The sequence below is a fragment of the Magnolia sinica genome, chromosome 8 (genome assembly GCF_029962835.1).
Source record: "Magnolia sinica isolate HGM2019 chromosome 8, MsV1, whole genome shotgun sequence".
Classification (NCBI taxonomy): Eukaryota; Viridiplantae; Streptophyta; class Magnoliopsida; order Magnoliales; family Magnoliaceae; genus Magnolia; species Magnolia sinica.
In genome coordinates, this window is record NC_080580.1 from 89,770,884 (window position 1) to 89,832,458 (window position 61,575).

The 61,575-nt window shown below is 41.3% G+C and overlaps 2 protein-coding genes across 11 annotated transcripts; one reads left to right on the forward strand and one right to left on the reverse strand.

Annotated features, from left to right (window-relative positions):
- Nucleotides 1–4,170: 4,170 nt before the first annotated feature.
- On the forward strand, nt 4,171–17,481 carry LOC131253653 (uncharacterized). Of its 9 annotated transcripts, XM_058254744.1 has the most exons (12): nt 4,172–4,435; nt 5,313–5,633; nt 6,795–6,857; nt 6,945–7,007; nt 7,651–7,713; nt 8,489–8,551; nt 9,070–9,132; nt 9,416–9,478; nt 10,483–10,542; nt 12,190–12,330; nt 14,861–14,956; nt 16,971–17,481. In XM_058254744.1, exons 2-12 carry the CDS (start codon nt 5,430–5,432, stop codon nt 17,469–17,471), a joined length of 1,380 nt encoding a protein of 459 aa, XP_058110727.1. In that variant the 5' UTR covers nt 4,172–4,435; nt 5,313–5,429; the 3' UTR covers nt 17,472–17,481. The 9 variants fall into 9 exon arrangements, with proteins under 9 accessions (XP_058110730.1, XP_058110729.1, XP_058110728.1 ...); XM_058254747.1 differs by lacking the exon at nt 9,070–9,132 and having other exon boundaries at nt 4,171–4,435; XM_058254746.1 differs by lacking the exon at nt 8,489–8,551 and having other exon boundaries at nt 4,171–4,435.
- A 1,965-nt stretch (nt 17,482–19,446) lies between these two features.
- LOC131253651 (probable inactive receptor kinase At5g58300) lies at nt 19,447–31,004 on the reverse strand. Of its 2 annotated transcripts, XM_058254742.1 has the most exons (5): nt 30,437–31,004; nt 29,338–29,403; nt 29,155–29,227; nt 21,175–22,584; nt 19,447–20,113 (listed from the first exon to the last, which is right to left on the reverse strand). In XM_058254742.1, exons 4-5 carry the CDS (start codon nt 22,484–22,486, stop codon nt 19,485–19,487), a joined length of 1,941 nt encoding a protein of 646 aa, XP_058110725.1. In that variant the 5' UTR covers nt 22,487–22,584; nt 29,155–29,227; nt 29,338–29,403; nt 30,437–31,004; the 3' UTR covers nt 19,447–19,484. The 2 variants fall into 2 exon arrangements, with proteins under 2 accessions (XP_058110725.1, XP_058110726.1); XM_058254743.1 differs by lacking the exons at nt 29,155–29,227; nt 29,338–29,403; nt 30,437–31,004 and having other exon boundaries at nt 21,175–22,820.
- Nucleotides 31,005–61,575: the final 30,571 nt, after the last annotated feature.

The following is a 61,575-nucleotide window of genomic DNA, read 5'->3' on the forward strand; positions in this document are numbered from 1 at the left end:
TAGGACGGTGCAGCCCTTACCATGGGGTTATTGTCGGGCCCACCTTGATATATGTATTCTGTATCCATGCCGTCCATCCATTTTTCCATATCACTTTATGACATTATCCCCAAAAATGAAGCAGATCCAATTATCAAGTGGACCATACCGTAAGAAAAAGTGGTGATTGACCGTTAATGGGCCACAAAAGTTTCAGATCATGCTGATATTTGTTTTTTTTTTCCCTTCATCCAGGCTTATGTGACCTTATCAACGGATTGGATGGTAAATAAACACTACATAAACATTAAAGTGTGCCCTAAGAAAAAACATACTCAGGTTTTAGGTGTTTTTTTTTTCTTTTTTTCTTTTTTTCTTTTGAGTTAATCTCACAATAAAAACATGATATATGATTTTTTTTATTTTTTATTTAAAGGCAGGAATGTCACTCACCATCAGTAACAATTACTATCTGAGGAGTTATCTGAAGCTGTGGCAGCATATGATGGTTGACATGTAGTCAGCTAAAAAAATCATACAAGCATATGATGGCTGGCATGTAGGCAGCAAATATTTTAAAAGTCTCTCAAATGAAAAGAACCCACCATATCTAAGTTCCCAATACTAAATAGGTTCTGTTCTACTCTACATAGAAGCTAGGACCTCCCTTTTCTTTCCGTGGAGCCAACGTATCATTATAACTATATCTCAGCCACATGAATTAATGGCCCACTTTCAGTTAGATTCTTGATTGCTTTAAGAAAATAAATAAATTTGCATTTCAAATGTTCAAATGTCCCCTCCGTATCATGTCCAATAGCCAACGAATTCACTTGACAAATCCTAACCTTTGATTCATGGACACTTGGTTGTCGAAATGAGACAAATGGGTATTTTTCATTTTTAACTATTCACCAATCTAAGAGACAGATTATCAAATAATCTTGTTTTTGGTTAATTTTTAGCCGGTCACCAATTCGCCAATCGTAGTCGCAGCTTTTAAGTAAATTTTAAGAACCCGTATATGATTCATCATGCTATGCCAGAGTGTGTGTGTGTGTGTGTGTATCCATTATACCCATTTAGGTCATCAGGTTTTCGAATCAAACGTGTGGGACACGAACTTCCTACAACACTTGTCGTGGAGAGCCGCGCAGCTAATAGGCCCCACTATGGTCTATGTGACATTCCCTTTGTCCATTCATCTGAGTCCAAAATTCAGGCAAATTCAAAAACTCGAGTAGGTCACACCATTAGAAATAGCCCGGATGGGTGCGGACGTCTGCTGTCAAAACCTTCTCCAGACTCACTGTGAAGTACGTATCATCCAAACGCGTTAATAAGCTAGCGTGGCGATGGGCCCGGTCCTGCCTGCTTAAGATCTGAGTCATGAGCCTGGCCCAAGCTTTCCATGGGTCTTGTACAACAAGCCCAACCCGAGCTTTAAAAAATGGCAGGTTAGGGCTCGACCATTAGTGAAATCCTCTATATCCCATTCGAATGTTCCTAATTTGTCCATTGATCAAGTGGGCTAGATATGCGCCAAAAAAAAAAAAAGAATTAAAAGAATTAAAAGAATTAAACTGTCTCCATGGCTAGGTCGAAGCCCGATCAAAGTCAGGCCTAGCTCATGGGTTTGGCAGGCTACTTGGCCCATTGCCACCTTTATTAAAAAACGAAAGAGGTAAGGCACATAAGACGTCCGTGGTCAGATAAGAGCAGAGATACTGAGGGAAAGAGAGAGGCTACATGCACGCTCTTTGACCCACGCACACTAAGGAGAGAGAGATAGAGAGAGAGAAGGCTTTCTAATGTGGACAACTAATGCAACTGCTGATGCATTAGCCCCCTCACGGCTCTCTCTCTCTCCCATTCCTATTCCCTCCAATGGCTCTCTCCCTCTATTTCTCTCTTTTATTTTCTCCTAATTGAAGAAGTAATTAGTGCATTTTTACTTTATTTTGTGAGATATATTGATCATTGAAAGTGAGTCTTCTTGTATTTAGGTGAGTAAATTTCTAACCTTGAGGGGGTGAATTCTCAAGTCATATGTGCTGTATTTTCAGCTTCAATCTCAATTAAAACAATCAATCTTCTCTCTCTCTGTTTTTTTTCTCTCCATTTATTGCTTATATCAATTTGTTTCCTTTCTTGTGTGTTGGACTGGCATCTATGACCTATACCTATATTTTTGTTTTGCCGTGGCCCCCTTTTTTTTTGGTCAGCTTGTTAGTATGCCCCGTTGTCAGTTGACACTTCAGTGTTAGCCACCCCCACTAGGGATGATACCAAGACCTCGGTGTTGAAACGAGGTATCTTTCACTCAGTCTACCATTTGATCACCATTTAATCTTTAAATCTGCCTCATCTGTTGTGTATATTAAAATGGTTAACATATTCATGGCATGTACATTATATAAGTATTGTGGTGGGCCACACATAACCTTCACCATATCATCGCCTAATACAATCCTTATGTGCAAGCTACTGTCCTCAAAAAGACAAATTTATCCTCGTGTTGAAGGCTAGCTAGGGGCTCACTATAATGTTTGTGTCACATCCACTCCATTCAAGTTTTGCCAACTCATTTTGGGGCATGACCTGAAAAAATGAGATAGATCTTAAAATTAAGTGGGCCATACTACAGGAACAACGGGAATGTAAACTCCCGCCATCAAAATCTTTTAGCTTTATGCCATTGAAACTGTTCATAAGGTTATTCATACTAGGATTAATGGGATAGCAAAATATTAATCTGATCCGTATAAGCACGTATGGTGAGATTTAACTGGATAGCCAAGATGGGGCCATGCAAAGAATGTTTAAAATGGATGTGGATTGGGTACCACCACTTTGGTGCGGTCCACTTGAGTTTTGGCCTAAAATTTAGGCTCAACCCCTAAACTGAATTGAAAAAAGGGATGGGCGGTGTGGATAAACCACATACATTCATGGTGGACCCAATACAGTTTACTTAGTAAGACAAAGGCTCGTTAATTCGATCTTTTCATCCCGGGGCTGCTCATCTTAAGTTATTTATCCTGTATTCATGCTGTCCATATGTTTTTTCCAATCATTTTAGAGCATCATTGTAAAAAATAAAGCATATTTAAACATTAGGTGGACCATGCCATAGAAATCCTGATGATTGGCTATACTACTAGAAACTCATCAGGGCCATATTATTGTTTTGGCAGTGTTTATACTTTTGTGGTGTATTAATTGTCAATCACCACGGTTTCATATGGCATGGTCCACATGATATTTGGATCTGCTTCATTTTTGAGACGATGCCCTGCAACTAGAGGTGTACATGAAACGAGCTAGCTCGGTTAGCTCGCTTGACTTGACTCGAAAAAGCCAACTTAGTTCGAAGCTAAGTTCGAGCCGAGTTGAACTGATTTTTTGAGCTTGAAAATGAGTTCGAGCAGGCCCCGGCTCAACTTGGATCGATTCGAATTCGGATCAAACCAGTTTGGTGACTTGGTTACTTTCCCATTGATGTTACTCACCAACTGTTTGATAAAATGGCTCAACGAAATGTGGCTGGTGGCAAGGAAAGTTTGGCTAGTGGCAAAGAAGGTTTGGCCGGTGGCAAGCAAGGTATATAGATCAAACAAATGGCTTGTTTTTTATTTTTTGGGTTTTTATATTACCTAGAAGGTGTTTGATAAAACACCTATAAAACCATTGCCTATATTTGTAAAATAGTGAGTTTTTAAAGTTGTAGTTCAGGTGTTTGTGAAAAATGGCTCAATGGCAAACTCGGCCCGAGCTGCCCGACCTACTGACCGAACTGAGCCCAGCTGGCCATCAGGCTCAAGATCAAGCTAAGCCAAGTTCGAGTTGAGGTCGGCCAGTGTTGGAGTCGAGTTGAGCTGAGGCCAGCTCGACTCGGTTTGACTCGATGTACACCCTTACCTGCAACGATATGGAAAACGGTCATCAAGGTGGACCCCACGTTAAAGGCCACACACCTAATCCGCTCCATCTGAACATTGAGTGGGCCACACTTGCACATGCGATTTCGTCCCTTCCTACGTGTATTTCCTCTTTGAGGATCATAACCGGTGATCGCCTCATGAACGGTCCTGATCTTGCACGTGTGCTTCGCATAGACACATGTGAGGCCAATGGAGACACAAACCGCCGTAATGCTGCTATCTGCGGTAGAACAGAGTCGGAAAATCTCAGATCTCGCGCCCAAATCTGAGTATAAATACCTTCCGTTTCCAGGCAAGTGTAGGATTCAAACTCTTTTTTTCTCATAGATTTTCAAAATCCTTCTTTCGAAGATCGAGAAACTCGATTTCTAGGGTTAGGGTTTCTGCATTTTCATCCAAGAATCCGATACAGAATGCGATTTCTAGGGTTTCAAGAGTTTCGGATGCGAAGAATCTGAAAGAGAGAAGAAGTTCCGATCTACCATTTGATAGAAGCAGTCCCTGCTCTTCTGGTTAGTTAGATCCCTATCAGATCTCCATTCTATGAACTTTTTGAAATTCGGCTATTTTATTGCTGTTTTTTGAATTGTCGATTACTGCGGTAGGGTTCCCTCTCTTCCTCTTGCATATTCTATGGATCAGCTTGATGGAGATATCTGTTGCTTACTATGTTTGGTGGAATCAAAAGAAGTTTAGAATTTCAATCTTTGATCTGGGTTTGTAGGCATAATTTTGGTATTTGATTCTCTGATTAGTGATTTTCGATCTGTTCTGGTTTTCTATTTTCTTTGAGTTTATGAAATTTGGTATCGAGTTGATGTAGAAATCCTTTCTCTACCAGTGGTTTGAAGAGGTTCAGATCTGTGGCTTTGAAGCACCGTTCTTTCTTTCTCTGCCTTTAAAATTTCTATTGAAGTGATGCAATGCTTAGCACATCCTACTGGTGTTTTCAGACAAGATAAACACAGGCGTGGCCTGTTGTTAATTGATTAGGATAGTTCTTCTGGTGCCTAGTGTTTGTTGATCCTGATCGTTCATCTGATGGGCTCACTTTGCATGAGCAGTGTTGCAAAAGGGTAGGATAATTCTATCGTTCTGGTTCTTGAACTGTGAATGGATGTCTGAGAAAATAAATATATCCAGTTTATGTGGAATGCAAAAAGCCACCTCAGAAGGCGGGAATTGTTTGATGCATGTGAATTTTGTTCATCATGCATACATTGTTATGACCCACCAGAGGGATGATCTGGAATGCTGAAAAGCATGGCCCACTTATACTGCATGATGGGCTGGATGAAACAACATTCGTTAGCATTTATAGTATGCATTTTCTATTTGAATAATATATATTTTATTAGGAATTCATTGTAGCCATTTATTTGCTGACAGGTGAAAACGGGAAGGAGATAATACGGAGTCTTATATGCAAGAGAGTTGTTGGATTGTAAAGATTTGTGGCTTTTCTTCTGTCTATTTGTTCTGAAATTTAAGTCCTGAGCTCAACAGATGGAAGAGGAAAAAAGGAGGAAGAAAAACAAGAAAAAAAGAGGCAAACAATCTAAAGTGACAGATGTAGCATTTGCCAATGGAGAAACAGCTCCTGCGCAGAATCATCATGCGCAAAACTCAGATAATGCTTGCATTCAAAATGCTGGTGTGTCAGAATCGGATGTAGAGGTGAACAGCCATAAAACCGATGACTCAAGAAGTGTAAGTTCCATTACAAGTTACCAGAATGCATGCATCTCTTGATAAATTGGGTTGGTTTTGGATTTTATTGATCTTGTTCTAGATCGGGAATGTTTACTTCTAACGACAAATGCTTTCTGCACGTCACTCTGACTGGTACAAGTACCCAGCCTTTCTACTTCTAGTCATACAACAACATATAACCAAAAGTAGAAAGGATGGGTGTATTTTGTAGTCAGAGTGTGTGTAAATAGTCTCTGTTTATTTTTAGTTAACTGTAGAATAGGTAGCGGCAGATGGACAAACCCCAGCATTTGGACCTGTTGCTGGACACAGACCTGTCTCCAGACATAACCAATGCTCATCTGCTTCTCTCCTTCATATTCATTTTTTTTTCCCTGAGAGAGAACAACAGTTTTTTTGAAAAGCTGCAAAAGCGGGAAAAGAATACAATCCGGAGGAAACAAAAGACTCAAAGAGGAAAGCCAGCTAATGTGGCCTTAACATGCACAGCCTAACCCACAACAAGACTTTTGACTTTACAAATGACCAGTTTTCACCCTCGCACTCATTCCTAAAGCAATGCCCATTCCTAGCTCCCCATAAAGCCCAAAAAACAGCTGTTATGACCAATCTCCAAATGGCTTTCCCAGATTTGCCAACTCCATGCTACGCCCAAAGCAGGTCCCCCACAAACTTTGGCATTACCTAGTTGGCATGCAGCAGGCATAGGAAATGATCCCAGACTCTACGGGCAAAAGAATAATGAATGAATAGGTGATCAGTCGATTCCCCTTAAGGGTTCCAACATCCTTATTTTTGAAAACCATTGGTGGTGACCCGGGCATAGGTCCGTCTGATCATTTATTTCAAGGTCCATGATGGATTCTCCTTTGTAGTGGTCTGTGGGTCGAGATTTTGCATCTCATACAATGTTGTGGTTTGTGTCTTTGGAGTTTGATGTGTATTGAAGTAAAGAAATGTTACCTACTAGCGTGTAGAGATGAGGCATGCTATATCCATCTTCTGCCCAAGCTTGATCCTATGCTAGTCTTACATTGTCTGCTTTTTTAGCTTTTTAATTATTTATTTTGTTTATTTTTTAATTTTGGGTTCCTCGCCTTCTCTTGCTGGCATTTGATATTCTTTCTACAATTTTTTAATTTTATTTTTCCTGTAAAGGTTGTGCTGGAGGAAGAAATCAGACAATTAGAAGCTGAAAAACATTCTTGGATACGAAGAGAGGTAACTTTCTCTTATTTGAACTCTATTGGCTGTTTTCCTTTATCAACAGCATTTTTTTATTTTTGACCTTTGGAGATTGGCTCCTAGAAATGCCTGGAAGAAGACATAAACCAAGTCATGTTGGACAAGCATTCTTGGATCTTGAAAGAGGTGGGAATTTATTTCCTGATGTCTTATAATGTGTCAGCATATTTTTTAAGGGCTTTGCTAACATCCCCACCTTCATGGGATGTTAGCAATGTCCCCGAAACTTTTGAATGATGCGTGGGACGCCCAATCGTCAATCTGAACCATCCATTCTTTTGCAAAAATAGGGACAAGCCATGGTGCAAAAAATATGCCAGTCGGATGATTCTAAGCATCTCTATTCATTAGTATGAGAATTGAGAAATGGACAGTCGAGATTGATCTGATAAACAAAATATGTCCAATCGTTATCCTGAACCATCAATTTGGTAGGTCCCACTTTGAAATGATTATTATTTCAAAGTAGCTCTTTGGTTTGATGATTCTATCCATGCGATATATGGCTTGTAAAAAACAGACGGTTGTAACAAATTGGCCTCATTCCTAGGGTTAGGACCATCTGATCAATGTGCTTCTTGTTCCGTGGCTTGGTCCCAATGGTACTATTGCATGAACCAACCGGATTGATGATTGGATGTCTCATGTGTGTCATTCAAAAGCTCTAAGGATGTTGTTAATGTGTCCATGAAGACGGGGACATTTTAGCAAACCCCTTTTTATAGGATCTCTAGTAATTGATGAACTTAACTAACCAAATGATCTACAGGCGAGCTTAGAGGAGAAAATTAGACTTCTACAAGTTGAAAAGGATTCTTGCATGCAGAAAGAGGTATTGTTTTTTATTAGCTGCATGATTTTTTATTTTTTTTTTCGGCGTCATATAAGTATGTTAAAGCTGGTAGGATGTGGAGAATGTGCAAGAGCTAGCATTGGCTTCTTAGGCGCAATTTGCTCTTAAACACACACATGGAAATGATTCCATGCTAACATTACAACCATAATTATGGCGGTAATAATTGGAAATGGGCTCCATCGTGCACACCCTCATTCATTTGGGCATGGCCCCAAAATAGGCCAAATGGAAAGTCATGTGGGCCACATCAGCAGGCACCTATCATTCATTTGCACTTGGCCCCACCTGAGTGTCAAAATGGCCTGATTTTCGTGGCATCCCTATGTCGAGGGCAGATGTTTTGAATCAATGTGTTGGATTGCACATCCACAACATGGTGGGCTTTCCACGAAATCAAGGGTGGCGTCCCTTCTCAACTATTCCCTGTGGTGTGGCTCACCTGAGTTCCCATTCAGCCTGATTTTTCAAGGCATGCCCAAACGAGGCAGGGTGCGCATGATGGTGTGGGTTGGATGTCCTACATGCATCACGTCTGGTGTGTGTGCATGCACATGTTTAATTGTATTCTTATTATTTTAGAGTATCTATTTATATTCTTGGTATACTAAGAATATTTGGCTAATTAAAAAATATATAGGTTAACTTGCTTGTGCGTGAGCGAGTGTGTGTTTAATTTATATGCTTATTATGCTAGAATATCTCTTTATATTCTTATTATATTAGAATATCTGGCTAACTGAATGATCTACAGGTCAACTTAGAGGAGAAAATCCGACAGTTACAGGATGAGAGAGATTCTTGGCTCCAAATGGAGGTAGTTTTTTTCATTACAATGCTGCCGGATTTTCAGATGGACCATGGGAATGTGTTAAAGTTGGTAGTTTGAATAATATGTTGAAAAGGGAGCATCAACTCCTAATTGCACTTAGGATGTGTTTGGAAGATACCCTCAGTCTACATTTCTGGTTGGAAAAAGCAGCACATTTGGAAAAGCCTGAGAAGCAGATTCTGCATTGGGCTAGCAGTTGAATGTCAAACTGGCCAAAATAAAGATTTTGCCTCAGCTGTAATGAGCAGGATATTGATCTTTTGTGGATATCTATCCCAACCGACTGCTATATAATTTTCATGACACCCAAATGCAGCCTTAGTTTGCTTTTAACACTGCAATCCAGAAAGCGCCCATGAATGGCTGTGGGGGCGTATGTATATGCATTACATGCCCCTGCTATCTATTGATATTCTTATAATGCTAGGCTTTCTGCAAAAAATAAAATAAAATGTGGTCTTGCTGCAGCACAGGAGTAGTTTAGCTAATTCACTGATCTGCAGGCCAGGTTGGAGGAGAAAATCAAACAGTTACAGAGCGAAAAACGTTCTTGGATCCTTAAGGAGGTGAATGTGTTCATTATCCTCTTTCCTGATGTTCCAGTAAAAGATCACACTGTGTTAAAGAAGTTAGGATGTTATGGGTAGACTGGCTAGGGTCATAAACATTTTGTCCACACTCAATGTTCCTTTCCATTGCACTTTGTGTGCATGTAGGTGGGCACACCTACATTAATGGTTTTTCATTTATGCACACGCACACGCACATCAGTGGGCTTGCATTTTCGCACAATTCTTGGCTTTCTTGAAAATGTGTGTCTTGCAACACAACTAACTCAATGATCTACAGGCCAGCTTAGAGGAAAAAATCAAACACTTAGAGAGTGGCAATGACTCATGGGTCCTAAAGGAGGTAACTACTTTCGTTGTAATGGTGCAGAGGCTATTATAATTGCACTATATCGATGTTTTTAGGGTCTCTCTTTCTCACGAGAGAAATATTATGGTAGTTGGAACATATGCTGACATTGTGTATATTTACACCCATGCTTGCCATTTCCTTTGTAGTTTTCCATTGAAACCACAATGTTAGAAAAATTTTCCTCATTGACAAGTCCTCTGTTTTAACACATCCCACATTTGTCAATGCTCAAATGTGCCACAATCCATCTTCAACACACGTCTCACCTCCCGTCTTCAAGAATTTTTTGTTTTTTCCAAGCAACAGATTTGGAAATAGTGGAATTTTTTCAAGAAAATCTTCTGGAAAAACAATCGAGGGAAATGGTTTCTCCATTCCCACTGTTTCCTAGAAATGTTGTTTCCTGAGAAACACCATTTTATCAATTTTTTTTTCTTCTTCCATGAATCCAAACAAGCCCTAAAGGAAATTTCAGGATTAAATAAAGATGTATTTCTTGGTGATTGTTTGGTGTTGATGTGGTGTAACGGGTAGCTCTTGGTTGTTGTTTGCCTCTGTGCTTGTCTTAATAAATTTTTTTTTTCACCGAACAGTAAAAAAGCTCTAAAATTCAAAAGCCCAGTAGATTTGAATTTTTGGTCTTGCGGAAGGGGATCTCTTATCCTTTGCTTTCTCTGAGCATATGAGTCTTGAACTCAGATACTCGGGTTTTTTTAGTAAGGCTACAGGTATCATAGGGTTGCATAACTCTGGTGATTTATAAATCACAGAAATCAGTTTTCCTCATATCTTATTTGTTTGTTGAGCTTGAACTTTATCTATGTGCATGTATGCCTTTCAATCAGGGCATTCATCTATCACTCGATTATCCCTGAATTCAATTTGGCAGAAATTTTAAGATATCCTTCTTGTTTACATGCAGAAAACAGAATATAGTGATGATATCTGTGGTTCTTTATCGTTATGAAGTTGATTATTGCTCTCATCTTTTGCAGAATTCAAACAAGGAGATGATTGCTAGATTGAACAAAGTAAATATTGGACTGCAAGCACAGGTATTTGCCTACGCTATTTTGAGTACTCCGTACTTGAAAAATGCCACCTAAACAGGTGTTTGAACATTAAACATAGCAACCAACCAGTTGAATGTAGCCTGAAAATGCATAGATGGCTTGTATATTTTCAAGAAGCTGCTCAATAGATGTTTTTTTTCCCGTCTGCTTTTATCTTTTTTCTTACTATAATAAAATTGAATGGTTATTTACATCTCTCTTTGCAATAATAGATTAAAGTCTCTTCCCACCTTTTCTTGGCGGATAGACATGGCTGAAGCTGTACATCGAGGCCAAGGTTTGAAGTCATCTGATACCAGTACGTATCGCTCCTGAATGATTTGGCTGAATTGGCCTGAAACAGCCTGATGCAGGGGCTATACAGGGCCATATCAGTGGTGAACAATACTATACCCAATACACCGATTTAAAACCTTGATCGAGACTAACTGTTATCTTGCCATTTCAATTAGTCTACTTCATATTCTTTATGCAGAAATTTGTGATGAGAATGCTTGATTAGTCACAACTCACACCCAAGGCTGAAATCTAGTATTTATTACCTTGTAATTTAGTAATATTGCCCATCAACGATGCCATCCAAGGAAAGGATTAGGCTTTCTATTTAATTCATCATGGTAATGAAATGTTATTGTCTCTGCTATATATAATGCGAGGAGCCAAGGACATTTTTGCCCATGCAATTAGTTTTAGGAGGGTTGTGGCCTTTGAGATTCTATAGGACATTAAGGGGGTGTTTGGATCGTTAGTTACTTAAGATAAGCTACTTATGCCTCAAGTAGCTTATCTTGATTTCTACTTATTAAGTTGAAGTGATTAACTTTAAGTTAAAAAGTTTGATCTTAAACCAAACTTACTTATCTCAAATAAGTTACTTATCTACTGCTGTCAGTGGAAAAGTAACTTATTTGGTGGTATCCAAACAGGCCCTAAATGAGATTTTTTCTCTGTGTGTGTGTGTGTGTGTGTGTTTCTGGAAATTTGAAAATCTGCTTGCTCATAAATGGATGGCTTGGAATTTAGCTGCCTGAATGGACGATTTGGATTTTATCCATTCCTCGCTGCTCCTTTTTTGTGCGTGAGTAGCCCACTCCCACCTCCCTTTGCGTTCATATGTAGCCTACGTGATGAGGCTATCCAACATTGGCTATGTGAAGCCCACCATGAAGGTTGGGTAACATCCCACCCGTCCATCTGTTGCGCTGCCTCATGTTAGGATGTCAGAACTCCAAATGCCACATGTTAGAATTTTTTCTCTTCCAGAACCAGTCATTGTTGTAAGCTGCCCATGCCAAAATGTTGGAACTTACACAATTTCAGGATTTTGGATTGCCATTGCATGGCCTTGTAACCACTTCCAGTACGATGTGGTTTGTTTTTCATGTGTGGCTAATATTCTTCCATCTTTCCTTCATGACTTCTTTCTGCTTTCTATATTTTGATGTGATGCAGCAGTTTGCCTTTCTTTTTTATTATCCATTTGCTTAGAGAAAGTATCTCATGCTTCGGTGCTTAAAAAGCTTCTGAATATTCATTCACATCTTTGGTTCATCAATTCATCGTAAACTGCTGTAATCTGCAAAGACTGAAATGTTTCTGATATGGATATTAAATAACAAAGCTTGGCAGGTGAAGGAGTTGGAAGAATCTAGAAACAGTCTCTTACAAGAAAACCAACAGTTGGTGGAAAGTGCGTCTTTTCTGGAAGCACGAATTCAATATCTTGAAAGGGACGTCTCCTTTCCTGCCTCAACAGCAGAGACAACGAAGGTCAGCTTTTACATTCTTCTAGTTTCTTAGGGCCAGTTTGAAAACCTGATTTTTCCAGGGGATGGGATGCTGACACAGCCGGAGTTCAGTGTGGTCTTTGAGATGCGAATTAGATGAATTCAAGATCTAGCAATACTTGCTAGTAATTTAAGTGCAACACATGCCAAAGCAAAAAAATTGCAAGAAGAATTCTTCAAAGAAAAAACAAAATAAGTTTTCATTCCATCATATCCTTCAACACATGTTGAACAAGGCCTATGTATAGGCTAAAGAAAAACAAATAAGCCCTAATAACCACCCTTTAACCTTAAGGGTATTTTAGTTATTACACAACTTTCCTCAGTCCCTCAGCTCTTGCCACGCTCAACTTTGGCAAACTCCATAGAATCTTCGTCCAAGCTCTGCGTAGATCTTTGAAAGAGATTCCAACAAAGGTTTTGTGATTCAGCGCCCAAGGACATGTTCTCAATGATTCTCTCTGTGATTGTTGAGGTTGGCAGCCCTTCACCCCTGAATATGTCTGTTTGTTTCAAGATCCAACTCCCAGCACAGAGCTAGCAGCTAGAGCTCCACAGAACTCTGCTCCTAAATTTGGAAGGACGTCTGCACCTGATTTCTAGTACTCCAATCACCCTTTCCCAAATTGACCAAACAATACCAAACAAATTGAAAAAAACTATACCAAAGACTGTGGGCAGTTAGTGGCGCAGGAGATGGTTCACATTATTTTCATCCTTCTTACACATCGTGTATCTGTTGGGGAAGGATTAGACATCTTTTCTCGAGCTGATTGACGATAAGGATCTTTTCCTTTGCCACCATCTACATGAAAGCTGCAATGCGAAGGGGAGCAGCCGTTTACCATATGAATGTGGGCTCTTTTAGACACCCACTCTTAATAAAACCAGGAATCTGGAAGCCGGAGAGCAATCGCCTATCCACACATCTTCCCACATTCTTACCTTATCACCTTAGATGACTCTCAATCTCATGCCTTCCTGAAGAGTTTTTCCCGAGATTTTTCTTCTATCCCCCATTTTGCAAATTTGCTTTCCAAACCTCGGATTTTGTCATTTTCCCCATTGAGATTACGGTTGGGGTCCCACCACCATTTCCCAGCCTGTATTTGTCTTCCACTTAGGGTTTGAAATCGGTGCGTTACGTAATGTATCTTTCACCACTGATTCCACTACGTATCGCCCATATCATTCATGGGCGATACTGGTACGTATGGGTCGATGCATACTGGTTTCGGATGATACTTTAAACCTTGCTTCCACTACCCTCAGAGCATTCTTCTCAGTTTTGAATGTCCTCCACCATTTGGAGAGGAGATTGAAATTCCTCTCTAGGTTGCTGCCCAAGCCCAGGCTGCCTCCATATTTGGACTGTGCCACTTCTCTTTACAAGTTCATTTTTTTTTATGGTCACTATTCCCTCCCATAGAAAGTATGATTTGTTTCGGCCTTTTCTGCCACCTTTGAAGGGACTTTACATACGGATAAGTAATAAACAGGGAGTTTAGATAGGGACATTTTAATCAGAGGGATGCTGTCACCGAAAGAGAGGTAGTCCTCTTTCACAACTTAAACCAAATAAACAAGGAAAAAACAAAATAAACAAAAAGCGACTTAATTAAAACCCTAAAGCTAGCGTGCATTTAACATTGTGGGGCCCGCACATGTGATCAAGCGGGCTCCATGTGGAGTTGTAGCTTTGTTTGCATCAGATGCGCTCCATCTACCCAAATTGACAGACTCTGCTGATTTATGATGTTGCTAGAGTTCTGTTCATAGTTTGGTTTGTTACTCTTGTGCATTTCACTCTCTGGAAGCTTGAAGCTGAACCCCCGAAATCTTCAATATCTGAGTTTTGACTCAACTGAGTCAGTTGGAAATTCGTCGCGTTTATAAAGCATGACCTAGTTAATCATCAAGTTTGCTAATGTTTTATGAAATTAAGAGTTTGGATTAATCTTACCAGGCTGAGTGTACTCAGCCGAATGTCATGAAGTTCATGGCATGAAATTCCAAATTTTCATGATATTTGGTGAAACAAACGTGCCCTAAGCAAAAATAGAATGAGGGATATGTATTTGCATTTTTTTCGGTGGTCTTTTAATAAGATGCTATTACCCATAAAAAAGATATTTGCGTCGGCATTGAATGTGGCTTTAGCATAAAGTGTGCAATGTTTGTCATCCATTCTTTCAGAATGTCGACTGTTGATTAGGATATTTTTGGAATCCTACCTTCTGTCTGTACTTTCTAGTATTCTATAGTCCTTCAACAGCAAGGTGGAATTGTCCTGATGGTTGGATATTTGGGGTGTGCTTGCCTATCCATGGGAGGGAGATGAATGGTCCTGATCTCGCACATGTTAGCCACTTATATGGAAATTGAGCCCTTGATGTCTGAGGAGAAGTGACAAACACCATGTCTTTTCCCCAAAATATTAGGGTAATCTGGTCTTCAGAGAAGTGGATTGTTCCTAATGTGTCTCTATGTTTTTTTTTCATGATATGGTGCAGCAAGACCCTAAAGATGAAGATGCGAGCAGTTTAGTAGAAGCTGCCTCTGCGATGGTTGAGAAGCTGGTTGCTGAAAATGCTGAGCTCGTTGAAAAAGTAAGTTTCGGTGGACTCTTCTTGTCTCTCTTTTTAATCTTAATATTCCTGGCTGCATACTTTCCCTGCTTTGATGGGGGCTTGATTTGAGCTGAGCCTCGAGTTGGTTACATAATTGGGCTCGACTTGGGTTCGCATCTCTCCGACGGCCTGGCAGACAGGCATCTAGCATTGTTGTGCCAAGTAGTTGGCTGGTGGGCCTGGCCTGGGCTTGATTCTTTAGCCTGCAGGTGGGGCTGGACTCAAGGTATTCAATAGTGGTAATGGTGGGGGTAATGCTGCTATGGACCTATAACTATCTAACTTCTTTTCAAAAGAAAATGTATCGGCCCCGTATCAAACAGTTACTTGCCTGTAATGGCCATTACAGGTCAGTTATGGGCATTTTTTTTTCCAGAACAGGTGTTGCAGCCCGCAACCGTGTAACGGGTCCTGCCAGTATGGTCATTATGAAAAGATTTTTGAATAACATGGCTGGACTTGGGTCCTTAGCTGTTTGACTGGACTTGAGCAGACTTCTTGTCCAGTGAGGCTGGCCCATTTGCAATCCTTTTTTTACACCCATTTTGAAAGACGCTGAACTTGGCATTACTCTTTCAATTTCTGAGGTTGACTCAGTTGAGTCAATGGGAGGTCGATTTGGCCAAATTGTTATATAACTGCGAGTTTCAAGTTGGTAGCCAGGACACCCAATCAGGGTGGCATCTACTCTCTGTGTTACATTATCCTAAGATGAAAATGGGCAAAATTACTAGTCGACAATCCACATTTTAATGGGGCCCCTATCAGATTGTTGAGATCATCATGGATGTTTGTGGTGTATCTCGCATCCACCACTGGGTGGACCATGTGAACAGTTGGCTCCACGTGTAGAGTAGTTTACTCTGGGAAATGTTTGCATAGCTCGCGAGAATGCCCATCCATGAGGGTCACTTTCTCCAGTGAGGGGTTGGGGAAATGACTTAACGGGCATGAAATCCACCCACACATCAGCAATTGTCCCTTTTGAGCCTTCATCCCAAAAGCACACTGATTCAATCAAGGTATTCCATAACAGTAATGATGGCCGTGATGGCAGCACCGTTACTATTTTGACATGGGCTGTAATGGCCGTCACGGTTCAGTTCCGTACCGACCGTTATGGGGCTGTTACAGGACCCCTTACGGGCAAGGTATTCCATAACGGTAATGGTGCTGTAACTGCCACCACCATTTCTGTTACAATGCGAGCTGTAACGGTTATTGTTTTTTTTTTTTTTTTTTGAAAAATCCATCTTGGCCCATTACAGGTCAATTTTGCCGCTACAACCCCATAATGTGTAGAAGTAAATTACTGTTACTATTATGTAACTATTTTGGATACCTTGATTATGAACTGTTACGGGTCAGTTTTTCCATAACGGCCGCTATAGCTCCATATCACATAACGGTTAGCATAATTACCGTTATGGCCGTTACATAACAAAATGTTTTGGGATACCTTGGATTGAATGCCTGTTTTGGGATACCTTGGATTCAATGCTTAAGTGGGCCACCCTAAAAAGTTAATACCTAAAAACCTCTAATTTCATGCTGTGGGTTGTATGCCCCACATGACTTTTGAATAGTGCGGATTATTCTTTCATCGTGATGAGGCATATGAGATGAATGGATTGGATGGCATATAAACAAATGGTGGGCCCGACAGAAAACTAATGGTGGCTACATCTCATCCCAACTTTTTCCCCTACTTGAGTTCTAGACGATAATGATTTTTGAGGTTCCAAGGTGAACATGAGGCAACATACCTAATGAATGGGGGTGGATCTCATGAAAGTTCCACCCACGTGGCTCTCCTGTGTGAGGTACTCAGAATGATTTCCGGCCGTGTGGCTTCAAGTTGCCTATTCCCTTCATTGAGTTTCAAACCGAATGAATGGTGCAAGCATTCCACGCTTGTATAGATCACCATTGACTTTGGTAATTGAATGTGAGTGGTCCATCTGAAAAATTGCATGGATTCTTCTATTTGCAGGTGAATGAACTATACATTGAACTTGATCGGCGTGGCGGAACTGTTGATCGTTCTTCAACAACGGCTGGATTCAATCCGGCCCAGCTGACCTCTGAAACCACATTTGCCCCAGATTCCTTGCTGCAGTACAGCGAGAAGATGCCAGCATCAATTGGGAGGGTAGAATCTCCTGCGAGTGTCCAAACCGTAGATGGTTCAATTGTAGTAGACAATGCCGAATTGGAATCGACCGCCGGCACTAGCACCTGGAAAGAAGGATTGCTGGAACCGCCCGAGATCAGCGAGATTTCTGAGATTGTGCAGATCCCATTGGAGGAAAATGAGATCCATGAGGTCGAGGTGGAGTCGCCACGTGCAGCAGAGGTTGGGGACGATGCTGCTGTCCCACTTACCGACGCACCATTGATTGGAGCCCCCTTCCGGTTGATCTCCTTCATGGCTAGGTACGTCAGTGGGGCAGATTTGGTCAACAACAAGAACAGTTCAGGTTCTGAGCAGTAATTATTAAAAAAAAAAAAAAGATCTCACGTTGATTATTGATTTTATTTCTCTTAAAAATACTTAAAATATGTTTTTTTCTTTTTTCTTTTTTAAATGGTGAGAAAATAGCAAATATATCACAGCTTGTAGCATCACCACTATTGTCACAGATTCTACCGTTGGGAAATAAAACACAGAAAAAGGTGCTTCGGTAATTCATTGCATGATTAGTTTGGTCACCTACAGCTGCCTGTGCCCCATGTGAATGGCGGGCCCCACCATGAAGATCACCTGCCACTGAAAGCAGGCGATCCACTCATCAGGCAGGCCTCGGCCCGCTCGAAATCAATGGATGGCCGATGTTCTGACTCTGTGTATGGGTGTGGCCCACTCTATGAGGGCATGTTCCAAGAGACAGTGATCTTCATGGTGGGGCCCATAGTTTACATGGTTCGGATGTACTGCATGAGTCATGCTTTGTCAGTTATTTATACTGTCAAGAGACTAACAGAAAATATTAAAAGAGGGAGAGGATTCGGTGCCGACCGTTCCTTCTATGCATATAATTGGATTGGCCATTTGCAGGTTCTTCATCGGATGCTTTGATGGTGAGGCCACTCTTGATTTCTTTTATCACACGTCAAGATAGGCTGGGCCCCACCTAATGGATGGTCTGTATAAATCAACAGCGGGCTGCTTGTACATTTAAGTGTGGATGGGGACTGCCAACGACCCCACCTGCTTCTGCTTGTGCATTAAATGTGGATGGGGATTGCCAGCGACACCCACAGCAGCAAGTTCCTGCTGTCGGAAGCTAGGGCTCACCGTTATGTTTGTGAGAAATCTGCCCTGTCCATGGCCCAAAGACGTGGTAGGAAAAAAAAAATGGGGGATTGCCTACTGTTGAAACCTTCCTGGATCCACTTGAAGTTTTTGTGCCATCCAAACCGTTGATAAGGTCATTCCCACTGGGATGAACTGAAAATACAAATGGTAGCCTGATGCAAAATTTCTGTGGCCCAACAGGTTTCAACGATGGGTGTTCATTCCCCACTTTCTTGTTGTGTGGTCCACTTGAGTTTTAGATCCATTTTTGATCTCATGTCCTAATATGAGCTGGCAAAATGGATGGAAGGGAGATGATGAGTTTTCGATCCATTTTTGGTCTCATTACCCACCTCGATGGTGAGATTTAATTGGTGGGGCTGTTTCTTGAAGGTTTTCCAGCTCATTGGCCCCACCACGTTTTCTCACCACCTGTATCCGTTAATTACGGAGCAATGCAGTTGGCAGATGAGCTGGGTTGGGTCAGTTTTAGCCGTTGGGCCACTGGGTTCCACCCCTAGTTGCATGCAGGCTCCTCTGCTCCCTTGATTCGCGCTGGTGTGGGCCCACACATTGACATGCTTCTCAATAGAGCAACGTCGCCCATTTGCTGGCCCAGTTATGTCACTCTTCAATCTTAACACCATACTAGCTTTTCCACAATTTTGCCTTGACAGGTCACAAGTAGTTTCAGACTGAGCAAGTGGTGTTTTGGGAAACTTAAAAGTAATGGCTGTTGCAGTGGGCCATTAGATTAACGGCGTGAAGGTTAATAGTAGAAAGAAAAAAAAAAAGGGGGAAAGGAAGAAAGTTAATAGAGTTGATTATCAAACGAAAAGGGTATTCTTCCAATCAGATGGTTAGATCTTCCAGTCTATTTCATGGAACCACCCATCCGCAGGAAATCCCACTAAATGAACGCTCAGCATCTATCCTACACAAGTACCATGTCTTAAGCTTTCACATAGAAAACAACCTTGTCTCACACCCTATTCTTTCTCATTCAATAAACCTAATTGCATGATGATTAAAGATCATCAATCAATGAAAAACCCACAGATTTAAAGGAAAGAAAAAAACACTTTCTTCCACATGCAATACATGCACTAGCTCTCAACAAGCCTCAGCATGCATTCATGAACTCAAACCATGCCCCACTCGTCTGGCCAATCACAAGACCTGTGGCCGGGAATCCAACGGCGGAATGTTTCATGGGGTCTGTACGTTCGAATCCTTGGACTTGTTATCTTCCGATGATGGCCGGTTCTCGGAGTCAGAGAGCCGGATCTCCTCAATCATCCTCACGACCTCGTCCATCTTGGGACGTAAGTCTGGCACCTTGGCCACACAGGCCATGGCTATCTGCAGCATCTGCACCATCTCCTCCTCAATGTTCTGGAACCTCATCAGCTCGACATCGAACACTTCAGCGGTCCACTCCTCGCGGACAACCGACTGCACCCACCGGGGTAGGTCGACGATGTCGTCGTGGCCGGGGGACTGTAGTGGGGCCTTGCCTGTGAGCATCTCAAGGAGGAGGACACCGAAGCTGTAGACGTCGGATTTCTGAGTGGGCTTGCGGGTCTCGATTGACTCTGGGGCCCGGTAGCCGGTGCTGCGGGAAGGGGCGGCGGGGTAGCTCATGAGAGGGGTGAGGCCCAAGTCGGAGACATGGCCGTCGAGGTTGGGGGTGAGGAGGATGTTGGAGGACTTGATGTTGCCGTGGGCGAACTTGCCTCCGCCTTCGGAATGGATGTGGGTCAGGCCGCGGGCGGCTCCTAGAGAGATCTTCACCCTTGAATCCCAGTCTAGTTGGGTTCTTCCAGTGCCTCTGCTGCCTGTTTTTTCATTTGAATTTGAATAGAGGGAAGGAGGGAAGAAAGAAAAAGGATAATCATGTCTTTGAGATACAGAGCTAAAACAGTCGTGTCAGTATTGCTATGATCATTGAGAAATTTGAATTGCTACTCGTTCATTGTGGTGGGCCCCACGGTGGCCTCGAAATTTCTCCAGTCCAGTGGGCCATGGAGGGTTAGAGAAGCTGACCAAAAGTTCGCACTTTTCTCACGATTGTGGCCCACCTGATGGGACTCACCTAGCCTCATTTATGGGGCACAGCACATGCACAAGGACCCACCTAATGAACACAGTCCGGATCAACATGGATGGCAGACTAATATCTTCCAGATTGGAAGATCTTCGCTACACAACAACTGGCCTTTCTTTAATGGACTGTTGCAGTATTGTTTTTCTGTTAGCTGCATACGGTAGGCCACTAATCAAACGAACTCATTGTAGCAACGGTTCAGATAGCCAGCCAAGGATGCAGTTGCACGGTCCAGGTGCTACTCTTGATGGACCACGGTGAGAAAGCTACAATTGATGTATAATTCTAACCATTAATGCATATGTTTGAATGTGGGCCACTGAAGAAAAAAAATTCCGGTGGCGAATCTTCAACTCCAAAAATCACAGTGGTGATCATCTTTTCAGTTTTAATTGACGGTTCTGATCACTGGACCATCTCTACATGTGGGCCTCTAATGTTTCATAGGCCAAAAGAGATAATAAACAGGCCATCCTAAGAAATTGCTTCATGGGGAAATATACACCACCACCAAATGTTCCTGTACCTGTTCATGCACCGATGCATGACGAACTATACTTGCCATTCATCAAATGGGCCCCACAGCAGGTCGGCCTGCTCATCAGATGAGCCAATTTGCACGATGAATGAGGACCCTGAGTCAGTCCATGTGCAATATCGTTCTTCTCACGCAAATTTTGCTCCAGGGCATGGTCATGGTGGGGCCTACTTGATGGAAGGCCTGGATCTAATCTAATTAGGAATTCAACTCAGAAATGCAGGTTGCAGAGAGGAATTGGATGAGAAGCATACCATGCAAGAGCGCCGACAAGCTGCCGGCCGGGACATAGTCATAAACCAGCAGCTTCTCGTCCTTGGAGTAGTAATACGCTCGAAGGGGCACGACATTGGGGTGCTGGCCCACCCGACCGACGATCTCCATCTGCTGCTCAAACTCTCTCTTCCCCACCACCACTTCCTTCAACCTCTTCACCACCACCGTCGTCCCCTCCTCCAGGACGGCCTTATAAGCCGTCCCGTAGCTTCCCTTCCCCAGCACTTCTGCTGAGGCCCGCAACAGATCCTCTAGATCGAAGTTATACGAACATCCCTCGAAGAACACTAGCTTGTTCTTCTCGGCTTCCTGGGCCCCACTTCCGTACTCCTCCTTGGGCTTCTCGCTTCTCCCGCCGCTTGTTCCCTTCCCTTTTGATGACACTGCAGCGTCTTCCCCACCTCTCTTCTTCAGACAGCACATCAAGACCACTATTGCTAGTAGGAACAGCAATGCACAGCCGCCGATCGCAATTGCGATTATAGAAGCGGTGCTTAGCTTCTTCTTCAAGCTCTTGCTTTGGGCTTTAAGGCCTGGCGGTGAGGCTGGCAAGGGAGGAGAGAAAGGAGACGGTGAAGGGAGGAGTGGAGGGCATTGAAGGAGGAGAGGGGCCCCACATAAGAGAGAATTACCCAAGAAGGATGAGTTTGGGAATTTTTGGAGAGAAGATGGGATCGAGCCATTGAGGTGGTTGAAGCTCAGATTCAAATGCTTCAGCCTCGGAAGGTCGAGATTAGGGATGGGCCCGGAGAGGGAATTGTTCTCAAGGTTCAGTCCAGTGAGCCGTGTCAGATTCCGAATCTGCAGTGGGATGTTTCCGGCGAAGGAATTGGAGGAGAGGTCTACGACACTGAGGCCGGGGGTGAGGGCAGTGCGGATGCTGCCGGAGAAGTTGTTGTGTTGGAGGTAGAGGAAGTGGAGAGAAGGGAGGGACGAGATGTCGGAAGGGAGATTCCCAGAGAGGTAGTTGGATCGGAGACTGAGGACCTGGAGCGCATCGAGCCTGCCGAGAGTGTTGGGTGGGATCGGGCCATAGAGCCCGACGCCAGGTAGCCGGACGGCAATCACACGGGTCTGGTTCGAATCGCACTTGATGCCAATCCAGGAGGAGCAGATCGGGACTGCCAGATTCCAATTTAGCTTCCGGCCGTGGGGGACTGCAGCAGAGAAATTGAGAAGTGCTTGCTTGTCGGAATTCAGGTCGGCGGTGGCTGAAGGGAGGAGGAAAATCAAGACAAGGAAGGGAAGTGGTGTGAAGGGGAAGGATTTTAGCTTGGAGTGTTTCATCATGGCTAGAATTCAACGGCTATATTTAGCAAGGCATGTTTGAATTTGAATTTCTACTGTGGGAGTGGGATTTCAGCTGTAATTCTTCTGTTCTTGTTCTTCTGATTCAAAGCAACAAAAGACATGAGATGCTTTATCAGCTGATCAGTAATGAAAAAGAAGAAGCTATGAGCATTGATGGTAGAAAGCAAGGAAGAAAAAGGAAGATCGTCATGTTTTCCTGCCAGCACATGGAAGTGTAAGCAATACTAGTAGAGCTTTTTCAATGCAAGAAAAGCGAGAAAGAGGGAGGAGATTGCCAAACGACTGAAAAGCAGGAAAAGCCCACGTTATTAAAGCATTGTGTTTTTTTTTTTTTTTGGTTTCTTTTTCTTTTTCTTTTTTAATATAAATGAATGATTTCCCTTTGAAAGTGCGAATCTTCATTAAAAAAAGAAAATGACAAGGCCTTTTGTTCCTAAAAAGAGAATGAACGGCTTAGAGGATGTTTTATGTTGTGCACCTAGTTTATAGATGTGGGGCCCATATTTGGTTTATCCAAGCCATTGATCTGACGGCCCCTGCAGTGGATCAACCTTGCCAAAAAGATCTCCCCAATTGGTCAACTCTAACCTTTTTCATTGGTGGCCAGTACATGCATGGTTAGGAAGAATAATGTACCAACAAACCACATTAATGAATTGAAGACCAAAGATTTGATGGCTAGTGTGTTACAGTGATTCCACTGCCTGGCCCGCCTGATATAATTGATTGATTTTGTTCCATGTGATCTTCCTGGTGGGTCCCCAACATTTCTAACATACTGTTCTGCGCACCACTTGCAAGGGCACTGATTGGGTACTACCCCCACCTGGACATGGCTATAGAAAGTTGGTCCTGTCGGTGGCTCTGTAGGGTCCACCATGACATGTGTTTTATCCAAGCCGTCCATCCATTTTGAAAGATCATTTTATTGCATGAGCTAAAAAAAAATGAGGCAGATCGTAGGCTCGAGCGGACCACGCTTATATGGAGTAGTGATGACAAAGACCCACCGTTGAAACCTTACTATGGCCCCACCGTGATGTTTATTTGTCATCCAACCTGCTCATAAGGTCACATGGACCTGTATGAATGGAAAACATAAACATCAGCTTGATTCAAAAGTTCTATGGCCGCCGAGAGGTTTTCAGTGATAGGCATTCAATCCTTACTGTTACGTGTGATGTGGTCCACTGGAGTATTGGATCTGCCTCGTTTTTAGGCTCATCCACTAAAACGATTTGTCAAAATGGATGGACTGCATGGATAAAACACATACATCATGGTGGGCCCCACCGTGCCCCTGCCAGGACCGTCCGTCTCTAGCTAGTTCCTGGTGGGGTTAGTACCCAATCCGCGCCGCACTTGCAATGCCCAAGTTTTGTGGGGCCATCATGGATGTGTGAGATCCACTTCGTCCATCTTACGAGACTAAATACGAAAGATCATCCCGGTACAAAATTCATATGCGCCACACCACTGAGAACAGTTTAAAATTGAAACTGAAGCCTCCAAGTTCACATGGTGTGGCCCACCTGAGTTTTGCATTTTCCCCTCCATCCTCTTGAGTCACACCTACGAAAGATACACGCTACTGTGGCCCCAAACACATCCGTACCCATTTTTCCCTATGGTGTGTTCCACCTGAGTTGGATATTGTTGAATTTTTTGCACCAGGACTATCATAGAGGGAAGCACCTGATGGATGGAGTAGATGTCCAAAGATAGGATGGTGGCCCAGAGCTTTATTGTGGAAGGTACTGCCTAAAACAGGGAAGCGGATTGCCTGGAGACACTTCTCCAGGGACATCCCTGGCACCACTGTGGGCCCCACCGTAATCTAAATGTTTATCTACACCGTCCATCCGTTTTTCCAGCTCATTGTAGGGCTTGAGCCCAAAAAATGAGCTGGATCAAATGCTCAACTGAGCACAGCATAGGAAACTGGGAGGATCGAGCTGATTATATGTGGGGTCCACATGAACTTGGGATCTGCCTTATTTTTGGGCTCGTGCCTTAAAATGAGCTGGCAAAACGGATGAACGGCATGGATAAAATACATACATCACAGTGGGCCCCACAGAGTCGTGTCGCCAGGGATATCCCTGTAGATGTCTCGGGCCATCCCGTTCCGTAGAAGCGGTGGTGCATAGGATTCCACTTACATTGGTTTCAAAGATGGGGACCGGAATACTATTTTACACCGTCTGTTTATGTATAGCGTACAGCAATAAAGCTTTGTTCAACCAGATCCACAACTCAGGTGGGCCACACTACAAGAAACAACGGAGGTGGATTGCGAACCGTTTGTGTGTGGGGCCTTCAATGTGTTTTTCTTTCATCAAAACCCATTCTCAGGCGTGACTCACAAGCACAAGGGGGAAAGTACCAAAATCAGCGTATCATTCAAAACTGATGTGGGCCACACCGCGTGTTAAGGCGCAACTTTACATTGTTTCCATTGACGTGGCGTATATTAATTTTTGTTACCGTTGTTTGTACGGTTAACATATGGATTCTCATATGATGGACGGAGCTGATGTCACATATACAAGTTGGTGGGCCTCACGGAGCTGGGGTGTTTTAGGAGACTTTGATCGTACCGTACAACAGGTTGGGCTATCTACGACCTACGGTTATCATTGCAGAGGAGATAGTCTTGTTTGAGAAGAAAAGGACAAGAGATGCCTGAAAACAGCAGTCGAACCGTCTGACCTGAGAAGAAAGCAACCATTCCATATCGAGGAATGATATCATACTCTGATGGAGTATGGTATATCATGTGCAGGCACGCATCCATGCCACCGTCCAAATTGTGAGGCCCCACAGCGGTGGGGCGTGCGTGACCGTAAAATCATACATGTCAGACCATCCTAACCATCCAATAGATTAAAATCCGCTACAGCTTCGATATGTCCTCATCCACAGCGGAGATCTAAATTTGGACGGTCATGATTTTTGTACGTGAATCCACATGGACAATGGATGTTTGCTATGAATGCCACAGTTGCTAGTTAAACAATCCTAACCTCTGATTGGTGGACACTTGTTTGTTGAGATGGCATTAACCATCCAAAAAATGTCCATAAATCCGTTAGTCAGAAAATAAAGCAAGTGTAAATTTTTTAAATTTATGATACATCTAAGCCACGGCCCATAATTTGGACGGTTGAATTTGAAGTACTTTATATGCCATGCACGCAGTTTCTATAGTAATTTCCAAGTGCCTGCGTGTCATCCATCACACTCTGGAGTATTTATTTCGGAGGGAGAAAGCACAAGCTACAGTAATAAAGACTACCACCGAAAAGGAAAAGGAAAGCTCCTACGCGGTCAAGCAGGTACGGTGGAAATATGGTTCTCATGAACAGGAGATGGTAAATGAGAGCAACAGGCGCACGCTAGAATCACTGGTGAGTGCAAAGAACATCTTAGTGGAGTTATTTGATACTCTGGATGACTAGGACGCTTTATACGCAGGCACTCCAAACTTGCACAAAATCAGATTGGCCGAACGATGCTATCATTTGACGTGTACACTTGGCTGTGGAAATGGGACAGATTGGATATTTTCATTCTCGGCCGTCCAATGAATGTCTACCAACCAGATAATCATCTAATAAAATAAGGGCAACTTTTTCTTCTAACAGGACCCACAGCTTAGGACAGTTCAGTTTCAATTTTCGTATTCAGCTTATATAATGTCAAAGTGAGTTATAGGTGGCTGCGTATCATCTACGACAGTACTCGAGTATCAAAGTTAGTGACTGCATATCATCCATGACGGTCTGCCAGAGTATCAAAGTTTTCACTTTGAATTGAAGGTGGAGGGAAGGATAACGTGAGCGTGATGGTCACTTGCCAGCAACAACACGCGGAAGACATGATTGCGCACGCAGCTTAGGTTGTTACACGCAGGGTGCACGGTAGCAAAGCTACCTTACACCCTGGACACAATCCGAGGTCCCAGCAACCCTGTACTTTTGAGTTCATGTGAACAATGACATTCCATTGGTGGGCACAACATGAATGGACCCAAGCCCAAAAACCACAGGGGAATAAGGCTTAACGGTAGCGGATATTCTCTTGAAACATGCGTTTAATGCAAAGGGTACGTGGATAAAGACGAGCTCACTGTACTCAATTGGAAAGAGAGACAAATCCTAAAACATGATATAGGAAATTGATATTATATTTGAGTGTTGTCAACGTCTTAAATATATTTGTAATTAGGTTTGTCAATGACGTTGACAGACCACTCAATCTCATTATGCAAGTGTTGATACCATCAATAAATACTTGATCCCATCGATAAAATCCGAAAAAATTCTAATTGATTGTTGGACAACTTTGGAGGTTGCTACTCATGACATTCAAGGATCATTGATGTCATCAACTAGTGTCCTCAATGACCGTCAATTCCATCAAATGACCCATCAAAGGCACATACACAATTACACGATTTGTTTCATATTTGGGGCTTGATAGTATACATATAGGGTATAATCGAGAGTAAGAAGGTATTATAGCTATCTAAGTTGTTCTTAAGGCTTCAGGGGCATAGTTAGGAATTCAAAGGAGATTCGATAGATTGTTTGAAACAGTAGAATTATCTATCTCCTGTAATATTGCTTTTGTAATGCATTATTTATCGCTTTCTGCTGTGGTTTTTTCCTCAAAAATTTTTTCGTGTAAAATTCCGATTACCTTCTTATTGGATTTGTTTTTGCGATTGTGATTACTTAATTGTTTTTGTGTGTACTTCTGCGAATCCTAACACTGAGTGTTTTAAAAATGATTTATATAGGCTTTAAATTCCAAATTTATAATTTTTAAATATAATAAGCTTCATAAAATAATAAATTTAAACAAAAAATAGTAAATATTTACTAAATTTATTAAAACTCTTAATAACTCAAACAAGAACTTTTAAGTTATTCCAAGAGTCTTAATACTTTGGAATACCCTGAACATATAAAAATCTAAAACTAACTAAAAAATATTAAATTTTAACTATAAATTTAAAATTAATCTTTAAAACTACTTAATTTTGAAAAACTATTCATGACATGTGAGCTTGGATGCGGATTGCATATTGATTAAACTCTGTGAGACCCACTGTGATGTATGTGTCATTATCCACTATGTCCATCCATTTTTCCAGATCAGGCATGAGCCCAAAATTGAAGCATATCCAAAGTTCAAGTGGACCACACCACAAGAAACTTTGAGGATAATGATGTCAGCGGTTGAAACGTTCCTAAGGCCCACAGTGTTGCTTATTTGTCATCAAACCTTATCATAAGATCACACACATGAATGAAGGAGAAACACAAATATTAGCTTGATATAAAAAAAAACTTTTGTGGCACATAAGAAGTTTTCAATGGCGGCATTTAATTCCCCTGGTTTCTTGTGGTGTATTGGAAGTGCGTTGCACACTAAGTAAACTCTGTGGGGCCCACTGCAAATAAATGTGTCCTATCCATACTGTCCATCCCTTTTTATACATCGACAAAATTGGAGCTTACACAAATCTCAAGTGGACCAAACCATAGGAAACAGTGGGGATAATAACATTCAACATTAAACCTTCCTAGGGCCCACAGTGATGTTTACCTGTCATCTAACTTATTTATAACATCACAAAGACATGAATAAAGGGAAAACACAAATATCAACTTGATCCAAAACTTTTGGCCTTCAAGAAGATTTCAATGGTAAGTGTTCAATTCACACTATTTTATGTGGTGTGGTCCAATTGAGCTTTGGTTATGCTTCAATTGTGGTCTCATACACTAAATGAGCTGCTAAAATGGATGGATGGTGTGGATAAGACATACATCACAGTGGGCCCTACAGAGTTTACTCAATACACTTCTACAACAGCTGCTTTCAATTTTTGGCTATTTTAGGCTCATGCCATAAAATGAACTGGAAAAATGGATGGACAGCATGTAAAAAACACCCTCACTGCGGACGGAGTTACTCATTACGCAATCCGCATTCTTGGATTGAACTCTTTAACCGGATTTCCTACAATCCAATAGATCTTGTGACTTTCCTTGGGGATGTCCTTTCATCAACTTGCAAGGACCAGTGAAACTAATCTGACGGCTGGAATAGTCCATCATCTATTTTGGGCCATGGCCCACAATTAGTGGGACCAGTGAATGGATAGTACACCCTACACTTGGCCCCTATTCGTAAAAAATGGGCAGCGAACATTTTTTTCTCTGGATTTTTTTTTTTTTTTTTTTACGTAATCGGAGGAGAGCCAGAGTTCTGCTTCTGAGCAAGGTGTGCATCTAGCGTTGCCCATCTCCTTCTCATCTACCGTACATTTAGCAAACATGTAAATCAATCGGGACCGTCCAAACTGTGGGTTCTGAAGTTGGTGTAGAATAGCTCAAAACCACACTGATGGAACAATCCTTACCGTCTAATGGGGGACAGAAAATCAATGGTTCTACAAAATGGCCAGCCATCAAATTTCAAAGGCAAAATCAGAACAGTGGATTTTCTTCCTGCGACATCCCCTTATGCAGTTTGGATGGTCTGGATCATCTTAAAGTGGATGTGTTCTCACCATGAGAGAGAGAGAGAGAGAGAGAGAGAGAGAGAGAGAGAGAGAGAGATGGGGGACTTACCAGAGTCAGTAGAATCCATGGCTTGGAACATCACCCTCTACCATCAGCATCGCTCAAAACCATTGCATCAAATCTGCAAAAGAAACAAGACGAAAAGAAGGGGAATAACAGAAAGTCTCAGCACCCAAAACCCAAAACAATATTCAAAACCATGAATCTAAAAAATCCAAGCTCTAATCTCACCAGATTCAGACCAGAAGTTTCAGATCTGCTCGATTCAGCAATGGCAAGTAAAAAAAGCTCCACAACCTTCATTGCAGAAAAAAAAAAAAAGAGAAATAAAACCCTCAAAAATAAAGAGATTATAGAGCTGAAACTGAGACTAAAGAAACTGCATTGTAAGAAAGCACATGAGAATCTCATGAACGAATAATTTCAATAAAAAATTCATCAAATCTGCCGGTTTATGAAAGCATCTCTAAATAATCTTCTATATCCAACATTCTAATTCTAGCATCAAAAGTTCAGAAAACACATCAAATCTGCTAGTTTCTAGAGCATTTCAAGACAGAGACTTCCATCTCGAGAGGTCGGAAAATGCAGCAAATCTGGTGGATTTTTGAGCAATTCAAGTGAAATCTAAGACATCCCAAGTTCTAATTACGACATTGGAGGGCTGAGAAAATTCATCAAATCTGCTGGTTTTCAGAGCATTTCAATCGGCCTCTTCCACATCCGAAGTTCTAATTCTGAGATTGAAAACTCAGAAAATGCACTGAATCTGCTTGTTTCTAGGGTAATTCCAATGTCGGAAGCTTGGAAACCGAATGAAATCCGTTGGTTCTCAGATCACGTCGAGTCAAATCTCGAACACCTGAAGTTCAATTACCGACATTGAAAACTCACAGAAAATATAAAATCCGCGGGTTTTCAGAGCATTTCAAAAGAAACGTACCACATCTGAAGTTTAAATACCAACATTGAAAGAAAATGTATAGAATCTGATGGTTTCCAGAGCATTTCAAGCGAAAATGCATAAAATCCGATGATTCTGACACCGATAATGGGAAAAAAAATAGTACAGAATCTATTGGTTTTTGAAGCATTTCAAGCGAAATCTTCGATACCAGAAGTTCTAATCACAACGTCAAAAACTCAGAAAATGCACAAAAACTACGGGTTTTCAGAACACTTCAAGCGGTAGCTACTACAGCCGAAGTTCGAATTCCGATGCTGAAAGCTCAAAATAACACAGAAAAATGCCCCAAATCTAGATATCTTCACCAGCATTCCTTCAAAATACACAGCCATCACAAGACAAAGGAAGAACAGAGGAACATACCTTTAAAAGAAGCAACGAGAGATCTGAAATCTCCAAGCATTTCCTTCAAAGTACTGCATAAGGATGCTGCGGGTCCGCCATTAAAGCTGCAGAGAGCTTCGCTACACAGATACTCCTTGAATCTCTAAGTTTCTCTCAGAAATCCCAATTTCAAACCTCAGGATTCTCCATTTCGGCCAAAATCAATGCAAACGGAGCTCAAAATCTGCAGATTTCTCCCAAAATCCCTTCTAACTCTTCTCGCAATCGAACGACAGCGCTTTCGCTAAACCACTGGAGCTCGACTCAGCTGAAATCGAACCAGAGAGCTCAGAATAGCGAGATTTACATCAAGAATCCACCATTGAAGCTCCGTTTGAGCTGAAATCGAAGATGCGAGAGCAGAACCGACGGATCTGGACTTTAGAACATCGAAAATCTCGTCCGTTTTCTCAAAATGCCACTTCTGGAAGCTCCGAATCCGCCATTAAATCTCTAATCGGAGCTGCATTGAGTTGAAATCGTTACGGGTGTCTTGTCGGAGACGAGAGAGACGAAAACCGGCAAGAAAATACGGAGATTTGTTGATTTTCAGAGAGAGAGAGAGAGAGAGAGAGAGGGAGCATTTTAAAGAGGAGGCGGGCTCCGGTGGTACCGCTGCTACCGTAAGTTTACGGTGGTCCCAGTCAGATGTGGGGCCCAGTAATTTTTTCTGTAAATCCAATCCGTCCATGAGATGGGCCATATCAGAAAACCTCAAAATTACTAAATTCTTCCCTATCCTAAATTCATATGGGCCACAGAACAGGTAGCATATTGAGATGGAACTCTCACCCTTTATTAGAGTGAGAGGCCCACGGTTTTGTTTATAATCAAGACCGTTCATACCCTTCATCTAGTCGATTGGTCAGACCATACATCACCCTGCTTTGAAACTCAGGTGGGCCCCTTTGAAATTCAATGATGTCCTTTTCCTCCAGCTCGTTCCCTTTTATGTGGTCCATCTTAGTATTTTCTCAGGATGATTTTTGGGCCATATGAATTTTATAAAGTTAATTATCTGATAGACATATTGGATGGTAGGAATACATAACATGGGCCCCACATCTTTCCGGTACCACTGTAAGCATACGGTTGTACCGATACCATCGGGTCCTTAGCATCAGTACGTCTGTTGTGTCCTTGGGCGCCTCACATGGTTCCATGTCTTTTGATCCAGATCGTTGATGTGATGGCCCAACGGTTGATGACTTTCCCGTAATTATGTATGTTGGTTTGGGAGGCTCTAGCATTTAGATTGGTCGCCTAACATTTACAGCTACGATAAATACACCAATGGTTACGATTCATCGAGAATGTCAAGGAATAGATAGATGTGATACTATAAGAGATCGCTAGGAAATCATCAGATTAACGGTCTTGATCACCAATGCATGGGCCCCAGTAGTGCAAAATAAACGACCGAGGATGCTTTAACCGTCCTCGGGTTTGAAGCCGTGACCAGAGCGAGAGTCGATTTGTTGTGTAGTGGTTTATTTCGAGAGCGGATTAGGTGAGACCCCGGCCTCACCCAAGACGCTGTGGCCGTTACCGTGGGGCCCACCTTTATGTATGAATTATCCATCCAAACGGTCCATCCGTTTTTCTAGATCATTTTAGGATATTATTCGAAAAATGAATAAGATCCAATGATCAAGTGGACCATACCATAGGAAACAGTGGTGAATGATCATTAATGGGCCACAAAAGTTTTGGATCAAGCTGATATTCGTTTTTTCCGTTCATACAGGATTATGCGACCTTATCAACATATTGGATGGTAAATAAACACTGTATAAAAATTAATGTTATACCTAAGAAGTTTTTAATGGTTGGACAGTCAATTACAACTGTTTCTTCTATTATAGTCAACCTGATAATTGGATCTACTTAATTTTTTACACAATGCACTAAAATGATCTTTAAAAAAGGATGAACGGTGTGGATACATAATACATACATCAAGGTGGGCCCCACAGTAAACCCATGCCGCACCGTTTTGGGTGAGGCCGGGGTCTCACCAAATCCGCTCTCATTTATTTCGCCCTAAGACGTTGACTATAAAACAAGCCCAGTCTAATCACAAAATTACGACTGTAGCCCTCGAACGGGTGTAGCTTTGGTGTATCCTCGGATCTATCAACTTTGGTGTGTCCCTAAATGTGGGGCCCACCTTGATATTTATATTTTAATCGACACTGTCCATCAGTTTTTTAAGATTATTTTAAGGCATGAGAAAAAATGTGATGACCATACTACATGAAACAGTGGTGATTGAATACCTGACATTCAAAAGTTCTTACGGACTACTGGAATGTTTATTTTCTATCCAAACCGTTGATAAGGTAAAAAAGAAATGTATGAAGGGATCATACAAATATTATATTAATAGAAAACTTTTATGGCCCAGAATAAGTTTATAATGGATAGTTACCACTTTTTTCTGTGATGTAGTACACCTGAATTTTATATATTTAATTTTTAGGTTTATGAATCAAAATTATCTATAAAAATGGATGGACCGTGTGGATTTAAGTTATGTACTAAATATGGTCCCCACAGTCGGAGATCCACCCAATATGGTACATCCGGAGATTCACCCAAGCCGCGCCCGCCTCAAACCTTTTCAGGTCCCTTCAAGAAGGGGTACTCTGAACCGAGACGAGGACGAACGGTCTAGAGTTGCGCAGGAACATCTGTATTTGATCTCAACAGTTCAAGATGTGGGACCCACCATTGATGGACCGCTGTCCATGTATTTGATATTGAAACGATCGGATTCCTGTAGTTGGATGGTTGAATCAATGATTTATGATGGTTCATGTTGAATATTCAGAGTCCGTTGATTGATAGTCCTAATATGCAAGTCCCCTCCTCACCGTACACGTGGAAAACATCTCTGGTGATCGGGACTGTTGATCTTCTCGGATACCACGTGGATGGGCCATATTGCAAAAACAAAGGAAACTGGAAAGTGTTAGCTACCAGATCAAGACTCACGGAAGATATGTAGTAAGACTTCTCCAATCACTGCAATCTTCGGCCCATAGTCCATCCACATGGTGGCCCATTATATCAACGGTCTCGATCACTTAAAACGTTTAAGAAATTTACTTTGAGAGGGAGAGCGTCATAGAGCTTGTAGGCAACGGACGTGTATATTATCAGGTTACACGCTCGGTAGCTGGGACTTTGGTCACATGGACAGTCGGACACGGATTGCATACTGACCAGCCCGTACTTACGTCGGTACTGGTCAGTGCTTTGTGGGACCCACCATGATGTATATAATTCATCCACGCCGTCTATAAATTTTACTAGCTCATTATAGTCATGGTTCCAAAAATGAGTTAGAATCCAAGTTCAGGTGGACCACACTACAGAAAATAGTGGTGACTGAGCGCTGACCATTAAAAACTTATTGGGTGCTACAGAAATTTTATTTCAAGCTGATATTTGTATTTTACCTCCGTCCATGTCTGTGTGACCTAATCAACAGATTAGATGGAAAATAAATATTTCAGTGGGCCCCGTGAAGTTTTTAACGGTAGGCATTCATTCACCACTGTTTTACTGTGGTATAGTCCACGTGAGTATCTACCTCATTTTTGTGATCATGGCCTAAAATGAGCTGAGAAAATAGATGGATGGAATGGATAAATCATATACATTATGTTGGGTCCCACATAGCACAAACCAGTAGCGACGTCAGTGCTGGCAGATCAGTTTGCAGTCAGCGTCCAATCAACCTCGTCTCTTGATAAGTTACAGTCTCCATATCCTGCTTGCCACGTGTACGATAGAGATAAGGTATGGAGATATTTTAGGACAATATGCCTGTCCGGTGGCGGATTGTGCCAGATGACCAAACTACCCTTCGATTCCGATGATTTTGATTAGTATTATGAAAGCACGGCACTGGACACGATAACTTGGAGAATGTAATAGATCGATCTAAGCCGTCCATTACGTATAGAACATGTATATATCATGCAAAAACAAGAGTGTCCAGATGGTCAGATCTATCTTAGATTCGTCCTATATTTCTAGCCATCCTTTTTACAGCCCATGGATGAGATGGTTAGGATTGCCTAATAGAAGTGATTCTTTAGAATCATTAACAATCCATGATCGAACCGTCAAATAGACGGATCAAGTGGTTAGTTATACCTATTTTATACATGTGATCCTGACCGTCCATATTAAAGACCATTTATTGGATGGTTAAGATCATCAGATCAGTGTGATTATACCTATTTTGTACATATGATCCTGACATTCCATATTAAAGGCCATTCATTGGATGGTTAAGATCATCAGAACAGTGTGATTATACCTATTTTTGTACATATGATCCTGACCGTCCATATTAAAGGCATTTATTGGATGGTTAAGATGATCAGATCAGTGTGATATTTGCATGTTAGACCATAAAATGTGTTCTGGATCAAGTGGACGCTCTAGATCGATCAATTGGGATGTTCAATTATCCCAACGCAGCTAGGAACCTCTCTAAGAGCAGTGGAGCACCTCTCCTGAGTAATCACTAACTGATAACATAACACAGCTTGGGCGCGGCTTCCGTGGATCCCTGACTGTGGGGCCACCTTTATGTATGTGACTTACATCCATGCCGTACATCCGTTTTGACAGATCATTTTAGTTCTTCATCCAAAAAATGAATTAGATCCAAATCTCAGGTGGACCACACCACATGAAATAATGGTGATTGAATACTCACCATTAAAAACTTCTTGGGTGCAATATGAATGTTTATTTTCCATCCAAACTGTTGATAAGGTCACAAAGACCTAGATTAAGGGGCCACAAATATATCAGCTTGATCCCAAACTTTTGTGACTCACAAGAAGTTTTTAATGATCAATCACCACTGCTTCCTATGGTGTGTTCCATGTGAGATTTGGATCTACTTCATTTTTTCATATCAAATGTTAAAATGAGCTTTCAAAACGGATTGACGGTATGGATGTAAGGCACATATATCACGGTGGACCCCACAGGCCCTAAAATGGATTATTGTGCCTTGAGTCAGACCACTGGTCCTCTGTTAATTTCCGCGGCCTGCCCTGATAAATGGACCGGCCAAGAAATCAATATTCCTGGTGGGACCCATTGTTTTCTGCGCATGTAATCGGTTTTCATTTTTTTAATGGTGGAGAATCATAAACTCCACACGTGTCATATATTATTGAAGTCCATGCCATTCAAATAATGAAACCGGTCGTAGATGAACTGCAACCTAGAGAAAAAACTTTGATACTCCGGCAGAATGTGTGGGATGATACGCAGGTACTTCAAAACTACACTCCTGGCCTAAAATTAGGTCAAATTGAACTGTCCAAATTATAGTTCCTAGCTTATATAAATCATTAATGAAAAATTACATTTAAATGACCTGTATCGGGTTTCACTTAAAACAGTGTTTTTCTCAAAATAAGAGTTATTTCTCTCTTTTACACGCGCTGACATCCCACACATGCACTCACTCGCACCATAGTAGAATTTCACAGCAATGGTACTTAAACCCATGACCTCGTGTTAAAACTCTTGTAAGTCTATAACACCATGAGTAAGGACTCAAAGAAGAGTTTTATCTCAAATGTGGAATTGGACGGCAAAAATATATGCCATGGTATTTCTAGATAGAGAACTATTGTGTAATAATAGTGTTAATACCATTTAATCCCATATCTTAAATTGTATCAAGCGATCATCATTTCCAATGGTCTTATGGGATCTCCAAGAGCCTTCGCTGTTGTCTGAGGTCCTCAACAAACAAGGCGATCATCATTATCATCATCTCCTTTTGAATTCGAGCTCTTGTAATCCATTGTTGTATACGATCATTAGCACCAACATCTTACACTACTGTCCATCTGATCTCATGACCCTTAACATCTCTATACATAGCCCCCTGATCTAGGGTCTAGGGAGAACCCTACATTAGGAGAAGAGGGGCATTTGCCTTTCTTGTTTCGAGCTCCGCCGATGCACCGTACTAACTGCACCTTTAGACCATCATAAGCTTGTTTGTCCACTTACAACAAATCAAAGCCTCACTGCATCTCCCTTGTATTTTTCGAAGTGTAATTAGAGATGTTTCTCAGTTTATGGTGAATATTCCTTGAATTTTGATTTCATGGTATGAGTTTTGGTTACTTTCAATCAACATTAGGACCTTTGATGATGTATTATTCCATAATAAGCCTTTTGACAAGATATGTTTTGTTTTTTTTGTATCAAACTTTTGGACCGGCCTTGTTATCGTGTCGGGAGTGTAGACTAAATTCGTTATTTGTGCCCGACATATGGATTAGACTTGTTTTTGTATTAAATATTTGGACCGCAGACACTTGTTATTATACTTGGCATTTGGATCAAACATGTTTATACTAGGTAACTTATTATTGTGCTAAACATTTGGACTGGACTTCATTATCATGTTGTCCTTATCGTTGAATTTATTTTTTACTATAAGGACATCTAGAGTCTTCAAAAGAGCGGCAGTTGAGCTCTCTAACACTGCAAGTGCATAAAAGATTTTGGCTGAAATTGTAAGCATTAGAAGTGCTTATCCACTGAAAGAGCAATGGTTGAAATCTTAGAAGTACTATTAAACTATTCATTGGATATTGAAAGTACCAATGGTTTACAATTTTGAAGTCATCAAAAGTATTGCTCACATCAAGCTATTTGTCATTTCATCGCCTTGTACTTGTCACATGTTACTGTTGAAATTTTCTTTTAATTTTTAATAAAGGTTCAATGTACCTTTCAAAATCAAGGTAAGTAACATGAGTTTGGATAAAAACTGATAGAATAGATAAGGGTAAACTTATTTAAATTAGAATATTTTTTGTTTTGTTAAGATAATTATCTCTTAAAATTTTCTATAAATCTCTTTCATTTTCTATATATTTCTATCATTCTCAATAAAATAAATAAGTTTTAATTACCATATTGTAATCTCTTGTGCTTAACACAGGAATCTATACTAACGAAAATCTTGAGAAATCATCATTGAATAATTATAAAAAAATTTGTTCCTTTCAAGTCCCATTTGAATTAGGGATCAATAGGATCTAGACCCATCACTACAAGACACTTGACAAACATTAAGGAAGAAGCCACATCCACACATTCACATGTGTACTATAGGTAGATTGAGTAGTGTTAATTTTTGTGCAACTAACCATTCAATCCATGGATATTTTCAATTAATTAAGGAGATTCCGTGGCTCCCACTTCCCTTCCTCGAAACAAATGCTTTGTAGGACCTACTATAGTCAAAAGAACTACTATGATGGCTATGTAACACCCACAAAATACATCTAGTTATGTTATGATCTTATCTTAAAAACAAGGCAAATCTAATGCTTGAGTGGACCACAATATCCAAAAAATGGGCATGAGTCACCCATAGCTTGCTTTCTCTTTTTGTATAGCTCACATTGTGTAGCGGCACCTTTTCCCTCAATCTCTCCATTTTTATGTCTTCCCTCTTCTCCTACCACACATCTAGCACTGTACGCAAGATGAGAAGCTTTGGATTGATTTTACCCCTCCAAATAGCCACAATGAGTGAGTCTAAATTTCTGGCTACTGTCGGTTGTTTAACTCCAAGGTTACTTTTTTCTTCTAGATCACTTCTTTTCCTCTTTGCCATTTAGTTGCAACTGTTGTGCCGCAAAGGTTCTGTGCGGCCCACCACAATAAATGTTAAATAATGGCACTGCAGATTTGTTGTGGTAGCTCATGTTAGGATGTTAGTTCAAAACATGACAGATCCAGGGTGTCTTTTAGCACTATGGATCGGAGGGGATTTGAGGGGTTTCAAATCTCCTAGTTGTTTGGCAGCATAAAGTAACTGGGGGTTCCAAATCTCCTCTTTGAGGGGGTTTGTAATCAATAGTAAGAGCTTGGATTACACCTAAAATTATTTCAATAGTTACAGGTGTAACATGTGTGTCACTATACACTATCATTCTATTGGGCACATGGCCCACTAATGATGATCAGTACCGTCCAAACATTATCCATGTAAATCAGCATCGTCCAAACATTGTCCAGCACTGTCCAAATATTATTCCTGTAAATCAACGATTGAAAATCGTTGGTTAGTCACTTAGACATGATCTTGTGCTTGTGGCCTATCCGAGACTTGAAATTTCATCATTTTTGGGCAAAGCATATATTTCTACGGGCTTATCACAACTATTGTGTCAAAAATTACATATCTCACTAATTAGAGATATTAAAATTGATTTAGTAATTAAATTCAAACCCCTGCAAATATACCATGCATAGGTACTTTTGAATTAAAGTTGATTCACACTCTACGGTGCCAAACACACTAGGAGGATTCCAAATCCCCGCTCCCAAACAGGTCCCGTTTGAGTAAGCCACAACATGTAAAAGTCATCACAATAAATGTTTAATAATGACACCGTAAAATTGTTGTGGTAGTTCATGTTAAGATGTTGGTTTAAAACATGGCAGATCTAAACCTTGAGGGAGCCACTGACATCATAAATTTGAGAATAGATAGCTAGCTAAATCTTTCACCAAAACATGGTTTGACTAGTGACAAGCCCTATAATGATGATGTGTTTTTATCTACACCGTGCATCTATTTCGTCAACTCGTTTTCAGTTATGAGTTCAAAAATAAGGTATATCCAAATCCGGTGGACCACACCATACGAAAACAATGTTTGATTGAACGTGCATCATTAAAAACTTCCTAAGGTTGCATCAAGGTCACATATACCTTCATACATAAATATCAGATTGTTCCAACACTTCTGTGGCCCCTAAAAAGTTTTCAATGGTAAGCCTTCAGTCCCGACTGTTTCGTGTGCTGTGGTCCACATAAGATTTGACTCTGCCTCATTTTCTGGCTCATGCCCTAAAATGGGCTAGCCGGAAAAATAGATGGACGGTGTGGATAAAACAAAAAATCATGGCGGGACAAACAGAGGTCTGACATCAGCTAGCTGGCTGGCGTTGGGGTCACTAGCCAAAACGCGTCCCCTTTCCCTCGGTATCTCTCACCTGCTCCCTCCACGTGCATTGCACATGCCACACTCGTCGTTTAACTTATGGCAGAAAAGGATACATCAGTAGAAATTACAGTAATGTATATTCCTAGGAATGTGATACCTACAAAAAATCAAACTGATAGCCTACAGTTAATGGTATCAGTAACTTGTGATGCAACAACTTCTTGCATGCTAACATGCCACATGTGTAGAAAATCAGAACCATTAAAATGACAGGCCCCACCATGAAGATCACTTAACTGAAAAATCATGCAGATACAATCTCTAAATGGGCCACACGTGTATGTTGAATCAGACCATCGGTTGTCCATTTATTCCAATGGTGTGATCCATCTAATAAGAAAACCAGCCTGATTATTGTGCCAAGTGATCATCATGGTGGGCCCTACCGTTTTCATGGAATAGATGCCTTAAACAGATGGCACATTGGGGATAAAGATGGTGTGGTACCACAACTTGTGGTACCATGCATGTAGGTAAGGAGGGTGTGATTTGGGAGACTTCTAGAAATTCGAAGCACATGTAACTGAAGCTGTTTTTAGCTGTTATATGGTGTTTAGTTTACTTGAGTTGGAGTTTGATTGTATGCATGAATTCTAGTGCAGATTAGGTGATTTTTATTCAAGGGAAATTATCATACAACCACTGTATTGAAATTTCAGATACAGCCTTTCTCTACCACTTACCTGTTGCATTTCTGAGAAATCTGATCCTTTTAAAATGTGGGACCCATGATGGAGATCAACTAGCATGAAAATGAGGCTGGCCCACTAATTAGGTGAGCTGCATTTGTACATTGACTCACATAGGCATGGGAAGGGCATTGACTGGCTGCTGTGGGGGCCACGTCAACTGCATCTGATCCACCGTGTTCATCGTGTTGTCCCTTCATTTGCACGGAAAAACCAAGAAGTCAGACGGATTTAATACTCAGATGGGCTACAAAGCAGGGAACATTGTAAAATCATGCCTAAGAACTTAATGTGGGGTGTCCCACCTAGGTTTTGGAATGGAATGAATTTTTGTTTGTTCCTTAATCCTAGTAAGGCGTGTCTGAGGAATGGATTAGATGGAATACTTATAGCAAGGTGGGCATGAAAAGGAGTGAGGAAGTTTTTATTGGTTTGATGTCCCTTCCCAACTCTTAGTTGTGGTGTGGTCTTTATGAGTTTCCATTCTAAATAATATTTGGTTTCATGGCTTAGAATTGAAGGTCACATCTAATGGACGGTGTAGATCTGATGTGATGTTTATGTGGACCCCACAACAGTACGTTACCATCACAGTAATTTTACCGGCGGTCCGGTACCATATGAGCGCTCCCCTAGTTTTAGAATGCATAGATCCGTTGCTCCGCTCCATCCACATTTATGGACTGGAGTCTGGACAAGGAATCGTAGGTAGTGCTGTCAACAGGCCGGGCCTGGGGTAGGTCTCAGCCCGGATTTGATCTATTTCGGGCCGGGCCTTTTCAAAATTTTGATTTTAGGCCCAACCTGACCCATTGACACTCCTAATCGTAGGGCTAGAATTCCATGCACAATTTTTAAAATGGTGGAGACTCTTCAACTGTACACGTGGCATAGTTGTATGGCAATCTAGACTGTCCAAATTGCTGATCTACTGTTGATGGATTATATCCTAAAAATTAGGCTGAGAAGATAATATTAACCATCTGATTTGTCCCTTCAAATTTGGACCACTGCCATGTTTGCTTTTGATCATCCATTTAAGATCCATTAATTGGATGGTCATGATTGCTTGATTACCTCTGAAGACGTGAGGAGAATGAGTCACCACCTAAATCGCAAGAAACTGATATCTACCCCAGGAATCCTAGATTCTAGAATATAAATATATTGATGGAGCGTGCGGATTGCGTGGCGATCCCTACTTGGTAGAGGTGGGCATCGAGTCGGTCCGGATTGGGTCCAACTCGATTCAATCCGATTTTTTAAGAACCTTACCCGAACTCGATCCGATCTGGGATCGAGTCCAGCAGGATTGACTCGATCCGATCCAATCCGAATCCTTGCTGGCCTGACCTGAATCGAGTTGGATCGGGTTGAGTCTAGGGAGAGAGAGGGAGAGAAAGAATGAGATGTGAGAAACCAAAAGAGAAAGAAGGAGAGAAAGGAGGAGAAAAGGAGAGGAGGGAAATCGGGAGAGAAAGATGGAGAGAAAGGAGGAGAGATGGGTGGGTGCGTGGCCTCCTTCGGGTAGAGAAAGAGGGGTTAAGGTACGTTCAGATTTCGGATCGGATCGGTCTGTATTGACCACGATTCAAACTCAATCCGATGTAAAATCGGATCTGAGTGGTCATACTCGATCTGCACTGATCCAGGCCTTTGGTTCGGTCTGGATTGGGTTGGATTCTACCCAGCTCTACTACGTGGTATATGGAGTCTATGGGGCCTACCTTGATGTATGAATTTTATCCATACCGTCCATCCATTTTTCCAGCTCATTTTAGGGCTTGAGCGCAAAATTCAATCATATCCAAGACTCAAGTGGACCACACCAAATGGAATAGTGGGGATTGGACCCTACCGTTGAAAATTCTTAGGGGCCGCAGAAGTTTTGGATCAGGCTGATATTTTTGTTTTCCCTTCATCAACGGCTGTGTGACCTTATGAAGAGGTTTGATAATAAATAAACATCACTGTGGGCCGTAGAAAGGTTTCAACGGTGGACATCATCATCCCACCATTTCACATGGTATGGTCCACTTGAGCGTTGGATATGCTTCAATTTTGGGCAGATCACCTAAAATGACCTGTTAAAACTGATGAACGGCATGGATTAAACAAATACTGATGTTGGCCACATAGAGTCCCAACACCATGGCTCCATGATGTTGGGGTAACCACGCAATCCGCCTCCAAGTGGGAATAATAAATGGTGAGTAACAAGGTGGGGCCCACCATTAATCCATAATCGCCAACATCTCGCAAATGTATGGCATCCAAGTGATCCAGACGGTGGGCCCATCCCACCATGCATCATGTAGAAGTCACGTTGGTGGCCCACCATCAAAATTGCCTGGTGCAAAATGATTGTGAGTTTTGATTGCTGATCATCCATCATAGCTAAGTCCATCCATTGATCATCATTCATGGCCGATCCAACCGTTGATCATCCATTATTTTGTAATTTTGCCATTGACTGCTCAATCCGACCACTTAATACAAATTTCACTAGGTTTAACCATTAATCCTCCATCATGAATAGATCTATGCTTATCCATCATTGATAGATTTGACAGTGGACCGTCCATTATGACTTGACTAACCATTGATCTTCAAGTAGTACTAGATCTCACCATTAATCTTCCTTCACTGTAGAATCCGACCGTTAATCATAAGGTATTACTAGATCCAACGGCTGATCATCTATTATAGCTAAATCTGACCGTCCATCGTCCATCAATGTGCAATCTTTCATCCTCACCATTGATCTTGGTATAACCCTTAAGTTGCTCCGTTCGTTTTTATCTTTTCTAAGCAAATCATTCCTTTACTCATGATTCTTGAAACACCGACATTTCTGTGAATTATTCCATGTTTGGACCGTAAAGTTGGTGGACGCTTTAACAATTTTCAAAATAAAGTCGAGATCATGAACACGTGGTGGGGCCCATCTATTAAAAATTCCAGCTTTTTCGGCTTTTGTTATGGGGCCTTTGTATTAATTGGATAGGGCCCTGGTCCCCATTGATTAATTGGGCCAGTACGATCAGTGGTTGAGAATGAAATGCGTGTAAAGTAGCTAGAGATGTGCCCCTCGTTTATAATATAATCGGATTCGGTGGTGACCCTTGTTGTACGGATGTCAGTGCTGAAAAAGCTCCACTGGAATGAATGTGTTTTATCCACGCCGTTGGTTGATTTTGGCAGCACATTTTAGGGCATGAGCCAAGAGTTGAGGTAGATTCAGGTATCTGGTGGACCACACCACTGGAAGCAGTGGTGATTGAATGCCCACCGTTAAAAACTTATGTGGGGCACGGTAACGTCTGTGGTACCTAGAGCTGTACACCAGCCTAGCCGAGCTGAGCTTGGCACAACTGGAATCTCGGCCACTAGCTGACCCCACCTTGAACTCGGCTTGGCGCTCCTCAAGCCTGGCTAGCTTGGATCCGTTTGGTGAGTAGCTCGGGCTAGTTCAAGCTGAATTCGAGACTGTGTGACATTTTCTCAAATATATAGAGTGCACCTTTAATTTCTTACGGTATGTAAAACAACAACTGCAATTTACATGTATTCATCAAACACTCCGTAAGCAACATCAAAATCAAGATACTAGGATATTTATTTATTTATTTTTTTTAAAACAAAGTAGTTTTTCTTCTTCTTGGGTTAGCTTGTTAGTACACCCCCATGTCAGTACACACACTCCATAGCCACCCCCGCTGGGGATGGATAGTAGGATATTTGTTTCATATCGACATTTCCTCTAGCCGACACTTCGTTGAGTCATTTCATCAAATACCTAGTGAGTAATATCGATATCGAAATAACCAAGTCACTGAACTTGCCCGATCCGAGTCAATTCAAGCTTGGACAAGCTCTACTTGGCTCGAACTCAATTTCGAACCAAGTAGGATTGAGCTTTTTACTAGTGGTCCGAGGAAGCTTTTAACAGCGGTCCAGGTAGCTTTTAATGCTAAAACTTTGTGGCTCTTGAGAAGTTTTAAGTGAGTGGGCATTCAATCACCACAGTTGCCTATGGTGCGGTCTACTTGAGATTTGGGTCAATTTTAAAAAAATTTCACATGCTCTGAAATGAGTAAGAAAAATTGGATGGATCGTATCTATAAAACACATTCATCATCATGGGTCCACAAAGCTTCTCCAGCACCAATGTCGGTGATAGCGTTGGGCTGACATGGTCACTATCCAAACGTAGTCTATTCAAGAGACACTATGAGATACACCACCCGAGGATATTGTTTATACTTGTCTTCACATGTACACGCAGATTAATAGAAAGCCACCACGTGTCACCACCATGCGCAAATAATGGACGAAATCTTGATAGCATATTAAGGATATCTTTTATCCCACATCCTTTGGTGGCATGTTACCTATTAAAAATAGAATGTCACGGGATTGAACGCACATCTACAGATGAGACACTATGATGACCGAGAAGTAACCCTCGCATGAGCGACACATGTGGTCAAAGCAACGTGCTTGACAAGTTTATAAAAGCCTCTTATGATAGGGATTTTATCACAATTTGGATATGCTTGGCAAGACCGTCTTACACAATCTGGCAAAATTGAATTTTTTTTCAGAAATGATTAGTGCTTTCACAACGATTGCGAATGTTTAAGAAGCAGTTTTTGTTTTTTTTTTCAAAGCGGAAGAAAATTAAAAACACCATGTTAGATTCAGTGAAATTGATCCCATAATGTCAACAGATCTCTCTAGCCATGCCAAGAAAAGAGATTTGAAAACGGTTTGATCATGTTACTTTTGAAAATCTATTTACCTAGGATAGGAAAATCGAAAAATAGTTTTGCACTATAACCTTTAGAGATCCCATGATCGCTAGATCCAGTTAGGAAATTTTGAAAGGTTTTACTACCTCCCGAGCTATATAAAGAGCACGCGATGAATAGCTCAGGATCCACGTCAAACATAATTTTTTTACACAGCGTAATGTTGTTTATCCTAGTTTAGCGTTAGATCCCTCTACTTTTATTTATCGATATTGCAGAACATCTAGAGCTTAGGTTAGCTTAGATCACAATTGTTCAGCATCATCACTGCAGTATGCATAAGAGTAGTACAATATTTACAACTTATCATTATGGGATCCCTGACCAACTAAATCCTTACTTGGAAGATTACATCCAGTCACATGCCACTAACTATCTGCCTTAATTGTTTGTCTATACATGCGATTGCTGGTATCCAGATCACATCCAGTCACATGCCACTAACCTTCATCTATTGATTATACTAAGCTTCAAATATAAATCAATAAAATCAATATTATTAGGTTTTAGTATTAATCTTTTCTATCTATTGTATTATTAAAAAATACAAGGCTTACAATCATGGGTGAAAGAAAAATTCTCAGTGTGAGGTAAAAAGTATTTGTTCAAAAGGATTAACCCCTCTCCTTCTAAATTACCTCACGGATACAGCCTTAATCGGTCTATTTCAGTGCTTAGGGCTACTAGCTTTCAATCAAACTCTAGTTCGGTATGACTTCACACTTTCCTAATCACACATGTTTATCTGAACACGGACTTCATTAACACAAGATTAAATCTTGTGTTTGATCAAATAGACAACAAATATATACACTAATCAATATGGTATCTCTAACACTATGCGGCCTAAATACAACGGTCCAAATTTAATTGAGAAAAGTCAAAAAATTGGCCAAGAGTATCTTTCAATGTTGAATGATTCTGTGCCATTGCCCATACACGATGGCACCAAGAAGGCCAATGGTTTATGTTGGGGAGAAAAAATAGGACAGGTCTAGGGACTCGGATATGGAATGGACCAACTCTACCGGCATCGCCCGGGGATCCAAGGCAACAAGCCCGACCGAGGCAGGTAAGCTAAAAACCTAAGGGAGAGACTTAGCTCGGATTCAGAGGAATGTATCCCGACCGAGATTTACAAAGTCATGAGCCATAAGGCAAAGTATATGGGATGCATAAAGTTGACTCAGCAAGCAAGACAGCAACACCCAAAGAGGCCAATTAAGGCCTGAAGCTCAGAAGCCACCCGACTGACCATAAAACTGAGCCATATTTAGGTCGGTCACAGAGTCGGCTATCGAAGCCAAATCGGATATCGATTATGGATTGGATCCGTTTCGTCCGACAGAGGGCAAGAAGCATGACCCTTTATAACTAGCTGAAACTCGTTCATCAGTAGAGTCGGCCAGGCCTGATCTAATCTATAAAGTCTGCCAAACAAGAAAAAGATGGTGTAAAATGGAACACCTTTCCAAAGATCCAATAAAAAGATCCCCAATCCTGAGAATCTCGAGATAGGCTGGAGTCCTAAATTGGATTCACAACAAATCTCCAAAATATTAGGAAAAGAATCCTGGCATGATGGGACTCTCCGATTCCTTTAAATACAGGAAACCTCCAAGGTAAAAGGTACGCAGAAAACTCTCCTAAAAAACGTCCTACCATGTCTATCATATTGACTTAAGCATCGGAGGTTCCTCGGCTTTAGCCAGGGTGGTCATTGCTTTCTTCTTCGTGAAAGTACGGAAGGATACGCACCGGTTTTTTTCATCAACAGCCTAGATCAGCAACATGTAGGCTCACTTGTCAGAGTTAAAATCCACGTCCACCGTACAAAGCATCCGGTGGTATGTCGTTTAGCCGTAGGATTTTCTATGATACATCCGGACGTATTGCAATATGGTACATGGGACACTAGCCGTTGGAACTGAGGCCATGTTCTGTGATCCAAACCGTCTACAAGATGGGCATCACTGTCGATGGAAGACAGGTAATAATATAGCTGTGGCCATTTTCAGTGATTCACACACTAGCTGTTGAATAGTAATCGTTCCTTGATCATTGCCTTCTTGGCCATTCTTTCTAAAGTTTAGGATATTTCAATGGTGAAGATTTCTAAGGTAGCCACCTTGGTCATTGTATTTATTCAGATCACTGAATATGATCTAGATCCAATGGCTATATAATCTTTAGATATCCTAACGAAAAATGTCTACATACAAGGTGGCATATGAATTTTCACATTCGATGTATGTTAAGAACTTGTGTGGCCCATCAAATCTTGCTACATCCTATCACCACCGAGCTTAGTTGTGTGGGGTTATCATGCAATTTCAGTAAAAAAGAAGCACCAAAATGTACTATATAAATTATAAAGGTTTTCATAGGGTAAGATGGGCTCCCCTCCGCAGCGGTTTCTATCCTTAGATTGCATCATGATTTGAAGCATTCATGTCCTAAGTTCCTCAAAAGGACCATCATAAGAAACATTTGGGGCAGTTGGTTTTATCAATTACTGCAGTAATAAAGAAATGTGTAATGTTTACAAGTTACAGCTGCAGTTAATTCTGTTTTTGGCTTGTTTGGAGCGTTAAATTGTGTTGTGTTTAGTCCCATGCAAATTTGATTTTACATTTAAAAATGAGGGAAGGATTGAATTAATTCAGATATACGGTAGCATCTTTGGTGGATTTCAAATCTACTACATCTGTGGGCCCCAGATTGATGTGTGTATTCACCATCCATCCATATTTGGCCTTTACACATGACATTCGAGATGCATATAAGTACAAGTGGTAGGCTGAGTGAAAGATACCTCATTTCAACACTGAGGTCTTGGCATCAATTCCCTACTGGGGTGGCTAATAGTGAAGTGTGAACTGACAGTGGGTGTACTAACAAGCTAACAAAAAAAAGTTCACTTCGGTTGTCAAATCTGATTCGTTGACTACATTTCCATAGTCCATCAAATGTAAGTTTCATCAAATATATTATTTTTTTCAAAACAAGAATTTGATGCTAATGTGAGATTTGATGGTCAGAATACCATGACTTTTTAAAATATAAGATCATTGTGTATAAAGTTAGTTCTACCTATTGCAATTCCATACCATTTAAAATTGTACTCCAAGTAGGGCCATGGTAAAATTGTAATAATGGCATTTTTAAACTAGTTCAATATCAAATAATGATAAAAATACATTGACTGTGATTTTCACGGTAATATCTATAAAATAAGTGAGTGATTTTAAATTTATATTTCTTAAATGTACATGCATTTAACTAGAGCTGGGCAAAATTGATTCAATCCGGTGGATCCGACCTGATCAGACCCGATCCGACCCGATCCTAACCGAACCGATGGCTTGGATCGGTGAGGATCGGGTTAGTCATTTCAGATCCGAATAGTTTTCGGATCTGGTTCGGATTGTGGTCAATCCGGACAGAACTAATTCGAAACCCGATCCGATCAGATCTGACCCGATCTAGAGCCTGGGGAGGATTTTAATAAAGGATATCCAATCATTATTGTTTTTCTATGGTGTGGTCCACCTGAGATTTTTACCCCTCTAATATTTTTTATCAAGCCTTAAAATGATCCGGAAAAATGGATGAACGACATCGATGAAAGACATACATCATGGTGGGGCTCACATATCACGAACACAGGGAGTAGCCCATCCATTTCAGTTAGCATCAGTAACACGAAATGGGTTGTCTTGTTTTATGGCACATATCACGTACTTAATAAGCTTTTATGGCACTGGGTAAACTCAGTGGGGCCTACCATGAATGTGTGTGGGTTATCCACGTTGTACATCCGTTTTTCCAGTTAATTTTAGTGGTTGAGCCGAAAATTGAAGAATGCACAAAGCTTAAGTGGACCACACCACAGGAAATAGTGGGAATAATGACTTCCTCCGTTGAAACCTTGGTAGGCCCCACAGTGATGTTTATTTGTCATCCAACCTGTTCATAAGATCACAAAGGCATGGATGAAAGGATAACACAAATAACAGATTGACCCAAAACTACTGTGGCCCTTAAGAAATTTTCAACGGTATAATTTCAATTCACACTGTTTCTAGTGGTGAGGCCCACTTGACATTTAGATATATTTTGTTTTTGGTCCAGAGTCCTCAAATTATCTTTTAAAATGGATGGACAGAGTGGATAAAATACTTAAATCATGGTGGACCCAACAGAGGCTGGCGTGCTGAGTTACTCGGTACGCAGTCCGCATCCCAGTACAAGCACTAGTTGTGCCGTAGGCTGTAGCCTAGGCCAGCTGGCTGTGGCGTGCGAAGACGACACTAACGTGGACGCTCCTCGAGCTCCGAGTTGTATGAACGGTTCAAAGGAGATCAAGTTATATGGGCCCACAGTGATGTATTTATTATATCTACACCGTTCATATTTTTTAGAGATCATCGTAGAGCATTATTCAAAAAATGAATAATATCCCAAGATCATCTGGACCACACTACAAATAGCAGCAAATAATGATTTTCACTGTTAAACCATTCGTGTGGTCCACTTGATAGTTAGATTTGCCTTATTTTTCGTCTCAGGCCTTAAGACGAGCTTGCCAAATGGATGAACGGTTTGGATATAACACCTACCCCATCGTCAGATTTACAAACCTTGCTAACGTGGATACACAATTCGAATTCACCTGGCTGTGCTTGCGTGAAAAGTAAGCAAACAGTTTCTGAAGTAACTTTTAAAGTTAAATAAAAACGTATACGCGGAGATTGGAAGTTTTTTTAGAGCCATGTGGGGCCTAACTTGATGTATATACTTCATCTAAGCCGTTTATTCATTTTGAAATATTATTTTAGTTATTGAGCACAAAAAGGAGATATATTAAAGGTTAACTTAGACCACATCATATGAAACAATTTGATTTAATTCATACTGTTCGAATCGTACCTAATCCAATCCGGCTCGGTTTTCCTAACCGAGGCGGACTCGGTTCGGGTAAGGTCAACCAGGCATCGGGTCTGTCCGAATTAGGTGACCCGAATCCGGTCTTGGATCAGATCGAGTTTAGGTCTAACCATTGGAAATTTGGATCTGATCGAGTTATACCTAATCTGATCCGATCAGGACCGATGCTCAGCTCTACATTTAACTAGTAGTTCAACGTTTCATTTGATTTTTCCGTGGTAAAATTATAATGATAATACTTTTTTATTATTTAAATAATTGGCAAAACAAATAAACTGGTGTTGAGTGGTGATTGTATGTGAAAATTATTGAAAATTAATTTTTTAATATCTTGCCTTCAAATCTAAGATTCAAAGGTTAGGATTAAGGATGATTATAAGATTATAGTATCTAGATGATGGTAGTGACTAGTTAGAACATAAACGGTTCAGATCAATCTAAGGTTACAATGTTGAGTGGAAACTGGGAACAAAGATGTAGTGTATTTGGAAATAATGAGATCAGTGGATCTATGATGTAGGGCCCATCGTGATGTATGTATTTCGTATCCACGTCACTCATCTGTTTTTCCAGCTCATTTTAGGGCACCAACACAAAAATGAGGCATATCCAAATTTTGGATGGACCACACCACAAGAAATAGTGGTGATTGAACACCCACCATTAAAAACTTCCCGGGACCTATTGTGATGTTTATTTTCTATCCAAACCATTGATAAGATCACATAGATCTGGATGAAGGGAAAACACGAATATCAGCTTCATCCAAAGCTTATGTGGCCCCAAGAAGTTTTCAATGGTGGGCGTTCAATCACCACTGTTTCCTTTGGTCCACCTGAAATTTTGATCTCCTTCATTTTTGGGCTCATGCTCTAACATGAGCTAGTAAAATAGATGAACGGCGTGGATATAAACACATACATCACGGTGGGCCCCACAGCCACGTATCCACCCACCTCCGTGGTTTCCCATCCACCGTCCGGCGAATGGTCACCGTACGGTGGCGGGCGCACCTTCCAAATAAAACATTGACTGAAACTGAAATTATACCCACCTTACTTTGATTGATGCACCCTCTTTTGCTACTTTTTGTTATGTAACGGAACATCCACTTTGTTTGATAGAAGCACCATTTTTCCACTTGTGGTTGTGAACATGCTGCACTTTTTTGATACTGTCTGTTACCACTTTTTGATAGATAGATCCACTTTTTTCTATTTCTGGTCATTTGGGAGGGTGTATCTATCAATAAGGTGGGTGTAAGTAGTTGCTTTCACGGCAGATTGTATGGCCTTTTATTATCTGGTGGTCTCGTTTGAAGACAGGTGATGAGAATATATCGGTTCTGAGGTCCAAAGAAGGTTTGGAGGATTCCTATTGTACGGTGGCTGCTCTTGTGGGGGACCGGAGTCGTCTTCAACACTCTTACTATGTGGGGCCCACGTTATTGTATATGTAGATCCATTACATCCATCATGTGGAAATGCTTATTTTAACTGTACATACAAAATATCAGACTCATAACAAAAATCTACGTGCCACACCACTGGGAAAAATGTAACATGTTCACGTGGTGTGGTCCACCTGAGTTTTGGGTCAGGATGGTTTTTTGTATATTCACTTCATCCTGGTGAGTTGCATCTGATTAACAGGTTAGATGAAAGATAACATGGTGACCCCACATGCAAATACAGACCTGTTGTTGGCATCCTATCTCCATTGTTCTCCTTGAAGTGAACCGTATGAGTTGTAAATATGGCTGATTTTTATTTTCAAGGTCTAGAATTGAGGATAGAACTTGATGGATTGAGTGGATTTTGAATGTAAAATGGGTGGGGCCCACAGGGCTTGGGTGTTTTAGGCAGGTGTGGTAGAGCAGAAACATTTTTGAAATGCTGGCGGCTCGCTCTTCCCCCATGAGCCACTGATGTACAACGATGCAGACCAGCCAAATTGTGGGGCCCATTGTGGATGTAGCATATCTCTAGAATCACACTGAAAAGGCAATCCTGGCCGTGGATATCAAATGGGTGGTTAAAAGTGAGTGGTCCCAAAAAAAAAAAAAATAATAATAATAATATCATCAGATGGCTAGTGTTATTTTCTCTTTGTAATTTTACGGTTATCCTCCATCTATGGTCAGGTATGCAATTTGGGCTGTCTAGGTTGTCGCCATGCATATGGTTGAGACTCAGAGAGATGGTCTGGCATTTATGTGGGTACCTTTTGTAGGTTGGCTGGGGCATCCTATTTATTAATATGGGACCCTTAAAGAGTTGCTACTGTGGATGTGGTAGACTTATGTGCTACAAGGGAAACATATTCCTTACCGTGGGGCCCACCTTGATGTATTTATTCTGTATCCATGTTGTCCATCTTTTTTTTTTTCTTTTTTTTTTTTTTCAAATCATTTTTGGGTATGATTGAAAAAATGAAGCAGATCCAATTATCAGGTGGACCTTACCATAGGAAACAGTCGTGATTGACCATTAATGGGCCACGAAAGTTTTGGATCAAGCTGATATTTTTTTTCCCTTCATTTAGGCTTACGTGACCTTATCAACAGTTTGGATGGCAAATAACATTAAGGTGCATCCTAGGAAGTTTTTAATGGTAGGGCATTCAATCACCATTGTTTCCTAGAGTATGGTTCACATGAGTTTTGGATCTTCTTCATTTTTAGGATCATGCCCTAAAATTATACGGAAAATGGATTGAAGGCATGTAAACATAATAGATACATTCAGGTGGGCCCTACAGTAAGGGTGGGTGAGGTTGGGGTCTCACCTAATCTGGCTCTTTATTGAGAAGAAAGTATGGTATGGAATTTCAGGCCTCTTTCAATATTAGCAAGGTTTAGAGTATGGTCCAAATGGTTAAGTACCAGTATCATTCGTGAATGGCATGGCTGAATTAAGTGAAACAGCTTGGTATGGTGAGATACGGGTCAATGATATGATACTCAACATCTAAATTTAGAACTTTGGTGTAGACGCTCCACCGAAAATGAAATTCAAACTATTCTTCGACTTTAGTATAAGGTTTAATAAAAATATTTTAAAAGAACTAAGCATGCATAAATGATCAATATCGGTTTGGCAAGATGCATTTGAGAGGGATTTAAAATGATGAACGGATTAAAACGGCCAAACAAAGGGTCAACCAAGCGGATTTCAGCCAAAACTCAAAAGCACCTATCATGAATATTGCCACTTTCGGGCAACCTAGGAAATCTTAGAAATCAGGAAGATTTGGCTAGAAAAGACCATCGATGCGACTTGTACATGATTAATGGGTCAAATTGGAAGGTCCATAGCCTGGTCCACAAAGATATTGGTTGATACGTCAAGATGTCCAGGCATTGCAAGAATATACAACCATAATTAAACAATATTTTCCAGACTCCAAAAGTATAGAAGGTCCACAAAAGTCAAGCCAACAGTATCTTTGGCATCTCCTGAAGACAACCATCGAACTTATTTGACTAAGACAAACGTTTGGAGATCTGAAGCTCCCTAGAAACCTAAGAACTTCAAAGTGCAGCATGTACAATATAAAAAAATGATAAAACTCCACGAGTACATGAGGTACAAACAATCAAAAGCAACACCCCATCGTAATAATAAAGACCTACCTGGGGCGAACCATCTACCAAAAGCAAAAGGCAAGGTATGAGCTCCAACGATGCCGGATGCACTAGTTGAAGGTCTGTTTAAACCTAATTGTGATAGACCATTTGAGAGGGTGTAAGACCCGTATTCTAAACCGTACTGTTCCGTAGGCTTCCGCGGTCCTCCTGGTCCAATTCCGGCAACCCTCGACCTGTATCCGACAGTTGCGTGCGATTTTAAGTCGAGACCTGCATACCGAAGTCGGCTCGACCCGAAACTTGTATCTTAGCGACTGCGCCGTCGTCGCGGTTCCAACGTCGCGACTCGCGCACGGATCTGATACCCAGGCTAGGAGTTGTGGGCCCGCGTTCATTTCAAGGAAAACGCTGCGTGTTGCGAATTTCGAGAGAATCTCTACAACATGTCCCATCAATCAGTCAAGTATACTCCATACCTCAAGTACAAACAATTCATCCCTCCTTTTTCCTAAGTTAACTCTCTCTTCCCTTACCCATCCTTCTTTTTCCAACTTTCAAACTAAACCTTACCTTTCCATCTCCTTTCCTTACAACGCCCATCCCATATCATCCCATCACTCCTCTCTCTCTCTCTCTCTCTCTCTCTCTCTCATTCTTTAGCAATTTTTCAAATCCCATGAGAGCTCCAACGTCCAAGCTCCTCTCTCCCAAATGCTAAGTGTGGGCCACCTTCTCATCTCTCATCTTAACCTTCCAATCACCATCAACCTCCATCAAAAGTGAAGGCAAGGAGTATACAAGTCTAAGGAGCTAAAGAAAGAGTGATATAGGTGGGTGATCCACCGTTGATTTCAAGTTTTGGGCTCACTTGTTGTGGGATCCATATTGATGTATGCAATGTAAAGAGGGGCCCATAGTGGCGGGGTCCCTCTATCTCACAGTTTCTCTCTCTCTCTCTCTCTCTCTCTCTCTCTCTCTTATATGAATGGTGTGTGTGGCATATCATGAAGTAAGTATTTCATCTATGCCGTCTACCGAGTGGCCCACATGGTAATCCATTTGGACGGGCCTGATCGAAGGAAAACACAAGTATCAATTTGATCCGAGGCCGATGTGGGCCGCACGTGTTGAACCACCATGGCATATGCATTAGCTCCACACCATCCAGGGGTTAGGATGGTGGGGCCCACCCTCATATTGATGTGGATTAATCCATGCTGTCCAGAGCGTCTAGACCTCCTGGACGCTAGACATGTATTATATATATATATGATATATGTTATATATTTATATATATTATCATGATATGAGGTGGGCCACACGTGTGGACCCACCATGTAATGTAAATATGTGTGAGATCTCCACCGTCCAGAACATCCAGGGGTCTGGACGGTGACTCTTTATAATATATATATATATATATATATATATATATATAAAATATTATATTATATTATAATATGATATATTATATTATATTATATGTAAGGTGGGCCACGTGCGTGGGACCCACCACTGATGTATGTTTGTATCCACGCTGTCCAGCGATCTGGATGGGTGGAGTCCACTGTGATGTATGTTTATATTCACGCCGTCCATTCATTAGTTGGATAGGTGGAGTCCACCGTGATGTATGTTTATATCCATGCCGTCCAGCAAGCTGGACAGGTGGAGTCCACTGTGATGTATGTTTGTATCTACGCCGTCCATTCATCTGGCGAGCTCGTCTTTGGCTCAAGACGAAAAGAAAGCAGATTTAGTCCTCTGGTGGGCCATGTACGTGGACCCCACCCCTGATGTTTGTATTACATCCAAACCGTCCATCTATTTTGGACCACCTCGTCTCACGGCTTGAGACTAAAAATAAGACAGATCTAGTTATCAGGTGGACCACACCACAGGAAACAGTGGATTGAACACCCACCATTAAAACCCCCTTTTGGGTTACAGAAGTTTTGAACCAATATGATATTTATTTTCCCCCACTGTTCAGGTTTTTGGTGAACTTATGAACAATCTGGATGGGAAATAAATGCTATGGTGGGCCCTCTAAAATTTAACAGTGGAAATCATTATCACCGTTGTTATTCATGGTATGGTCCAGATGATCTTTTGATTTGATTTATCGTTTGAATAATGCTCTAAAATGATCTCTATAGATGGATGAATGGTGCGGCCTAGGTAGTGCGGCCCATTTGTTGTATTTGAGAGGCCCAATATAACGTATTTGGGGCACATGGTTAGAGGCCCATTGTGATGTATTTGGAGCCCATGGGTAGAGGCCCACTGTGATATACTTGGTCCATTTGATCAGCCCATTTGATCGACCCAATTGATTCGGCCCATTTGTACCGACCCATTTGATTCAGCCCATTTGATTCGACCCGTTGATACGACCCGATGTCATATACATTGGCCCATGAGTGAGGCCCAATGTGATGTGTATATGCCCCATAAGCGAGGCCCATGATGATGTGTATTAGACCATTGTATGAGACCATGGACTCATTATACGATTGACCCTATGAGCGTCATTCCTTAGGAGCAATGTTGGTTAAAGGTCCACATTGATGGGTAATGATGGTTGGACGCCCATATTATGACCTTCCCTTGGGCCTTATTAGGCCCTTCCTTATCATTTTCTCGTGGGTTAACCTTAATCAGTGGGCCCTCATTCGCCATAGACGGATGGTTTCGCGCTATCGGGTTTGATATAACTACGGCCGAAGGCCGATCTTTATATTATGGTTCGATCGATTGTTCATATATGGACCCCTCCTTGCTTATAGGCTGATTATCGGTGCATATTATCGATGTTGATTATTGGTGCCGATTATTGAGGCCGATCCGATTTTCGAGGCTGATTCCAATTATTGAGACCGATTCCGATTGTCGAGGCCGATTCCGATTATTGAGGCCAATTCCAATTGTCGAGGTCGATTCCGACTATCGAGGCCGATTCCGATTATTAAGGTTGATTCTGATTATCGAGGCCGACTCCGATTGTCGAGGTCGATTGTCGAGGATGGATATCGAGGCCGATTGCCGACGCCCATTGTGATGTATATACGGCCCATATTTAAAGCCCATTCTGATGAGCATTTGGCCTCGCTTGATGTATTTGGGGCCTATGTAATGTATGTGAGGCTTATGTGATGAGGCCCATTGTGGTGCATTTGAGGGCCAGGCGATGAAGCCCGTTGTGTTGTATATCAGGCCCATGTGAGAGGCCCATCGTGATGTGTATTAAACTCTTAAGTGAGGCCCATGGTGTCGTATATTAGGCCCTTGTGTGAGGCCATCTGTCCACTATATATTAGGCTCTATGCGGGCCACTCCTTAGAGGTAATGTTAGTTAAATGTCCACATTATCAAGGCCGATTGTCGATGCCAGTTATTGATACCGATTATGAGTATGTGACAGCATAACATCATGATACATGCCCATACGCATCATCTGCATGTTTATTGTGAGATGCGATTGATCATTGTATACGTCATAGTACAGATGATTTATGGGACTCCCTGATAGGTGGAGTTATCCCACATGAGCGCACAGTATGCGAAGGATTGATGCATGATTGGGCTACATGACTCATGCATCTTTCATTGTGTGATAGTGATTACTATACGCCCTAGCGACATCAGGGTTGTGACCTCCACAGGCATGTCGTGGATGATTAAATGAGACACCGAAAATGTTTGGTTCGAGTATCTGGGCACTTTAGATATCCGTGGGTGAAAGTACCTAAACCTCCGAGGCTAGGAGACGCCCCAATGTCGAGACCGAGTGGATACATGAGCGCCCGAGTGCCGAATACCAGGAGGCCACGTCTCCCACTGTGTCCTGGTCAGTTGGGAGGGGGTGTGGCCTTATCTGCCTGAGGGAGTAGACATAACTAGGCTGAGTCTGACCAACTCCTAAATGGGTCTGCTCTCAACGAGCCAAGTAGGTATTGGTATACTGTTAGCAGGTGGGTAGTGAGGTCTTTTCCACTCGCTGGGCTACGAGGCCTGCAGGAGCGGTAGACAATTTGGAGTGTACTAGACCCCGGTGATGATCCCAGAGATGTACAATACTGATTCGTGGAGCAGAGTTGCATACTCATTCATTCAATCACTATCTACTCGGGCTGATGGTGCACAACTATTTGTTACGTGTACCTTCGCAATGGTTAGGATTTCGGTTGGAGCGCGACTAACCTAAGCTCAGGAGTGTACCACATTGAGTCTGACTATCCAAATTAGGTATGTGGCTGGTTTGGATAGAAGTCCCTTGCGATAGACTCCATAACTTGTAATACTACGTACCATCATCCTGACTTCACACTCCAGCATGGTCATTCCATTCGCACTGTATATTGCATTACATCCGCGGCATATGACATTTTGATTTACTGTGTTTCTGTATATATATGGCCTAGATACGGCTGACGGTATTCGTGAACTCATCAGGAATTGCATATTGCATTGCATCCTCGGCATTTGATATTTGGCTCTTTATGACTCCTCTCTTGTATAGCTAATCTGTATTGCGTACTCTGATATCGTATGATTCATGATCTTACCAGTATTTTCGATATTGTATGATTATGGCATTGTATTGAATACTTGACACTTACCTTGTGCACATACTTGCACCACCCTCTAAGCTTTCTATAAGCTTATGCACGATAGATGCATGCAAGTGATGTTAGGTTGTAGCAGCGTGGAGCTTGAAGCAAGTAACTGACTTCTAGAGTTTTGATTTTGACATATGTATTTCCCTTTCAACATTGTATTCAAATGTTTATATTAGTGGATATGTGATGATGATGTTGCCTTTGTGATTTGGGTAAACTTGTCGTTATGCTTCTTACAAGATAAATGTACATTGAAAAATCCTCCTTGTAAGATCCCAGGATCGAAATCTGGCATATGGGCGCTGGGAGCCGAGAATGAGGTACTATGAAGGCTGTCGGCACTGGATCCGGCAATCAGGATTCCTGTGAATCTGATTTCCGGATTTGGGGCGTAACAGGGGGTAATCAGCCTACTCTGATCTGACTGTCCTGACAACATCTCCTATTTGTCTTGTACAAAAAGTACGCTAAATTTAAGCTGAAAAAGATATTGATGGTGAAAGAATATGATTGAATCGGGGATATCCGCACCATCTCTTTTATTAAAAAATAGTGTTTAGTTTTCATTTTCTTCTCACATCTCAAATCAACTGACGCTTCATACTTTATATTCTGATGCGATTTGTAAAGCTCAAACAGTCACACATCTTTATTACATTCTTCTGTCCTTTTCTTTTTTTTTTTTGAATCTTTTACTTTTGCCTACTTAGAGTTCCAATACCTTGCGAAGTATGGCTAAATATATAGTACTACTAATGTCTAGCTAAATTTCCTAAAACTTCCAAAAATGTCATAAAATAGAGATTGCATTTCATACGAGTTGAAGGCAGTGCTTAACTCCCTTTTCCATAATCATGACCCTTAGCTGAAATATATAGTGTATATCAACCGCATGAGTCAAAGGAATAGAATGGTCGTTTGATTCTTTATTCCTTGAATGATTCTACAGTTTCTAATCAACCATAAAATTTGAAATTTATTTAGATAATGGCAACTCCAGTCCAAACATATTAAGTCTTAACACGCCCCATTATACAACATTCTTAAGAAAACAAAAAGACTAAATAAGAATAAACAAGGCAAGGCCACCAATCCACCCACGGAGCAGCGTCAACACTCAGATGCTATGAATTCATGGTGACCATGACATCGATAATCGTAACAACTATCTTCACAATGACCCAGTGGATACTGTTAATTTGATGGAATTAGGTTATTTTGCTTTACATCTTTTGTAATTAGTACCACCAAATATATATACTAAAATGAATGGTATGATAGACCATTGAATATAAACATTAGTATATACCAAAAAAGCATATCATTTAGATAATAAGCAAAAATTCCAACCGTAAGACTAATTAAGTCTCCTCCTAAGTCACCATCCTAAAGGATTGTAATTACTACACAAATTTTATAATTTTCTTTGCAATTTAAACAATAAAACATATTATATCATGAAAAACTTGAAAAAAAAAAAACTTCCTTAGAATTCCTTGGGCCTATTTCGGAGTGTGGATTTGGAACCCCTATATTCGGAATACCCTAGATTTGAAATCCTCTTGTTGTGTTTGGCACCCTGGATTCAGAATCCTATGTAATCGAAAATTAGCAATGCATGGTATATTTATAGATGTTTAAATTTAATTAATAAATTAACTTTAATATCTCTAATTAGTGTATATATGTAATATTTTACGCAATGGTTGTAATAAGCCCATTGAAATATATACTTTGCCCAAAGATGATGAAATTCCAACTCTTGGATGAGCCACAAGCATAGGATTACATCCGAGTGACTAACCAACCATGTTTAACCATTGATTTACATGGACAATGTTTGGGTGATGCACATCATCTATAGATTAAATGTGGTTGAGCAGTGAAAAGACGGAACGAAGTTGAGAGAAAAGTGGTGTTGAAGTGATTACTGAGACAGGTGTCCAAGAAGAGTCTGGAAGGCTAGAGTGGTTCCAAAACGATTATTGTTATTAACTTAAGGTGAGAAGAAGTATATAAATCACTATCTCAAGAAAATCTATAAATACAAAAATGAGTTCAACAAATTAAAGTGTCTTATACCAACCTAATAAATCTATCAAGTATTCTTTATGTTTGTTGATGTAAAAATTTGGTCCACCTTTTTTAGACATTCGAGTACATGCACAGGAAGAAGATAAAGGAAACCCTGGCTAGAGTAGGGGACCCTCCGATGCCAAAGTCAGGCTATGAATCTGGGTCTGATAGTATCGAGGGATTTTGGGTGAGAGATTCTGTATACCTTTCACCATTAGAGATGCTCATATTTATAATTGAGGAGATGTGGTGGCGTAGAGGAGATTTTCCTATTGTAGAGGGAATTGAGTCCTGGATATGTTGGGATGATCTCCCGAGATCCTCGGTGAAGATCTGGGGAGATCCATATTCCGAGCGCGTCGTAGATGTCCCCGAGATCTTCGGTGGAGATCTCGGGTTGGTCTTTCGGATAAGACTCGATTAATAGGAACTGGGGGCGGCGTGTAATAGGAGGCCGAGGCCGACTTGACCAGAGGGTAGTCTATCAACCTGACCAGGGGGGTAGTATGCCGACCTGGATTCTCTAGCAAGCCTCGATCATTCTCTATGTGCTGTGTAGATTGCTGACTTGCCCTCATGTTAGGACAGTGAGGCTGAGCTCCTTTCCTTAGTAGAGTTCGGATGAAATATGTTGTGGGGGTCAAGTTCAAGAGTCCGAAGTGGTCTTGACCGATTTAGATACTCGAATGAGCTTTGAGCCTCCCTTTTATCATTGGGTAGATGGCCCACCTGCCTTCATACGTAATAGGTGACCGACTTTTCTATGGTGGGATGAGATCTTCCTTAACCATTGAGGAGCGCATTGGTCATGACCGGCGCTAGCCGATCTGTGTCCTATAGAAATGTCCGAGCTGACCTCTTCTCTTTATCCAGTCCATTTTTACCCATAACAATGCTCATTAGTATAATCTATCTTTTATGTTTATTAGCGTTATCAGTAGTCTAATTTTACATTAAGAGTAGCACTAATCCAATATCAATAATCGAAGTCTACACTCATGTCTTCGTAAATTGTAAGTGTTTTCTTTTTTTATTCGCCCATTTTCACGACCAACTCTTTGATAATCGAGCAATCGTTAAGGGAGACATGCATGCTGGGAACATCAATCACGACAAAGGAAAACGAAATCCTCAATAGTAACACCATTGATTAGGAAATACCACCGTGTGTCCGTCGCACTTGTGGCATACATGTTCAACGATACAGATGTGGAGATGATGGGGCCTACCGTGGATGGTACATGTTCCAAAAATTACATTGATGAGATGATCCTAACGGTCTGATTACTGGTTCAG

What these genes read in the sequence shown, in the direction of transcription:
- LOC131253653 (XM_058254744.1), top strand. Translation starts at nt 5,430, where the DNA reads ATGGAAGAGGAAAAAAGGAGGAAGAAAAACAAGAAAAAAAGAGGCAAA. An exon ending in ATTCTTGGATACGAAGAGAG is followed by an intron (nt 6,858 to 6,944) that starts GTAACTTTCTCT and finishes ATTGGCTCCTAG; the next exon opens with AAATGCCTGGAAGAAGACAT. An exon ending in ATTCTTGCATGCAGAAAGAG is followed by an intron (nt 7,714 to 8,488) that starts GTATTGTTTTTT and finishes AATGATCTACAG; the next exon opens with GTCAACTTAGAGGAGAAAAT.
- LOC131253651 (XM_058254742.1), bottom strand. Translation starts at nt 22,486, where the DNA reads ATGATGAAACACTCCAAGCTAAAATCCTTCCCCTTCACACCACTTCCC. An exon ending in CTTGTCGGCGCTCTTGCATG is followed by an intron (nt 20,114 to 21,174) that starts GTATGCTTCTCA and finishes ATGAAAAAACAG; the next exon opens with GCAGCAGAGGCACTGGAAGA.